Source organism: Anarrhichthys ocellatus, unplaced genomic scaffold (genome assembly GCF_004355925.1).
Source record: "Anarrhichthys ocellatus isolate YVR2014 unplaced genomic scaffold, GSC_Weel_1.0 scaffold7, whole genome shotgun sequence".
NCBI lineage: Eukaryota > Metazoa > Chordata > Actinopteri > Perciformes > Anarhichadidae > Anarrhichthys > Anarrhichthys ocellatus.
Window position 1 is genome coordinate 6972131 of NW_022280037.1, and position 67555 is coordinate 7039685.

A 67555-nucleotide genomic window follows, 5' to 3' on the forward strand; every position below is an offset into this window, starting at 1 on the left:
GCCAAGCAACAGAGTTCATAATGAATGAGTACAAAGAACGCAAAATCACCAGAACCAGTTTCCTGGATGATGCCTTCAGGAAGAACCTGGAGAGTGCCTTGCGTTTCGGAAACCCGCTGTTGGTCCAGGTATGAACTGCTACTTCACAGTGCCAACATTTAGTTGTCACTGTTCAAGGCCTATGTATTCATCAAGGATTTGTGTATTTATAGTAATTTATTATTATTTTTGCCCTTTAAGGATGTAGAAAGTTACGACCCTATCCTAAACCCGGTGCTGAACAGAGAGGTGCGCAGGACTGGAGGACGTGTCCTCATCACGCTGGGAGACCAGGACATCGATCTGTCGCCTTCCTTTGTCATCTTCCTTTCCACACGAGACCCAACGGTGTGTAGATCACTTAGGTTTTAACTATGGATAATGTAAGATTATCACATGGTATTTAACCAATGTTAATGCATAGAAATCCATAAACTACGTCTATCATAAAGAAAAACTGATTTTGTGAAATGGAGCATTTGCCTTGTTAATATGATTCTACCAGGAAGTTAATCTTTGTTGTATGGTGTTTCTTGCAGGTCGAGTTCCCACCAGACTTGTGTTCTCGTGTTACCTTTGTCAACTTCACGGTGACACGCAGCAGCCTTCAGAGCCAGTGTCTCAACGAGGTCCTAAAGGCTGAGAGGCCTGACGTGGACGAGAAACGCTCCGACCTCCTCAAACTGCAGGGTGAGACAGAAAACGTGCTAACACGATGACGGGGCACAGCTGGGGAGGATGATGAGCACTGCATGATGAAGAGTTCAGTGAAATTATAACGCCAATCAACAACTGTCCTTCTGTCTCTTGTAGGTGAGTTCCAACTGCGTCTGCGTCAGCTGGAAAAATCCCTGCTGCAGGCCCTCAATGAGGTTAAAGGCCGCATCCTTGACGACGACACCATCATCACCACGCTGGAGAACTTGAAGAAGGAGGCAGCGGAGGTGACCAGGAAGGTGGAGGAAACGGATATCGTCATGGCAGAAGTGGAGACGGTGTCACAGCAATACCTGTCTCTGTCCTCTGCCTGCAGCAGCATCTACTTCACCATGGAGTCTCTCAACCAGGTCTGGACACATCTTAATTGCTCTTTCCACTCCTTTTTGTTTAGTCTTCTTAATCTCTGAATCTAAATCCAAACACGCATGCACACTAAGCTATGCTTCCTAATACTTGTGTACTAGCCAAACAACCATTTAATATACCAATCTTTTTTTCTTTTTTTTTTGTATCTTGCTCCAGATGCACTTCCTGTACCAGTACTCCCTTCACTTTTTCCTGGATACCTACCACACGGTGCTGTATGAGAATCCCAACCTCAAGGGCATCACTGATCATACACAGAGACTCGATGTCATCACTAAGGACCTCTTCCAGGTTGGAAAACAAGAGACTCCTTTTCTTTCGTAATATGATTTGTTATAGACATAATTTGCTCATTTGTTGTTGTTTTTTTTATTCAGGTGGTGTTCAACAGAGCAGCCAGAGGTATGCTGCACCACGACCACATCACTTTTGCCATGCTGCTGGCTAAGATCAGCATTAAAAGCATCACCAGGTGAGATGCCTCTTTTACACTAATGTACGACCAGTGGTCGTATCGCACAAAACAAGGTTTCTCATTAATATCTGACGACGTAAATCTTCATGATTTTTTTGTTCTCCATCTCTTTCCAGTGAGCCCTCATATGATGCAGAGTTCCAGCACTTCCTTCGTGGTAAGGAGATTGTTCTGACGGGCATGTCGCTGCCCAAAGTGAAGGGTCTCACCACTGAACAGAGTGAGGACATGGTTCGCCTCAGCCGCCTGCCGGAATTCAGCGACTTGGTGGACAAGGTTCAGGCTGATGAGGTGAATAATTAAACAGAAGCTGCACGTGAACAAACGTGTATTTATGAGCATACCTCCTAAATAACTTTCTCTTCAATACATACTGCCTCAGTGATCGTCATTGCTTTCTTTTGTTCCTTCAGCAATTCTTCATGTGGCTTGAGAGCAACACTCCAGATCTGGCTGTTCCTTATCTGTGGTCAGAGGAGAAGCAGTCCAGTGAGTATACAGCTTTGTCTTTTTTTTTTTTTTTTTTTTTTTTTTTTTTTTTTTTTTTTTTTTTTTGCATTGATGTCAAGCAGATATTTAATTATTGATTTTAAATGTATATATTCTGCTCTGCTCTTCCCTCTACACCACTGTGCCTGTTCAGCTCCCATTGGCCAGGCAGTGCACCAGCTGTTGCTGATTCAGGCCTTCCGCCCCGACCGTCTGCTGGCTATGTCGCACATTTTTGTCTCAAAGGTGCTGGGAGAGACCTTCATGAACATCATCGAGCAGCCGCTTGACCTGGCTAATATCGTGGATAGCGAGGTAGTAACCAATACTTCTTCAATCATTTTCTCTCCAGAGGCGTTGTTGTTGAATCTGTGGCTGACTCTCCATCTCTTCTGTCTGCAGGTGAAGCCCAGCACTCCTGTGCTGATGTGCTCTGTACCAGGTTATGATGCCAGCGGCCTGGTCAGAGATCTGGCTGCTGAGGAGAACAAACAAATCACCTCCATCTCTATTGGTAAGGAAGGAATAAGCATTGACGAGTCAAAAGTTCAGTTGGGATATTGTTGGTAATTGTTTGTGTTCTTACACTGTCCACAGGTTCGGCTGAGGGCTTCAATAAGGCAGACAGAGACATCAACACTGCTGTCAAGTCTGGCAGGTGGGTGATGTTGGAGAATGTCCACTTGGCCCCCGGGTGGCTGATGCAGCTGGAAAAGAAGCTCCACTCCATGCAGCCTCATGCCAGCTTCAGGCTTTTCCTGACAATGGAAATCAACCCCAAGGTAAACCACATCACTCATAAAAAACATTTCATAATCTTTATAATGAAGCTGTGCGTAAATGATCACTTCTAGCCCCAGAGTTCCCATTTTGTCTTTCACTCATAAAATCTCATTACTGTGATTTCCCGCCAGGTTCCAGTGAATCTGCTTCGTGCCGGTCGTATCTTTGTGTTTGAGCCTCCTCCTGGTGTGAAGGCCAACATGCTCAGGACCTTCAGCAGCATCCCTGTGGCTCGCATGTGCAAGGTCACTTAATCCGGATCTACCAATGCATAAACTCACACTTTTCCACCAGAAGCTTAATCACTACCATCCATGCTGTTTGCACACATCCTCATACTGCCATCTTAATTCCCCCCCCCCCCCATGTTTCTCCAGGCTCCCAATGAGCGTGCTCGTCTCTACTTCCTGCTGGCTTGGTTCCATGCCGTCATCCAGGAACGTCTGCGCTATGCACCACTGGGCTGGTCCAAGAAATATGAGTTTGGAGAGTCTGACCTCCGCTCTGCCTGTGACACCATCGACACCTGGCTGGACGACACTGCTAAGGTTGGAGATCCTTTCAGAAATCATATAGAGTGCTTTAAATGTGTCTGCATAAGAATCATTTGATGCCAATATAAACTTATATCAACAAACCATAAATTCATACACACACACACAGGGTCGTCAAAACATTGCACCAGACAAGATCCCCTGGGCGGCTCTGAAAACCCTGATGGCTCAATCCATCTATGGCGGCCGCATTGACAATGAGTTTGACCAGCGTCTGCTCAACACCTTCATGGATCGCATCTTCACCAAGAGGAGCTTCGACAGCGATTTCAAGCTGGCTCTCAAGGTCGACGGGCACAAGGACATCAAAATGCCAGACGGCATCCGGTCAGTAGTGGCCTTTCTTCAAATTCCTTTGGTTTAGTGATATCAAAAGGATGTTTTTCTTGATGAACTTAACCTGTTGAAATATTATTTTGTTATGTCACAGGCGTGAGGAGTTCATGCACTGGGTAGAGATGCTTCCCGACACTCAGACTCCATCTTGGCTCGGTTTGCCCAGCAATGCGGAGAAGGTGTTGCTCACCACTCAGGGTACGCCACAGCCGGTCATCTTCGTCATCTGTTCTGTCACAGTAACTGGACCACAACATATCCTGATTCTTCTTCCACGATCCATGTTTTCACAGGGCAGATTATTAACCATCTCTCTCTCTCTATTCTAGTGTCTTTACTTTTATTTTGACAGGGTGATCTTATATTTTTCCGTCTGCTTTGGGCAGAATACTGTGTGTGGTGGCAGAGAATGTTCTATATATCTTCTCATGGGTTCACGTCCCCAGTTAGTTTTCTATGGTATCACAAGTAGCCCCTAGTCTTCTATATGGTAGTCATACAGTTCAGCTGTAGAGTTGTAGCCCAGCTGTGGTCATAGCCATCATACTTTAAAAGGTGCTCTGCCCAAAGGAAGGGTGTGTGTGTGTCCTCACCCTCCAGCAGCTGTATTTCACAGCCATCATGTCGCTTTGCTGAAGTATTATCCTCACCCCACCCTCAGATTAAGATTCAAAGCAACCACACTCCTCCCCGTCCCCTCAATCACACCCTGCCTCCCCGCTTCATCCCATTGATTTCCTCTCCAAGCTTCTACGATCCCACCTGCCACAGAATCCCCCCCTTAGACCACCTGTCCCACTTCCTCATCTTTCCTCAACCTCATTCCTACCCCTTAGATTCTCTTGATTGTTTTAATTTCTTTTACAGATCCAGTCGGTCAAGAATGTGGTTAATTTCATCTTTTGGGAACTATGTTGAATGTTACATTTGATGGGAATATTGCCTGAAGCCTTTTGTGTTTTTTGTCCTACTCAGTATAGTCCTTGTTTGTCCGTCACAACTCTTTCTATGATAAAACAAACCTTTCATTAACACACCCTCAAGGTAAGCGGTTGGTGTCTTTGTTCCACTATTAATTTCTTCTCCCCCTACCTTCCCACCACGGCCTTGTCTTCAACCTCCCTCCCCGCTCACTCCCTCCCTCCCTCCGCCCGGCTGCGCAGGCGTTGACATGATGGGTAAGATGCTGAAAATGCAGACGTTGGAGGATGAGGATGACCTTGCCTACGAGACGGAGATAAAGGAGCGCACTTCGTCCACATCTGATGCCCAGCCGGCCTGGATGAGGATCCTCCACACCACCGCCTGCAACTGGCTGCAGCTCATGCCCCAAACTGTCAATCCACTCAAACGCACAGTGGAGAACATCAAGGTAATGGCAGAAAAGTGAGGAAAGGTGGAGGCATACAACCGCCAGGTGGTAATTCAAGTTTGTTTTATGACTTAATGTAGACTGATGAGGTGAAATGAAATAAGACACAGGTTTGAATTTCAGCAGATGAATATATATATATACTTTCTTTTCGTTGCGCCCTTCTGTATTTGATTTCATATCTTTTGTTAAAACACACAAACACCAGGACCCACTGTTCCGGTTCTTCGAGCGTGAGGTGAAGATGGGCGGCAAGATGCTGCAGGAGGTTCGTCAGGATCTGGCCGATGTGGTGCAAGTGTGCGAGGGCAAGAAGAAGCAGACTAACGACCTGCGCACACTCATCAGCGACCTTGTTAAAGGTAAAACCGTCATCTTTAACTCTTTGTTAATGTATTTTTAACTTGTTTTGAAGTCCGATAAATTAATATAGGAAAATCACTGCACACTTAAACACTCCTCTTCGTCGGTCTTGACCAACAAGATGTCTTTGAACAGATTATATTATGCCGGAATAAACCTGTTTTTCTTGCTTCCCAGGCATCCTCCCTCGCGGCTGGTGTCGGTACACAGTTCCAGCCGCCATGACTGTGATCCAGTGGGTGGCGGACTTCAGTGAGCGAATCAAACAGCTGCAGCAGATCAGCCAGGGTTCTGCCAGTGGGGGCGCAAAGGAACTGAAGGTACTTTTTAGTTAACAGTTTGTGTACAGCATCAAACAGCTTGTACATAAATAGTATGTTCGTTTCCTTGAACGTTGACAGAGCCACTCACGGTACTGGAAATGTTTGCTTTTCTCTTTCCATCTCTTCCTTCTCCAGAGCATCCACGTGTGCCTCGGCAGCCTGTTTGCGCCAGAGGCTTACATTACCGCTACACGGCAGTATGTGGCCCAGGCAAACAGCTGGTCTCTGGAAGAGCTGTGTCTGGAGGTCAATGTCACCACCGCCCAGGGTGCCGCGCTGGATGCCTGCAGCTTCGGCATCAAAGGTCAGACAATCAGGGTTCACACTGATTCTGTGGCAACCTAGTCAAATACTCACAACTGTGACAAATGTGAATCCAGTTTATTGGTACCAATAGAACTTTGTGATCTAATATATTTTCTTGCTCACGTTTTTCTCTCAGGTCTGACGCTGCAGGGAGCTATTTGTGCCAACAACAAGCTGTCTCTGTCCACCTCCATCTCCACTGAGCTGCCTCTCACTCAGCTCCGCTGGATCAAGCAAAGCAGTGCTGAGAAGAGACACATGGTATGAACACACACACAAAACTATTCATCTCTCTAACGAGTAATCTATACAGTCAGAAAATTACAAAAAATATATAGAATGCTGCTAACTTTTCTAATGATTTTGGCTATTAATCACATTTATTTTGTTCTTGTCCTTGCAGGTGACTCTCCCCGTGTACCTGAACTTCACCAGGTCTGACCTCATCTTCACGGTTGACTTTGACATCGCCACCAAGGAAGATCCACACAGCTTCTATGAGCGCGGCGTCGCTGTCCTCTGCACCGAGTAGACGAAACACTGGTCATTCCTGAAGACCCGAGTCTTGATTATTAAACTACACATAATCACTTAAATTCATTACTTATTAATAACAAGTTAAGTAGTTTGTAGCCTGTTGCATTCCAATATAAAACGTAGTTGTCAACATTCATGGAGCAGTGATTAAATAGTAATTCTTAGTGTTTCTGGAAAGTGTTGAAGAAGGTCGAGAGAATGTTGTCGGGTGGTAAATGAAAGGGACGAAATGTGGAAAAGGAAAAGTTGAAAGTAAAATGTTTTTATGAAGGAAACTATGTTTTTAGATTGAATAAAGCCTGTTGGAATGAAATGAACTGCAATAACGGTTTCAGAGTGGTCTTTGATGATGAGGTTTTGAGCTATGGAGCATGGGCAGTGTAACGAGCTGCGTTGGGGGCTCCCGACCTGACAGAACTTTTTGGTATGCTCGAATGGATGGCGGCCAATAAACAAAAGAACGTTTCAAATAAAAAGCATTTGTTAATGTTATTTTTATTTAAGATCTTTTCAATAATTACACAATTGTAATTGTCACCCATGAAGCAAGCTACTATGACACCCACCCTGCGGACGCCTCAATGAAACAAGTTAATCATGATCAGCTAGTGAGCCGTTTGGCAGCTGCAGACCAGATTGAGCATGTTGTACCTCAATGATATAAGTGACTTATTTTAATCCTCCTGGACACACAAGGAAACCGATTGTCCTAATTAAAATGTCTGACACTTCTTTGAGGAGAATCCCACTCTTCTGACCTCAAGACCTCACGCCACAAAAACAGCTTCTTTCCATCTGCAGTCGGGCTCATTAACAGAGCCCGGGACCCCCACTGACTCATCCCCAGGACAAATTCCCACCGGTCACTTCCCTGCATCCCTTCTATTACTCGACACTTACATCTCACTTGTTTATAGTCCTGTCATCTGTTCGTGATTTCACTTTATATCGCTTGTAAATTTTAATGTTTCTACTTGCACTGACTGTGAAATGTTTGCACCTCCCGTCACGCCAAATTCCTATGTTCATAGGATGGCAATAAACTGTTCTGATTCTGAATAATTATGTTCAGCAAACTGAAGTAGTGGACAGCATCACAGAATATACCCAATGATTTTCAAGAGTTTGCAGAGGAGATGGACGTTTCTTGTTAGCCCAGATCACAGCACATATCAGGAGGTGCTCAAACTCCACTATTCAGTATAGCAGATATGTGTTTAGCTTACATGGACAGAACTCCTTTTGAACGTAGGCTTTTCTTTAATCGGCAGATGGGGAAAATACAGTTTCTTAATTACCAGTGCATAGGTTGTCCATTATGGAGACTAAAGTCTTCCAACAAAAATCACAACTGCTTCAAGACAATCGATACATTATGTGACACATATGAGACAATAACGAGGTACAAATATAAACCCTCAGGTCTCTACACCGTTGTATCGATACATAAGGAAAAAAAAAGTGCATTGCCAAGTAACTATTTATAGTCCTTTCTACCTTAAATCATTTAAGGCATTGAAAATGACTGCAGTACTTCGGTCTGTCAGTCCACGATTAGATGGCTCTAACATGGTTCAGATGCAGAGTCCCTTTCTTTTTGTTCGTCATCCATGTTGACAACGCGGCGCCTCTTTCTTTGACCCAGCTCCACCACTTCTGTTTCAGGGAAACCCAGCTTTCTCTTGTACATCGATCTGAGGTTACAGGGGCAGGGGGATGTCTCAGAGGAGCTGTCCAGCATCTGGGACAAACTCCCTTCCACCGGGGTTACAGGTCCAGGGAAGTAGGATGCGGAGGGCCTTGTAGCATGCAAGCCTGAATCATCAAATTGGCAATGCATTTCTATGTCCGTGGTTTGGCTGTGCATTGTTGAATCATTGGCCATTTCTTCTGTAAGATCTCTACAGCCATCCCTGTCACTATGGGAGGGCATAATGTCACAGACACACAGCTCAGAGTCACTCCCACATTTCATCTGGACATCCAAAAGATGTTGCTGCTGCTCCGTTACGGGGTCTCTCATCCCATTTTTCGCCACTTCTCTGAGGGAAACAGAAGCAGGGTGATGAAGGATAAATCTCCTGCTCCTGCCCGAGAACCGACAGCCTCCTCCTTTTCCACAACCACCTTTTCCCTGCTGCCTCGTTTGCCTGCTGGAGACACCCACATCAATGTTTGACTCGTCAGAATCCTCAGAGCTCCCATCATATGGATCCAAAAACTATAATCACAAGCACACATGCATTCATTCATAAAAATATCGAACAACAGGATGCTTTTGTGGCAGAAATGGGCGGATTAGACAAAGGACGGTGCTCACCAAAGAGTAACTTCCTGCAGGCTTGTGTGTTAACGGCAATATCCGCCGAAAAGTCCCACTCTCTGGTGTACTGCTCACACATCCCTGCTCAACAAGGAATCAAGTGATTCTTCCATCAACAAGTGATTCATTTAAACTGCTGGAGCCCATTCAATGTCTTCCCCTCCTAAATGATGTTACTGACGCCACAAAAGACAAGACTGTGGACATAGGAAGGTGTGTATGTTTGGAGACAAGATAATGAGCATGTGGAGTCAGTTTCTGGGAGAGAAACTCAATTTGATCCTATTTAAAAAAATAATTCATAGAGATATCCAGTGGAAAATGTCCTATGTTTGGGATTGGGTGCAAACTCTTTTCAAGCCATTTAAAATACATGTATACAATATGTTCACATATGTGCTTATTGTGTGTAATGTTCACATTCAGAAATACCATAGCAATACCATAGTGCTGGTGTCCGACCACCTTGGACTGATCTCGGAGTCAGAATCAGTGCTGGACTCCACTTTGCACAACTCCTGACAGAAAACAGAGAGTCACTCCATCCACATCGTACATGTCAAAGCAGGAAAACAGTTAAATGCATGTGATTTAGAGTTGTCAGGGGGACAAAGCACTCTCAATATGGTAATGAAATGCGGCTAAATGATTTCTCTCACCATATATTTGAAAGCCAGCTGCTCCATGTTGTTGGGCACATGTCTATCCCTGTGATCTAATTAGAGAACAAATAATAATTCGTTGTGCAACAATGCTTTTAACGACACCAAACATACTACATACTACAAATTCAAGTTAGTATTGTAATGTTTTTAATTTTGCAAAAAATATTTATACACATATTGATACCTGGAGTTGTCGTCTTCAGAGTTGTCATCTTCCACCATATGCCATGACATTTGCCGCAAACTTATTTGCACCGTGATGAAGTAAAAGTAAGTAAAAGATGTGTTGTGTTGTCAGGTTAATGGCCAATTAATCCACCAGCAGAGTGCCAGGTGCCTTTGATATCATGCAGCAAAATGTGGCCACGGGTGAACTGTCTGTCTACACGAGTTCAAAGCGTCACTTAGTTGGCTAATTAAAAGATTTTAACAAAATAATACGTCCGGTGATTTTTTTTTCAAAATAAAACCCATATTGACCTCGCTGCTTTTGCACTGAGGTCAGGTCAGCAGACACTCGGATCTCCGTGGTCAACCCAGGAGACACTTACATTTTAGTGCGCCTATATGCTGAAATTCACGGTAAACGCCTTCAAATCAGATCGGGAGCGAGCGAAGGACTTTGCAAAGTTAGCGGAAAGATTAACGTGAGAAAACATCCGGTTTTCAAAATAACATGTCTGAGTGGCACCTTGAGGTGGTCTGCTATTAACCTGTGGTGAAATTATTTTGTGACTATGCACCATTTCCTCTTAAATCTCATCTGAAACTAGTCAAATTGTCTCATGAATGTGATTTGAAGTTAGCTCACGAATGAGATTTTGAAGGGCTTTCATTTTGAAACGCTACATCAGAATGTGCTGGTTCTGTCTGAGTGGCACCTTTAGGTGGTCTGCTATTAACCTGTAGTGAAATGATTTTGTAACCATGCACCATCTCCTCTAAAATCTAATCTGAAATTAGACAAATTGTTTCATGAATGAGATTTTGAAGACATTTTGAAGAAATCAAAGAATAAAGACACTTCATGCACAATTTAGGTGTATTTTCCCTTTGACTCACGAGATGCAGGTAACCTGTTTTGTACTTAATGTGAATATTATTAATTCAATCTTATTTTCATATATGCAATATGTATATCCACTTTGTTGGCATCATATTCTGAAAACAGGATGTTCGTCTGAAAAACGGATGTTGACTCACGTTAATCTTTCCGCTAACTTTGCAAAGTCCTTCGCTCGCTCCCGAGCTATGCCGTTTGAATGCGTTTACCGTGCATTTCAGCATATAGGTGCACTAAAATTCAAGTGTCTGCTGAGTTGACCACGGATATCTGAGTGTCTGCTGATTTGACCGCAGTGGTTTTGCCGCTAATGCACGACAACCTAAATATCAGTTTAAATCATCCTGACCACATTGTCAGTCTGTTTTTTTTAATGTGTATTTTGTAAAATGTATTTTAAGAGTTTCTAAATCCACATTAAACTACAGCTATCAGCTTACCACGAACGCACAGATGTATCTTACTGTTGTATAACTTTTCTTTTCCGACATGTAATATAAGTAATATATGGTTTGAAATTCAGTTAATACTGTGATGTTTTAGAAAAGTTCAATGCTGTGGTAAACTTGTTATTCTAAAAGTCGTGCGCTCCTCCACCAGTTCCCCGGTGAACCAGTTGGGGGACCGGGAGAGTCCGCTACATGGCCCGTTCCCCCCACCCTGCGTAAGATCCGGCCTAGGAGAGAGGGATGAATGTTAATTTCAAAGATGGCGGCGGAGGGAGGAGGGAAGGAGATGAACGAAATTAAAACTCAGTTCACCACTCGGGAAGGCGTCTATAAACTCCTCACTCACTCCGAATACAGCCGTCCTAACAGGGTGCCTTTCAACTCACAAGGCTCTAACCCCGTTAAGGTCTCCTTCGTGAACGTCAACGACCAGTCGGGCAACGGCGACCGGATCTGTTTCAATGTGGGCCGTGAGCTCTACTTCTACATCTACAAAGGCGTTAGAAAGGTAGCGTGCTAACGCGGCTAATGTCAACGGAAACCCGTGATACTGAATGTCAAAAAACCCACCACTGCTGTCCTAGCTGTTAGCTGAACTTCGGGCTTGTGTTGGATGTGTTAAATAACTCTTGACAGGCGCTTGACTTTGAAATTAGCTCGCAGCTAGTTAGCTTAATGCTACGATGAAGCTAACGTTAGCCAACGCAACTAAGCTAACGTTAGCGGCTAACTTAGTCCCGAGGCCAGGGGGCTAATTTCCGTCCCCAGTCTATAGTTGACCGTTTGATTTGATTTAAGTTGTCAGGGTTTTCATTGCTGCTGTATCGGTTAACGTTATAGCGTTAGTTTGTGACGACAGTGACAGTTCGTACGGTGCCACCCGTAACACCTGTCGACGCCTTTTGACTGACAGGTGTCGACAAATCTCAATGCTGCTGATTCAGTGTCTGGACAGTCGTTTTGGCTCGTCACCCTTTGACTAATGGCGCTTAGCTTGCTCTGCCTGTAGGGAAATGCTGACGACAAATATGCCAAAATAGATAACAAGGTGGATATCAGCTGTTGCTGCCCCAAGTTACATTCAACAAGAACAATAAATCATAAAGCAGTCATATATGTTTTGCCACTAACTCGACATCAAGTGGGTTCAGCTAACAGCTGATCATCTGATTTCTAACTTGAATCAATGTGTCATGGCGTTATAGTTATTCGCACTGAAACATGTGCATGTCATGTGTTTCACTGGCTAAAGGCTGAACTAACACAAGTTAGAAAAATCACAGAATTTGTCGTAAAATACACAATTGTGTGGTGCAGATACATGGCTACATGTTTTTTTTTTTTCTTCTCATGTAAAAACTATCAGATCACATCGACCTGTTTATTTTCTTTATGTGCACAAACTTTACCTTCTTACTTCGAAGTATCCTTCACCACTCTTGACGTAGGCTTATTATCTAACCTTTTTGCTGATATTGTTAACCATCAAAGCACTGTCTTGATATCATGCATACTGTACTTTATCATAAGAGCTTTGCTTATGACTAGTCTTGGTTTTGGATTGTAGACATGGTTTGACATTTGGTCACTCTTGAGGTGAGACAGAACCACTCAATGTCTCATCTAACCACTGACTCATTATCTTCAACGCATTTTTCAATTCTTCCAGTAGTTTAACTGTCAATCATTAACTAATAGAACCGTTATTATGCTGGTTATCTGCTATATATACCCATGGTGTGTTGTTCACTGCAGTAAAATAACGTTTACCTGACATTAAAAAACAAACTGTTCATCATACAGAATGATTACTAACATCGACCATCTACAGAGAAAAGCATACCTCTATACTTGAGTCCTTCCTCTTTTTGCTCAGTGATTGTCGGCTATTTGATGTGTTGCTAAAGGACGTACAGAGCTATTTTGAGTTCAGATGTTACTTCTTGTAAACTTTGGTTGCAAGATACTCGACTTAAGAAAACTTTGACTGACTTGAATTAACATTGTCCCTTCAGCCTTTGTCATGCAACAAAGTTAAGTCATTTTAGACATTTTAAGAATGTGCATTCACGCTTTCTCTCCTCAGGCTGCTGACTTGAGCAAGCCCATAGACAAGCGCATCTACAAGGGAACGCAGCCCACCTGTCATGACTTCAACCACCTCACGGCCACAGCCGAAAGTGTGTCCTTGCTGGTGGGTTTTTCTGCCGGACAGGTACAGCTCATTGACCCTATCAAGAAGGAGACAAGCAAGCTCTTCAATGAGGAGGTAGGTGACTTGAGGGACGGAGGTTAGATGAACAAGAGTTGTGTGTGAGTAGAGGGAATATTGTCAGATAGAGATCTGCATATTTTTGTCTGCCATTGCAGGTGAAAGCGTATTTGTTGTTGTTGCATCCTGTCAAATCCCACATAGACAAAATTAACTTTCAACATAGTTTTCTTGATGATACTATGCTGATATTTCTTTTTTTCCCTCCTGCCAGAGACTAATTGATAAGTCCAGAGTAACCTGCGTGAAATGGGTGCCAGGTTCTGAGAGCCTGTTCCTGGTCTCTCACGCCAGCGGGAATATGTACCTGTACAACGTGGAGCATACTTGCGGCACCACGGCGCCACACTACCAGCTGCTGAAACAGGGAGAGAACTACTCTGTACACACCTGTAAGAGTAAATCCACGCGGAACCCTCTCCTTAAATGGACAGTGGGCGAGGGGGCTCTGAACGAGTTCGCCTTCTCTCCAGATGGGAAGTTCCTCGCCTGTGTCAGCCAAGATGGCTTCCTACGAGTCTTCAACTTCGACGCGGTCGAGCTTCACGGCACCATGAAGAGCTACTTTGGCGGCTTGTTGTGCGTGTGCTGGAGCCCCGACGGAAAGTACATAGTTGCGGGCGGAGAGGACGATTTAGTGACCGTGTGGTCGTTTTTGGACTGCAGAGTCATCGCCCGAGGTCACGGGCACAAGTCATGGGTTAGCGTGGTGGCGTTTGACCACTACACCACCAGCGTGGAGGAGAGTGACCCAATGGAGTTCAGTGGCAGCGACGAGGACTTCCAAGATCAGATGATACACTTTGGACGAGACCGGGCCAACAGTACGCAGTCTCGACTCTCCAAGCGCAACTCCACGGACAGCCGGCCTGTTAGTGTCACGTACAGGTTTGGCTCAGTGGGCCAGGACACTCAGCTGTGCCTATGGGACCTCACCGAGGACATCCTTTTCCCCCATCTTCCTCTCTCACGGACACGGACACACACTAACGTGATGAATGCTACCAGCCCCCCTGCGGGTGCTACAATAATCACTAACACCTCTAGTAACACTACTAATGGAAGCAACAGTGGTGCCACTACTCCCGGCATTAACTCCCTCTCTACTGCATTACCACGCTCCAACAGCCTACCCCATTCAGCCAGCACCACAACAACTACGGCAAACAATACCAACAAGGCCGGCAGTGGTGGTGGTGGCGGCATCGGCAGTGGTATTATGGACAGTGCCATTGCTACTGGTGTGAGTAAGTTTGCCACGCTGTCACTCCACGACCGGAAGGAACGCCACCACGAGAAGGACCACAAACGCAACCACAGCATGGGTCACATCAGCAGCAAGAGCAGCGACAAGCTCAACCTGCTGACCAAAACCAAAACGGACCCCGCTAAGACTCTGGGCACGCTGCTGTGCCCGCGCATGGAGGACGTGCCCCTCCTTGAGCCCCTCATCTGTAAAAAGATAGCACACGAGAGACTGACTGTACTCATATTTTTAGAGGACTGTTTAGTGACTGCTTGTCAGGAGGGATTTATTTGCACATGGGCGAGGCCAGGCAAAGTGGTAAGTTCTTTTTAATGTAGGAAATGTGTGGGGGAAAAAGTGTCTTTCAAGCTTAAGCTGTCCTTAAGTCAGTTGATGGGCTGTAACTAACTAATAGCAAGACATATTCTGAAAGCATAAAATATATTTGGAATAGCATTTTTAGCTTTTATAAGTCGCATTGTCAATCTCTGCGGGCAGGCGAGTAACATATCAGACTTGTTTAATGTACATCTGCTTTGCTTTCCGATGAAAGACCCATTATGCCTCAGTCTAACCACTGCTATGGAAATATTAGTCTGGTTATATAATACACACTGATAAGGAGGATTTCCTGTGTAGACCTGTGAGGGGGGAAAAAAGACGTTAATCCATATGAAGTGTGTTCATTGGTTCATCATAATCATCCCACAATGCATAGCAGCATAGCCAAGAAGTCATCTGCATACACTTTCACATTTCAGCTTTTAATGCAAAATGCTGTGTATTTGCCCAAAGAATCTCTGCAGTTCCTCACATGCTTTCAGCTTTAACGTGTATACTCCCCTTTATACTTCCCTTTTTGTCTGTTTTGAGAGACTTTGTCGGAACGAGGCACATGATAGTCTGGATCTGGAACATACAGGCAGTCTGAAGGCGAGTTAGTCAAGAGAGATTGTTACGTTAACAGGTAGTCTGTCCTCAAACAGAACACAGACAATGTCATGATATTGAGGAGTACACCAGCAGCTGTAAATGATGGCACCACACAGTAGTGGGAATACATTTGGATAACTACTTAGTACAATAAAAGTAGAGTTAAGAGTTCAGTAATAGGAAAGAAGTTCAAACAAACCTAATTGTTTGTGGTTAATAGCTGAAGTGCAATACAATGTAATGCTTAACAGTTTGCCCTGAAAAAAGAAAAGGACAAAACTTCCCTTGAAGGTCTGGACAAATGGTGCTGTACAGTAGAAGTGCCTTCATCAAGCAGACCTTTCAAAGAGTCTTTACACCGTGTACTCGGCCTCCACTTTGATCGCTCTGCACAGCCTTTTGAAATGCAGGGGACCGGGATGTGGAAAGAAGAGGCTGAGTTTTGATGAGCTAATGTTGCTTGATTTTTTTTATTTTTTTTTGCTACAGTGTGTCAACTTTCCCAATGCAAATCTCCTTGTTTTCCTTTTTCCAGGGTTTATTGTCATCCCAAAACCAAGCCAGCTCTCCCAGTGGAACAGTAGTATAGCCACAATATTTCCGCTGCTAAAGAACCCTGCAACCCAGAGTCTGATGCTGCTCTTCATCCTGCAAGCATTGCAAGTTTTCCTTTTCTTTTATAACCCTCCCCTCCCCCCCCGATTTTGTTGATGGCTTTTCTGTTTTTCTTTTTGTTTGTTTTGTTTATCACTCACTTGACCTAGAGGAGGAATGAAGCAAGAAAAGGTGTGGCGCAATTGTGGACTATTGCGCTAATGTACTATTGTTCTCTGGAGCTTTAACACATTTTAGATTCTTTCATTTCAAATCACATCAGACTTTTTGTCCCCTCTGGAAATGCAGCTTTGCTTTGTTAGATGTGAACCAGACAATTGTGGCTTGAGGTTAAAGGGATAGTTCATGTCATTTTCATAATCTGTGTGTACTCTTAAACCTCTGTTAACCTTGTGGTGTAGCCCAGTCCTGGCTCAGGGTTACGTTACCGACTGATTTTTGGATGAACTATCCTTTTACGACCAAGTGCGTAAGCATCTGAAAATGTTTGCATCCATCCACATTCACCCACCCCTTCTGTCTTTCCTTGAGGAGAATCTCACCATCAACAACTTTGCACTGATTTTGTTATTGTGTTTGTTTTTATAACTTCTCTAATGGAACAAAAAAACGAGGGTTGAGGACTGCCTTGTTGCACTGGGCTTCGTCATCCTCCGTCTTTAAATCTCAATCTATAAAGTTGGATGCTGCAATCATAGTCTTTTTAAAGAAAAACAAATGTTTGCACTTAATTTAGTTTATTAGAAGGAAATGGCTTTACATTTTGGGTGTGCTCAGAACTCGCAGATGGCTAATAACAGTAGCTGAAGACAAATGATTAAAACCTTTATCTATTGAGCATTTATTTTAATATTATTTCAGATTAAAATCTGCTTTGTATCATAATGTGCATATTGTAATTAATTGATTTGATGGGGCCCTAAGCAAACTACCATTACTCCGGTGGAAGTTTTGTCATTGATAGTTATATTTCTAAAGCCTAAAGTATACATATTAATAATATTAAAATAATCTTGAATACACCTCTTTCTGTTCCTTTTTTTTGTTCACCCACATGTACTGTATTCACATAACAAAGCTGTAATGCTTTCTGGTGTGGAAATCGCTGACATTGTCAAGGAAGCAGCTGTGAAGTATGGAGTCTTTGAAGCAACGATTGAATCTCAAAACTGATACAAGCTTGCATTATGCCTCAGATTCTCTTAAAAGAAAAGTAACAAAAGCCAGATGAAAGGTCAGTTAAGAAACATCAACCGACGGCTCTTTCCTGTTTGACACTATTGTCGTATTAATGTACTTTATTTTTTTGTCATAAACAATAATTTTTTTATGCCATGAAGACTTCAGTGACCCGTAACATGTTTGTTGCAGGAGGTTGTACCACCTTAATGATGACATCATACAAATGGCGCTTCGCTTTTTTTAATCTGGTAATCCTTCACAATAACCAACATAATAAAGTGCAGGCAGAGTCAGTCCACTTCACTGAGCTCTCAACTCTGGATTATCTGGATTAGAAGGTGCTTCAATGGGAATAACTGGCTGAGCTACATTCTAAACAACTTTCTTTTTTTTTTTTTAGGACTTTCTTAAGGCCATATAAAATACAGATCACATACATACTTCATCTAAAAGTAAAGTTATTTTTCCTTGACTGTTCCAAATCTGTTTTGCTGTTTATTTACATTACAGTTCAATATGCCTTTAAATTACTTCTCCAAAGGCAATGTTGTGGCTCAGAACGCTTTGTCCCGAGGAGTTCATTCGCAGCATTTGGAAAGAGACTATCACCAGTAAACAGTGCCTAGGAAAAGTATTCAACCCCACCCTTGGTTTATCATGTTTATTGCTCTACAACTTCGAATCCACTTAATATTTATTTAAAAAACCTGGTGTCGTTCAGTTTGTTGACATTTGTTCTGTTGTGATTTAGTTAATTTATTTGTGATTCAAAGTTGTCAAATAAGACCAGACAACCAGAACAAGTCCAAGGGTTGTGACAACTTTTTAAAGGCACCCTGTTGTCCAGGAAGTTGACCATGTTACTCATCAAATATGTTCCATTTCATTCAGAAACCATAAAAAAAAGACACGCACAATGGTAAATGTCTTTCCACGTGTCATATGTTATTGCTTAGCTTGTGTAATGGGCTCAGATTGAAGTACATTTCTTAACCGTTGTAAACATGTAACACCTGACTACACACTCTCAATCCAGCGTTATATTACAGACTGTTTGTTTATGTAGATATTACATTGAATCGTACCATTGCAGTGAGGGTTGAACAGTGTGATATCTGGTAATATGACAGGCATGGCGGTCTTTGTTGCATTTTTCATCATGTTTGTGTTGCTTCATAGATTTCAACGTCCGGCCCGTCCAAACATTTTCCTCTCGACAATTTGTTTAACAATAAAGGTCTATCCAGTTTTTAGAGGACATTTTTAATAATAAAATGGAAGTGTTTTTGATTCTCAGTAGCCTCCATGTTTCCTATCCAGAGGTGGAATGTAGAAAGTCTTCAAAGCTGCACGGTGGGACTCATCCCGGGGCTGTGAAGAGAAGAAAATGCCAAATCAAAGCCCTTAAAGAAAGCACTATGAAGGCACTTGTTTAGTTATATTAATGTGACGTACCTCTTGCATTTTTAAAACATCTGATATGCAAGACAAACTTGTCGGCTGATTCAAATGTTAAAAGTCTGACGTCTGTGTAGCACTCCTGTGTTTACCTTTGCCAAACGCGACTGGCACTTTTTCGACGTGATGGTTGGCAGAGTGCCTCGGTGGGTGACGGTAAATGCGGGCATACTGGAGACCGGGAAGGAGATCTGAGGTCCAGGCACAACCATGTTGATCTTGGGTAGCTCTGTAGGAATATGAGGCACGTTCCGTCGGATTAGGGGCTCCGCTACGTGTTTCATGTTGTGCTGGAGAGGGAGGAAGTATTGGATGGTACCAGTTGTATTCATATTCATTTGGACTCATGGGACTTTGGACATTTCACTCCAGCTGACATGAACGTTGACTTACGCTTATTAAAGGGGTTTGCCTTGTGTGTCTTCCCCTCAGCTGTTTGCCGAGTCTGGCTGGGCGCCAGATGTGGTCTAAGGAGTTGTGCTTCCCGCCACTCTCTAGTCCATCCATAGTCCCAGATACTCTTTGAAAAGTCTCGGCTTTCTTCTCTGCCAGCCTGAGAAGAAAGCAAGCAAGATTTCTATTACGAATGACAGGATATGAGTATTTAAAATGAAAGCTCTTTGTCTCCAGTGTGTCTAACCAGCAAACCTGGCAATTGTATCGTCTAAATGTTATTTAATAAGTTGCAAGGTGATTCATTGATTTTGGTTTACCTGATTTCCCTAAAGTACGTGTGCCGCAGAGCTGTTTCTGCAGTAATGCGTTCATCGGGGTCATAGGCGAGCATCTGATAGAGGAGTGACAGAGCTGGAGCCGGGCAGCGAGGGACTAACCGGGAGATACCGCTGCCTTTTTTAGGGGGGAAGTTGAATTGTATCGCTCTAGACCTGCCAGACAAACAAGAAACCAAGAGAAGGCTTTGTTTTCTAAGCACATAAAGAATTATATTCACAATTTCTGTCACAAAGACGCTTCAAACAACACATTTTTAGGAGGAACACCTACTGCTTTAACTTTTGGAGGATACTTTGATCTGGTGTCCCCAACACGTCATGGATCTTGGCAACCTGGTCCAACTCATTGGTTCCCGGGAAGAGGGGACTCAAACTGAAACATACAAGTATCTGACTGCCACAACAAAGCTATTTACATAGCATTTGTTTGACATTTGTTTATGCCTCTGGTGGCAGACAGGATCGATCAAATAGAGCGAAGGAAAACTATACGCAGACATTAGTAACATTGTAGGACCACTCTGTGAGATGAATGTGTATAACCTCATAAGAGTATTCCTATCCTGTCTCATTAACTCATGAACGGTTGTTCTATGGGTATTACAGATGAGATGTTGTGCCCTTCCCTTTCAGACGTACCTCATGATCTCAAAGAAGACACAGCCAGCACTCCACATGTCCATCTTTAAGCCATAGTAGCCATCAGTGAGGAGGCACTCTGGGGCTCTGTACCAGCGTGTGGAGATGTACTCTGTATGCGGAGGCTTGGAGTACACGCTCCGACATGAGCCGAAGTCGCCAAGCTTCAGACCGTTTTGCTGCAATTTGTACAAATTCATTTTTTTAAACATGTATGAAATATATATTTTTTACCACTGTTAAAGCACATTGTGATAATGATGCATCTCACTTTGATGAGAATGTTTTCTGGCTTCACATCTCTGTGAAAAATCCCACAGCTGTAAAAAGAAAAAAAAGAGTTAATGTTGTGTTTTTGTTTACTGTTGAAGGTGAACTGAAGTTTTTTTCATAACTACCTGTGCATATGTTCAAGTGACTTGCAAAGCTGGTACATGTAGTTCTTTATTGTATTATCAGGCAGTGGTGTTTGTCTTCCTGTAACGGATGAATAAGCGATATAAGCCAATAATTTACCCAACAGTTTACAGAACCTCTTCATCTTCATGTTCCCGTTCATCCTTATAATTATGTATTGCACTTGTTAATACTTGCAGACTTACCTTGTATGAACTCATAGATGTTCATCTCCATCAGCTCACAAATCAAAGACACAGTTCCAGTTTCTTTGTCACTGAAACATTGTGTTAGATTAATATGCCGCGCCACATGAAACTAGGTTGAGGCAATACAATAACTTTATGATAGACAACACTCTAGTACTCACAAAATCAGTTCATGTAGCTCGATGATATTTGCATGTGGGCTCAGCCTCTTCATTGCCTGGACTTCCCGCAGATTGTTGGCCTGCTCCAGACTTGATGACCGAGAACAGATGACATTTGCGCTTTTAAATTTGACAGGTGTAAACATGCAGCATTGTTAATTGTAAAGAAAAATAACTGCTGCACTGTAAATGGACAATGTGACAATTTACACAAGAAAAATGGCATATTTAAATTGCAAAGTTAATGCTGAAAACCAGTGCACTGACAACTCAAATTTCAACCAGAGACATCTATTGTTACCTCATCACTACAAGTTGAAAGTGAAATAGGACACTTAAGGCATAGGGGGTGTCAATCTTCTGACTCATGTTACAATAGAGTATGGTAAAATGCCCCAATGATCGCCTATGTACAGGACATGTTGTCCTGTTGTTGCAGTATACATACCTGTTAATTGTCTGCTTCATGGTTTTACATGCGTAGAACTTCCCATCTTTCAGGCTCTGAGTTTTCAACACCTCTGAAAATGTGCCTTCCCCAATTTTCTTGATTGTTTTGTAGCCTGCAAAAATAATTAAAAAAACAAAGCTAAAATGACTGATAAAAGGGAAAGTTAAGCATGAATACACAATTAAAATAATGTTCCACTGCCAGAACTCCACGCTGCCAATGCAATTGAGCTAGTGGCTGACATATTGTTGTTAATGTTCACCATTTTCGGGAACAACTAGCCAAAATATTAGTTTCACAAAAAAAAAAAAAACTAGGCGTAAAACAAATATAAAATATGATTACAAAGGCTATAACGTCATGTCAAAACCACGTATATATGTTCTCAGTTAGTTGCTTAAGAGACACAATAAAGTCCCAGCTAGCTCCTCCAAAGATTAAACAGCTAACAAACATAAGAGAGAAATCTTTGAAGAGAAACCTCCACGATGGACGACCGTCGTGTGTCAGACCTGTCATCATCACGCTACTACAGCCGTTAGGTCACAACTTACAATGCATTCCTTTGTGTCTTAGCCGCCGCATGCACCTCGATCACTCATAACATAGCGTATCCGGACAGGACATGTCAACGGTTTTTAAATGTACGGTTTTTTTTGCGCATCGGAGTGTCAAAGGGACACGGAAACTGGCTACACGGGTGTTAGCCTAGCCCCGCTAGCATAGCCCTGTTAGCTGACCGTCGCCTTGGTAACGGAGCACGCCTTCGCCCTCCTCTCTGACCTGAGGAGGAAACGGGAAACTCCCGTTTGAGTGTTTCACTCTCTCCCGTCCAACCGCGGAAAACAATGGAGTTTAAAAGCAACAACCATGTTTAAAAAAAAATGTCAGTCGAGCCTTTTATTCGCTGCAGGCCCAGATATTTGACGCGACGTTGTTTTTTCCCCCTTCCCCCTTACCTTTTTTCCAGAGGTGGGTCATGACCGTTAGGTCGGATGTCTTTCCATTGGGCTGCGGATTGTTGTTCTGCATGTCCACATTCAACGTCCCCCTTTTGTTCCGATCCATGTTAGGTGGTGTTTTGCATGCATTTCGAAGGCTTGCCCTGTTTTTTACGCCAATAAGCCAGCTTGAGTAGTGCATCATTAATGCACTTTAAATGCTAAAGAGCCTACCATGAGCATACAAATATCTAGAAACAGTCCCTGCAAGAGCACCACCGGTCCACTGCATTCAGGTCATAGCATAGAAGTTACCAAGCACCAGTGTATCCCACACACAATCAATTCATCCTATTCGCTCATGTCTGGTGTGTGGCAAAGGCGTAGACTTGCTGGTTTTTTGCTCCACGCCGGCTTCCGTAAAAACTCGTCATATGTGCGCATGTGCAGTAGTTCCCTGCATGTTTTCCTAGCTGGTGTAGCTGCTAGAAATGTGAATTTTCTCAGTGTTTCTAATTGTGGTCAGCCTTTCGGTCACCATGAAAACAAGATTCACCACCCTGGATATCAGGGCAGTTATTGCCGAGATCAATGCTAAGTAGGTGATACGTGTTGTGAATCTCAGCCGAGTGGCTAAGCTAACAAGCGTTCATGTTAATGTGTCCACAGATGTTGATCATGCATTTGTTCTTTCACAGCTACATTGGCATGAGAGTGAACAACGTGTATGACATCGACAACAAGACGTATCTCATCCGTCTGCAAAAGTAAGCACAGTTTTAAAAAAACCTTCTCCACAAGTTTAAGTGTAATGGTGTGTCCCATGTCATAAAGCTCTTCAGTAAAGCAGCAATACCACGATATAAAGATTTATTTATTAAACATAAGAAAGCTGCATTCAAGTTTTTAATTCATTTTAAGTATTGAAGTGTTTTCACAATAGGATTCAAGTAACGTTCTCAAAATACAAGTTGGAATTATGCAATCACTGTTATTCATTAGCTCACCATATACTTTGTAAACTGATGTGTCACAAATGTGATGTAAAAAGTACAGTACCTTTCTGAGAAATGTGGTGGAGGTGAAGTATCATGTGTTCAAAATTGTACTCAAGAACAGAACTCAATAAATATACTTATGCTTTACTTGTATAGGTATATTCCACCACTTTCAGGCATTATGTATAACTCGGTGTCGTATCTTTGTCCCAGGCCTGACTGCAAAGCTATTATCCTGATTGAGTCTGGGACTCGGATTCACTCCACAGACTTTGAATGGCCCAAGAACATGATGCCTTCGGGCTTTGCAATGAAAGTAAGAACATCTTGTTCATTGAAAAAGACTGACCAACCAAAAATCATTACTGTTTAATGTTTCACCATATTGTAGGCTTTTATGATATTTAGATGTATGATTCAAGTGAGATTTCACTGAGAATTCCATTCAAACCATTGTTTCCTTGACATCAACCAGACAAATGTTTTTTTTCCTATCCCTAAACAGATTTGATATGTCAATATCAGTACACGGTTCCTGTTATTGTGATTTTCCTGTATTTGCTTATTTATGTATTCGTTGTAATAAAACTGAACTTTCTCCGTAGTGTCGAAAGCACCTGAGGTCACGGCGGTTGACCCAGGTTAAGCAGCTTGGGATTGACAGGATTGTTGACCTCCAGTTTGGCTCAGATGAGGCTGCCTACCACTTGATTATTGAACTGTATGACAGGGTGAGAGAACATTGAGATGCAGATATCAAACTTCTGATCTTCTCAGCCTGGATCCAGAACCATGACATTAATGTATGTGTGTGTGTGTGTGTGTGTGTGTGTGTGTGTGTGTGTGTGTGTGTGTATTTGCATCTTCAGGGTAACATCATTCTCACAGACCATGAGTACACCATCCTGAACCTGCTGAGGTTTCGTACAGCAGAGGCAGAGGCAGAGGCAGAAGATGTTAAGATTGCTGTAAGAGAGCGGTACCCTGTGGAGAGCGCCCGACCCCCTGAACCTCTCTTCAGTTTAGACCGGTAACTACATCTTTATATGTACTTGTCGAGTTTGTGGACTAGATGAACTTCCATCAGAATTCAATAAACATTTATTACTATTTATTTACCAGTGAAACATAATGTTATTCTATCACTTTTCATGCAGACTTACTGAAATCCTCAGCAAAGCAACAAGTGGAGAGCAAGTTAAAAAGGTCCTGAACCCTCACCTTCGTAAGTAGCAAGGCAACAGTTCTGAAATGTTGCCCTGAAACAGACAAACTTGAGGTTAAATGTCCTAAAATGAACAAACTGAACTTTGTTTTGTGTCTTTTCCAAACACCCCTCCAGCCTATGGAGCCACTCTGATAGAACACAGTTTGATAGAGGCGGGACTGCCGGGCTCTGTCAAAGTTGACACTCAAGTTGATGCAGGTATCGTAGAGAAATAAGGGCTACTGGTTTATGTAGTGGTTCTATTTTACTATTAGATTTTTTTATTTGTAATGGTTTTCTGTAAATACAGTATTTGTTCTGACTGCTTTTTCAGTTGCACCTAAAATCCTGGAAGCCCTGCAGATTGCAGAAACGTATATGGAAAAAACAGAAAACTTCAGTGGCAAAGTACGGGATCTTTCATTAGCGGTCTTTACTTTGAGGATCCTGTAATAGATTGTTATACTCACAAAGTCTCTGCTCTGTTTAATTCAAGGGCTACATCATTCAAAAGAGTGACAAGAAACCAAGCTTAACTCCTGGCAAACCCAGTGAAGAACTGCTCACGTATGTCCTGTTTTGTTTAACACTCTATTTGTGACTATACCCAAGTTTTTCCAGCATTCTTTTATTTTCACAATATTGTTAATTAATATACGTCAATGATATCTACTTTCAGATATGATGAATTCCACCCATTCCTCTTTGCCCAGCATGCAAAGAGCCCGTATTTGGAGTTTGATACTTTTGATAAGGTAAACATTAGCAAGACTGCTTATTTATTATTTATTTGATCCTTTCTTCTTTACAATGTGAATTCATACTTCTGCCATGAATGTTATATGAATCCAATGTGATCCTCTCACTCAGGCAGTGGATGAGTTCTATTCTAAGATGGAGAGTCAGAGGATTGACATGAAGGCCTTGCAGCAGGAGAAACAGGCTCTGAAGAAGTTGGACAATGTTAAGAAGGACCACGAGCAGAGATTGGAGGCCTTGCACCAAACCCAGGTCAGTATTACTGCCAAGTTTTAGGTGTGTCTGCTGTAAATGCTGCACAGAATGGCTCCTACTTTCCTATTTGTATTTGTGAAACATTAATGTCGTTTAAGTCGTTTAATTAATTAATGTCGTTTCATCTCAAAATCACTGAAATGTATGAAATCTGGTCTTGTGTATTGCAGGAGGTGGACAGAATAAAGGGTGAACTGGTGGAGATGAACCTGCCTGTGGTAGAGCGGGCGCTGCAGGTGGTGCGCAGTGCACTGGCGAATCAGGTGGACTGGACTGAGATCGGCATTATCGTCAAAGAGGCGCAAGATGCCGGTGACCCGGTGGCCTGTGCCATCAAGGACCTGAAGCTGCAGACCAACCATATCACCATGCTTTTAAAGTGAGAACTTCTGATACAGAAACTCGAGTCCCACAGACCGCTCTGATTATTGTAACACCATTTGGCTCATGCATATCTTTTTCCTTCTAGAAATCCATATATTTCTGAGGAAGACCAGGAAGAGGAAGAGAAAAAATATGTGGTGGAGGAGAAAGGGAAAAAAAACAAAAATAAAGACAAAGGGCAGAACAAGAAGTTGCAAAGGAACAAGCCCACGTTAGTAGATGTGGATATTGGCCTCTCAGCTTATGCCAATGCCAAAAAGTAGGTTTACATGTATTCCTTTAGACATAGAATTAAGCATTATGTGGTGGTGTTTTTACAGCTGATGGACCCTGTCACTGTGATTTTTAGGTACTATGACTTCAAACGCAGTGCTGAAAAGAAAGAACATAAAACTATTGAAGCAGTAGGCAAGGTAAGAAAGCTGTTTTATTGCAGTTTAAAAGTTATGGTGACAAATAATTGTATGATCAGCAAGGAACATCGTTCAGATCAAAGCAAGTATTTGTGTTTCTAAGGATCATTGTTTATGACCACTGTACTGTATACTGTTAAATGTTCAATGTTCTTCTACTTTCATGTCATTCAAGGCTATGAAATCTGCAGAGAAAAAAACACAGCAAACACTGAAAGAGGTGCAGACTGTGACCACCATTCAGAAGGCCAGGAAAGTCTACTGGTAAGTAACACATAACCATTATGTGCCGAATACATAGTCGGACTCGGATACAGTATTTTTTTATATTTACATGACTTGCAGTGGAGCCTTTCATCCTCTCAACCTCGTTCTTTTTTCCTCTTTTGGCAGGTTTGAGAAGTTTTTGTGGTTCATCAGCTCAGAGAATTATCTCATCATCGCAGGAAGGGATCAGCAGCAGAACGAGATAATTGTCAAACGCTACCTCCGTGCAGGTATTGAATGAACTTATATACTCCGACCTTTTAAAAAGTAAGTTGCTTCAAAATGGATCTGGTTTATTCCCTCATTTGTGCCTGTCCTCTGTCAGGTGATATTTATGTTCATGCTGACCTCCATGGAGCGACTAGCTGTGTCATCAAAAACCCCTCAGGTAAACCTGCGCATTTCCAGCCACTATTTCACCTGATGTTTTGTGAACATACTTGATTTTTTACTTGTTCCACTTTGTCTCTGCCCCTCTATCTTCCTGTTGCAGGTGTCCCCATCGCTCCTCGTACCCTGACAGAAGCTGGCACCATGTCTGTGTGCTACAGTGCTGCTTGGGATGCCAAGATCATCACCAGCGCTTGGTGGGTTCATCATCATCAGGTAAGTCATCAATATCAGGCAACTGAATTTGCCAGCTCTTCATGTTTTTATATTATATATATATATATATATATATATATATATATATTTCAGATATCAGGGAAATGAAAAACTACAGGCAGTAAAATGCTTAAATCATGACATTGATATAGTAGAAATATCGGCATTATTTATCATTAATTAGCGTGATATCTCTCATGTGTTCAGGTCTCTAAGACGGCTCCCACTGGAGAGTACCTGACCACTGGAAGTTTCATGATCAGAGGTATGACACACTAACATTTAAGGTGTATACATTTTCTAAGGCACCAGAGCAACATCTGAGAAGTGTAACTGCAAATGATGGCATCTAACAGAGGACCTAACATTTGACGTATTTCTCTCCAGGAAAGAAGAATTTTCTGCCCCCCTCTTACTTGATTATGGGCTTCGGATTTCTCTTCAAGGTAAATACCATCGTGAGCTGTGAGTGCATGTTTAATTCTTTGTCTTCAAACAATTAGGTTTCACGCTCGTCTCTGTGCAGGTCGATGAGCAAAGTGTGTTTCGGCACCGCGGGGAGAGAAAAGTGAAGACTGTAGAGGAGGACATGCAGGACGCCACATCTAGAGCTGCCGAGCTGTTCGTGGAGGAAGAAGAGCTGATGGGTAGCAAGACACAAAATGAATGACTGGATTTACTGTGTATGCAACGACTACAATCGGGTGTTGTAGCTAACTCTGTTGCTTTGCAGGTGATGACAGCAGTAATGAAGATCAGGGTGAGGAAAGAGCGATAGGAGATGGAGGGGTGGAAAAGATGATCAAGAAGGTGGTTGGGGGGAATGATGGTGTGAATGGAGAACTGGCCGCTGTTCCTGAGGAGGACAACCTGGAGGCAGAGAAGAGTGGAGAGGAAGACAGCGAGGAGGAAACGGAGATAAAGAATGAGGAGAGTGAAGAATTCAGCTTTCCGGATACAACCATCTCCCTGTCTCATTTACAGCCCAGCAGGTAATATTACCATTACGATGCTGACACTGTAATAAGAAGGTCTTGCCCACCTTTCTACAAACCTAATGGTTCAATCATTGCACAGAACAATGAATGGTACTTAATCAAAGTGTCTCTCCTGATTTCTAGGAATACTCACAACCCTGGTTTCAAAAAGGAACGGAGCACTCAGGTAAAACCCTGGACTAACCTTGTATTTCTGTAAACAGCTTTACTTTAAGCAACACGTCTGTTAATTCCAGCTTGTTATAGGCATAGTTGTGCACTTGACACTGAAACAGGAACCTGTTAAATCTGCACACATTTTAATGTTGAGCTTCCCGTTTCCTTTTCAAATCTCTGGTGATTTCTTCTCTTCTTAGTCATCTGTTGCTCAGAGGGATCTTCGTCTCTTTCTGCCCTTTCAATTGTCAGTCGGGTTGAAAATTGTTCAGCGTTTTGTTCCCCATGAACGAAACATGATTTTATTTTTGCAAACCCTTCATACAAAATAACATCCATTTGTTAAGAAGACCGTCTACAACCTAAAAGCATGACATACAATTACAAAATAAAGAGTAGTCCTCTCAGACCCCAAACATTTTAGCGGTAGTGTACATTACAACAGTTTCATCTCGGTGATATCATAAAGGCACAACACGTCGTACTCATGTTGATTCATTCATTTCTCTTCAGGTTGAGGTAGACGCACAGGGGAGGAAACACATGACTGCCAAGCAAAGAAGGTAATTAAATACATTAACTTATATTCAACATGTACATCTTCCTGTTAAGCTCCTACCATAAACCTGAGAGGCTTTCAGCAACAGGTAGTGTTGAGACATTTGGTTGGTTTAAGAAAAAAAACCGTAACGGGCGTTATGTCGACTTTATTTCATCAATAACTTTCTAATCGTCCAGTCATTGATACAGTCAGGTTTTTTTTCTTCTTTCCCACTAGAGAAGAGAAGAAGAAGAAGCAGAAACCGGAAGGTTGCGACACTGAGGAGAAGACTGAGGGGAAGACTGAGGGGAAGACTGAGGGGAAGACTGAGGGGAAGACTGAGGAGAAGACTGAGGGGAAGACTGAGGGGAAGACTGAGGGGAAGACTGAGGGGAAGACTGAGGGGAAGACTGAGGGGAAGACTGAGGGGAAGACTGAGGGGAAGACTGAGACTGCGTCCGCTGGATCAGCAGTCGATCAGGGATCCAAAGGTGGAGGATGTCCCTCCCAGCCGCAACCGAAGAGAGGTCAAAAGGTAAGAGAGGAGTTTGATAAGATAAGATGTTCTGTTCTTAGGTTGAAATGGAAAACAAAGTCATACAACTTCAGCAGTACAAGTATGAATTTGCAAATCTTTCCCGGGGAGATACAACTTAGAAGAGAACAATAAATTCCCAAACTGAAACATACACTAAAAAACTAATAAAACCAGAGTAAATGTACATGAGATTAGGAGACAAACAACACCAGTATAATTATTAAAAGCACGAGTAGGAACATATCTTTCTTTTCATAATCTGCAGCGAATTGAAGGCTGTAATTTGTTTTATCACCACTCACGAAATGGATGGATACAGTGTCAGTTATTTTAACAATACCTCACCTATTGTGTTACATGTCATAGTGAGTCTATTTGAAGGATCAATCTTGAACCTTAAATGATCCTATACTTCAATCTGTGTTGTTTTTGTGCTTATATCTTCCCTTGTTGTCACCGCAGAACAAGTTAAAGAAGATCAAAGAGAAGTACAAAGACCAGGATGAAGAGGACAGGGAGCTGATGATGCAGCTGCTCGGGGTGAGGATGAATAAAAAAAACGACTCTCTAAGCAGTCATTACTATGTTCTGTCCAGTGACACTGCCATCACGAGCAGCTGTAACATTTTTAGTAGTAACTGCTACTCGGGTCGACACAGTTGTCATGTGCACAGTCGTTGAGGCTGACACCATGAATAACGGTGTAAACGCTTTTCTTCCGTAGTCAGCTGGTTCCACTAAGGAAGAGAAGGATAAGGGGAAGAAAGGAAAGAAGGGGAAGGGGAAAGTCGAACCCGTCAGGAAACCAGCCCCTCAGAAACCACCCCAGAAACCTCGTAATGAGGAGATTGCAGCAAAACAAACAGAGCAGACCGTAGCAGGCGAGGGTGATGAGGAGAGACAGCCTGGAGAGGAGGGAGCTCCTGCTGAACAGGACGACAAGGTACGTGACACAATGAAGCTCCAATACCAGTGTTGTCTGAAATGTACTGTATGTGTGGTGATGTTAACAAAGTTACCGTTGTATCGTATATGTTTTGTAATCCCTTTTGAATGGTGTTCTGTCCTTCAGGAAGATGATGTGGACCCGGACAACCCCGGTGCAGAGGTGGGTTCTTAATGTAAACTTGAATAAATAAATACTTCTTATAGTTAATAGAAAATAACCAATATTCCCTCTACGATATATGTGGAATATTTTAATAATTCAAAGAACATTTGGGGGATAAATGAGTGTTTGTTAAGGGACAGTGTGCAGGATTTGGTGGTGTGGTTACCCCTCCGCTCACTCCTCCCTTCCCAAGCCTGCGGTAGCGTGAGCCACAGAATGCAAAGTCAGATGGCTGCTGGCAGAACCACGGTTTCAATACTCCGGCTCACGTTACCGCAGTCTCACATTTGAGAACTTGAAAGGCTCTTTCCAGAGTGGTGCAACACGGGAGAATCTGTGAAGCCACGCCCCCTATGTAGATATGAAGTGCTCATTCTAAGCTAACAAAAACACAACAGTTCTTAGTTTCAGGTGATTATGATGAAAACCTATTTATGAATATTATATTTGATTCCTGCGAATAGATCCCGCACAATGCTACACGCTGCCCCTTTAACGCAACACTGTACTGCATTAGTTTAACTTTAGTTTTCCTGTGTGCCGCCCCAGGAAGCAGAGGATCTGCTCACCTCTCTGTCGGGCCAGCCTCATCCTGAAGACGTGCTGTTGTTTGCTGTGCCAGTCTGTGCTCCATACACTGCCCTTTCCAACTACAAGTATGTGCAATTAATCTGGTGGTGTTTAAGAGACAAAGGGAAGCTGGCGGTGGCTGAATAAGTTTTTTTTTTGTTTTTTTTGTAACCAGGCACAAGGTGAAATTGACACCAGGTTCTCAGAAGAAAGGAAAAGGTAAGAATAGTGATCCATTCTAATATTCAGAAAGCCTTTGCTGAATGCTTTAAAAAATGATTGTTATTCTTTGTTTGTACCAGCTGCACGCACTGCAGTTTTCAGCTTCATGAAAGCCAGAGATGCCTCAACCAGAGAGAAAGATCTGTTCCGCAGTGTCAAGGTGAAGAAGCGAACTGGAACTTTTTTTGCCAATTTCTGACATACAGTACTATACTATAATTGTTTAATGACATGCTATAGTACAATCTTTATTTTATAGCAGACTATACTTTTTGTGACATCTTATAATATAGCTTCTTTGATGGCATATTATACTGTTTTTATGACTTTTTTCGACATGCTATACTATGACATATATAACAATTAAACTGTATCCCCTCCGATATCATCCTGTGTTGCAGGATACTGATCTATCCAGAAATATCCCAGGCAAAGTTAAAGTGTCTGCTCCAAACCTGCTGGCTGTCAAGAAGAAATAAGACGAGTGAACACAGAACTGTGGGACTCTGCCGACTTCATCTAGATTTCAAGAGCTGATCATTTCAGCTTAGATATTGATTGTATTTGTTGACCAACAAAACACAACTAATGGCATGTGTTTATTCTTCGAGTACGAATGAAAATTATGCATTGTATTCTACAATAAAAAACACCAAAGGGAACATTGTGCAAACCAGGCAAATACAAACAAAGCCCTACTGACATTAGGCATTTCAGTGCAAAATGGCTCAACATCCAATACACAACATATTTAAGTTATTGATTAAACAAAATTGAAATGCTACCGGAACCACTCACGACAATCTAAAAAGGCTTTAAAGGCCTCTTTCAGAATAAAGAACTCACACATTTCCTCACAAATATATAAATACATTTTTATATAAATAAAAATTAACATTTCTGTGGCTTCAGAGGAGATAGTCTTGAGTAACAAAGCACTAGTTTTAGGTCTGCGAGAGCTTATACTATTCAAGATTTAGTGAACATCTGCATCAAAGATCATGCCAAACGTAAGTTATATCAATCATTGAAGCAACAGGCTCCCTAAAAAAAAAATCTGCATTGTTAAAGCAAACCTGTTTCAGCCTTGCACCACTGTGTTTAGTGTTAAGACAGACTCATATTTTAAGTTGTATACATTTTTGAGGAAAACCAATTAAAAACCACAATTCCAACAAGTGACTGGCATGTTTGTTTTAAAGGACTAGAACTGTTTCCCTGACTCTTGGTCATACCTACAGGATGTGCTGTAATATACATATATATATTTTCCCAAAAGATCCCCCCCCCCCCAACTGCGACATACTGTACCTTTTTAAAACAACTCCCCAGAATCGTAAACAGAGAAGCACTGTCACAGCTTCCCTGAACTTGCAGTTATCAAGTTGTTGTATCCAGTACAGAAGTAGCAATCCATTTGTCTTAGAACACAGAAATAACTACAATATCATATTTAAGCTTTTCAGATGGAGAAATGAAAGAAGACCTGCTTAAAATCAGAACATAAACTAACTCAAAAGTAGTGCAGGACCTCTGCTCTCTTTCTGTCAGGTCCCATTTCCAACAGCTCCACAGCTGTTCACTATTGCTCAGAGAATTATTATACGTGTCCACACACATTAAACTAATGCTTCAATAGGACTACCAGCTTTGAGAGCAAAACTCTTATCATCCATACATACACATTCTCCTGTAATCCTCTGAACAAGGTTGACGGCTTCCTCTAAGCCTAGGAGCCCAGTGTGTTGACGCGCGCCATTCTCTGTTTGAGGCTGTGCAGGAGGTGTTTCGGCAAGCAGTCCCAGTAACTCGACAAACGCTCCCTGTGCTGCAGAACGGCCTCCATACAGAAACTGGCGAGTGGGGAAAAGGAAAATACGAGAACTAAATAATAAAGAAAGGAGACAATCTCAGCTTTAGGTGTAAAATAAATTCACACTCACCGAACTAGTGATTTGGGCTGAACGTTGAAAACCAGTAACTCGTTGCTGTGAGCCTGTCGAGTAAAAAAAAAAGGTTTAGTTCAATTCAGTAGAAAACATTTAATGCATGTTTTATTAACATATGACTTACAGCTCTGTGATGAGACAACAGGTTGTTGGCACATCCTCCAAACACAAACACCTCTCCATCAGGACCAGAGCTTGCTGTGTGCCACAGTCTGAAATACACACAGCACAATGTCAAGAATTGTCCAAATACAATACGTTCCCTCAACAAACCCAAAACTTAATGTGAGCACTAGTGTTCGTTTGCTTGTAGATTAAGATGCGAGGATTACCTCGGGCTCTCCGTGTGACTGTGTTTAAAAGGCTTCCATTCATTTTTGCTCACATAGTACAGCCAAGCATCACCTGAAAAACAGATAACTGTTAGACAAGCGATCATTTTGAGGCAGCGAGGAATTATTTGTTACTACAGAATAAATGTCAGGCTCACTCAGTGTCTCTCTGTCTGTGGTGAATCCTCCGAATAAGAAGATGTGGTCTGGTGACACAGGAGTGAAGGAGTGCCAAGACCGGCCCACAGGACCCTGCTGGGGAACGCTCCTACAACAGGGTCAGAGAAGGCACATTAGAGAGAATGGAAAGGGTGGAAGAAAGATGTATAACTTCTGAGGCACATTAGATTTGCAAAGGTTGACCTGATATTAAGCGATTTATAACTATTGTCTTCGCAGATTATTCTGTGGTTGGATGGTTGGACCTACATGAAAGAAACGACCACCACTTACATTTCATGCCACTCCCATGTGTCCAGGTCAATGTAGTACAGGTCATTTAGTCTGTAGTTCTGTGGACCAAAGGAGAAAGAGATGGATTAATCATTATTCATATGAAAATAATTCACAACAAGGTTTAAGACACCCACATCTTGAATTTGTTTTAATTTCCTTACCTTGTATCGTCCCCCAAACACATAGCCTCTGTTACCAACTGTAGCACAAGCATGAGCAGCTCTGGGTGATGGGGCGTTTCCCTACACCAGAGAGAGAATAGATCATGTCAAATATCTTTTTCACTTGAGAGTGTGTGCGAGGTGAAATTGTGTCGTGCATGTGTTTACCCTGGTGTTGGGCTGGCTCCATGTAGATGTCTCCAGGTCCAGTACGTGGATGTGGTTGTTCCAACCTCGTCCTGGGCTGTCCCACTGCAGCAGCAAACAAAAATACATCATCAAATGTCTCAACAGGAAATAGACACTCCAGCTTTTTTTGTCTAACTTGCGATGAAATACCTTTATTTAAACTAACACAGTTTACAAATAAACACAGACGAAAATATGTAAGTCAGTCAGTGTTTGTCACGTGAAGTTTTTTTTGTTTGTTTACAGACCACAAGTGAAGACGATTCATCATATTCAAAAGTCCCTTGATGAAGCCCTTGTACAGCATAGCCGTAGCCCCCAAAGAATATAAGTCTGTGGAAACAATATCAGACAAAACTCCCTTTAAATATCTCTCCCAAGATTAACAGTCGGTGACTTCTCTTGTGCATTTATTATTTCGTATTAAACAATTATATTATGGTTAATGTGATCCCATGGCTTACACTTAATAGCCACATTAACATGTTCTGCACATACAGTCTATGGTTCTGAAGTGTGCATGATGTTTAACATTAATGTTTACGTCAAAATCCAGAAGAAAAAGCATAGTCATCCCTCACCTATTTTTCTGAACCCAGCACCCAAGCTTGTCCTTGCAGGATGGAGGAAGTCCTTTAAGATCCCTCATTTCCTCCCAAACAAGGCTGGGCGCTCTAAGGGGCAGGCGATAGATCTGCAAAACACAGCACAAAATACAGGTGTTCTGAAATATAATCGCAAACAGTAAACCTGCTTCAAGGTCCTAAAGAATAAATATGAGACAAGTGAGGGTGTTAAGAAATGTGCTTAATGTAACTGTACCCTGTTAGTGTTTCCCCTGGCGTGATGACCTCCAAATAAGTAGAGAACTCCATCAACACACACCCCACAGCTGCCTGACATGGATGTGTGCAGGTTGCCTCCAGCTACATGCTTCGTCCTGTGAACATTCGGGTGTTTTTATTTGTCTACTTTGCTGAGGACAATGGTATCAAGGTGCAACTTAAACACAACAGGTATTACCATACTCCAGACTCCATGTTGTAAATCCAGATCTCATTTCTCGGCAGGTACAAGTCAAAGAATCCGTGGTTTTGGGCATTCTTGTAACAGGGAGAATGTATTTTAAGTAAATGTGCAGAAACAAATCACAAATATACTGAAAGTCGATTTTAGGACATCTAATAAATGTCTTACCTTATATCCACCCCAAACATACATGATGTTTCTGTCAACCACTGCTATGTGACCACTGCGCTCAGCTGGGGTATCTAACTCAAACGATTCAGGTCCTTCGGTGTCCAACAAGGGCTGTTCATCCTCCACCTCTTCCTCCTCCTCCTGTTCTTCCTCATCCATATCGTCATTTACCATCCAAGCAAACAGTCTCTCATCTTCATCTCTGTCTGAGTCATTGCCATCCTCCCCGGCTGGCAGATCTCCAATATCTTCCTCCATCTCCGCCAGTCTCTCTGCCATGTCTCTACTGTCTCCTGTCAGGGCAAGAAGCGAGAAAGACAATCACCTTGGTTGGTGCTGATAGGGTTAATTGATTTAACCTAGCTAACTAATCTTTCCAAAAAACTAAGAAAAACAAACAGAAAACGACCCACATTCTTCAAAACACTTACGTTAAATATGAGGAAATAATACAAGTATCATCACAGAGACTTGTCAGCTGTTAGTTTATGAGAAGGAACACATAACTGTGTAAGTTATAAAGTTTCTACAAACATATCCTCACCTTTAACGTTGTAGTCCACCTTTAGTCACTTTGTTAGCGACAGCTATCGTTAGCTAGCACAATTACTGTTGACCTACTTTGCTAGCTTAACTATTTAGGTTACTAAATCAATGTTTGTTGTTAGCTTAGCTTTTGTCTTAGACTTAGTCTAACTGAAATATTTGATTGAAGTTCCCTAAACTACTTAGCTGGTCAATAAAGCGCGCACATTATCAGCTGTTCGTCGGTTGACGCCGTTAGCTCCAGAACGTTGGTAAACTCTAATATACAAAGAACTCCAACGATACAGTGTGAGAAATGCTCTACAATTATATTCGTCACGCTGGTGTGGAGGCTAAACCTACATGTAGTTACAGTTGTGAGTGGAGTTGAATCGCACCCGTCGTTACCTTGTTTTCAAATGTTTGTTTTTCCTGCAAATTTCAAAAAGCGGTATCCTACGCCATTTGTTTGAGGTCATCACAAGCATTCAGGGGGCACGACCGGAAGTTGTCGACGTCCTCAATCCGCCATCTTGATAAGGTCGGAGTACAACATAAAAGTAGACCTCCGTACATCCGTAACAGAGGGGGAAATACACCTGTTTTTATTTGATACCAAATGGTTTTTAACGCCTCTCAGGTTGTCGGAGCTCGTATAAAACAAGTTTACAGTCAAGTCATCCATAAAGACTCCCCCAAAAATGAACTACGAACGACATTGACAACGGATTTTCAAAGTAAAGGTCTTTCCTTTGTTAACCACCTTTGATAAACAACCGTGTATACATCAATAGTCTATTGCTTGCAAATATGGAAAAAGAATATATATATTTGAATAAGTGCAATTTCATTCAAAACCTAAAACTCTAGGCTGCCTTTGAAGAGATGTAAAGTAGACTACACAGTTTTAGAGATTGCTCAAAGTAGGGCTGATCATTGTGCATGCACAAATATGTCAGACAGTTCTGTATAATGAATAAAACCTTTATTATCCATGACAGTCATACATACAGATATATGATACAGATGCATACAAAATAAAAAAACACAGCAATTTAATCATCAATCAATTTTAAGCATACAGTATCATACATAAACCATGTACAACATCTTCATCCATGATTTTCTTTAGAGTCCTTGAAGTTTGCTGCAAACACAAAAACACAATTGATTAGTACGATAGTTGAAACTACAGATGTCTGTACTGAATGACGTGGAGAGAAAAGTGAAACCTCAAGAACACATCCCACCTGTCCTCAACAGTTCGGTTGGATGGGTAGTACACCTTAAATGTGAAGCCACTTTTTGGGAATGAGCCCTGTAGAAATAAATTATTGACAAATACAACATGAGTGCATATTGAGACAAGACAATGATATACATTTAAACAATTGCTTATCATATTCTTTCAAAGAAACATTTTTAGAGCCCTCACATAGGCTTCTGTTTCTTACCGGGTTGACACAGAGGCAGTCTGTGTTTTTAATGCTGAATGGGTCGTATTTGTCTGCAAAGACGATGACATCAGGGACTGGGTAGACACGCAGGGAGTAGTCGTACGCCCAGAATACGGGACTGACATACAGAGGCAGTGGAGTCAAGTGACCCTGGGATAAGATGGTCTTAACAAACTGGGAAGAAGAAGAGGAGGGTTAGGACCAAGGCCGAGTAGTTTACCAACATCTTTTCAGCAAAAGTCATTTTTTAAGGAGTAGGGATGGGACAATATAGGATTGTATTGCGGATCGCAATAAAAATCACTCACAATAAAATGATCGTGGTGAACTTCTATTATCAGGAATATCGTCACAAGTGACTTGAAAAAGCTGTCTAGCTCGCTACCATGTTAGAGGAGTGAAGAAAAGAGCCTGATTTTAAAGTATTTATACAGCATTGTCAGTTCCATTCAAAGGCGAGCGAGAGCTTTTGTTTTTTTTTGCGACCAGTGAGTGGAAGTGACCATATTTGGACTGCAGAAAAATGACGTTGAGTTGGGGGAGGGGGGTCTCTTTGGATACAGACACTACAATCTTCATATCGTCCCACGCCTATTAAGGAGTACTTTGAATTTATGCCAAAAACTGAAAAGACTACGTAAAACTAAAACTAAAACCTCTGACAACAACTAATAATACTGAGAGGAATTTCCCTCAGTACGAAGGTTTGTTCAGAGAAGCTGAAACTCACATGGTTTGGAATGTCAAGATTGTTACTGGGCAACCGGACGCAGTTCCTGCACATCTTGTTGACCAGGTCTTCCCTGATAATGACAATCTCTTGGCTGCAGTACTGGATCCTGACAGAAAAAACAAATCCGGTCACTTTTAGGTTCTAAGAACAGAAATACTGCCAAAATGTCCTGATTCCAATGACACATTTGTCAAAGGCTTACAAACTAACCTTGTGTACACCACAACCCCGATCACTCTACATAAGAAATACTTTGTGATACTTTTTTAAATGCTTCTTATGTTTTACCTGCATGGGTTAGTAGTGAACACGGAAAATGGCACCCTCTGTCTGAACTCGTCTGTGATGTGATCTGCCACAGGAGGCCTAAGGAAAACATGTTAATCCAAATTTGTCCAAAATCTATTAAACGAAACTCACACAATGATGTTAAAGAGCAGTTCTCTCTGAATGTTTACCGTGGCAGTATGGTGCCTGGACCAGGGTCTTCAGGGCCAGGAACAAACACAAAGCGACAACTGCAGGATCAGGGTGAACAAATTTAAGTCAAACACATGGACATTGAATAGTTAAAGGTGCCCTGTGGAGTTTTCACATTAACAAATAAGACGTATGTTTACATTCAGTGTTGCTCACAAACATGTTCAATGTATTTGCTTCCTCATAAGTCTATTTTAAATCCAGAATTGTTGACAATTGTTGAATTCTTTGCCTTTGTTGGAGCATTGCAACATTTCTTGGTACGTTACTGCCACCCGCAGATCAGTGGAATAGTGTGAACCCATTGACAGGAGTGTATTGTGTCACCTGCATGTGCGCCCTCATGTGCACTAGATAAACACAACAGGAACTTACTCATCTTACTCACAGCTCCACAGCACTACCAGAGAGAAAGAAATCTGCAGAGAACCCTTAAGACTAGAACAGAGAAGACTACAGTAACTATCACATCCTACCTGCTGTGAATGCTGGGGTATGCACATATAGCATCGGCAAGAACCTTCAATGAGTCTGAAAGGAGAAAAAATAATTAGATTCTGAAATGCGGTCTGTTTATCCCGTTATTACACGAACAGATCTCAAAATCTACAGTAGGTTATGAGTGATGAGGACCCCAAAGTGTCACCTCTGAGTGATTTGATCTGTGTTTTTCCATACGGGGCAGAAGAGAAGTTTCCACACAAAATGAAACAGGTAGGAGGCATCGCAGCATAGCCTGTAAGAAAAAACAAAGCAAAGGTTAAAGGGATTGGTGTCTCACATATTGCATTCAGTTTAGACTTTACAGGTTGAGATTATGCACTACCAGACCTGAGAACATCATGTTGAGCTTTTCCATCACTTCAACACTGTCCAGCCAAACATCAGAGACAATTACAAACATGGCATCTTCATTCTCCTCCTCGAGCTGCTTCAGCTTGGCTGAAGCCTTCACCGAAGTGGTGGATGGACCACCAAAGAAGTTGAGATCGCCGTAGTATGCCCTGGCAATAAAGCAAAGAGTGTCAGTGACTCACTCTTCTTTCACATGAAGCTGTGTCCTTTAGAAACTAAATAATTCTTAGCCTTCATGCTACGTCAATGACATTTTCTTTGCATATCAACAACAAGGTAAAACAACTTCAAAGATATGAAAATAGATTCTCCTTCAATCTTTGTCATTTCAACCATGAAAAGCTAAAGACTTTCTCCAATACCTTATGTTAGATTGCACATATCGCTACACTGACAGCTCACTACTTCAGCTTGCAATAAAACTTGTCTAAACTCTTTTCTTCCAGTCCACTGACCTTGTGGCTGATGACGACTCCGTTGGTGGAAACCCGAAGCCATTAACGTGGAAAACAGAGTCCTCGTACCAACCTGCAGGACAAAACCGTCACTGTAATATCTGTATGTAGTAATACTTTATTGTTATGATCTTATGATGTAGTATTAGTAGTTATCTTACCCTCTGCCAGTACAAAGCAGGATTCCGTGTACAGGCCATTATGAAACTGGTGAGAACCTAGTTAAGGAATACATCCACTTTGAAAGCAACAACATATTGTATGATATAAAGTAGCTTTTGTTGACCCGCTCAAACAAACATATGAAAGGATATTGCTTTGGACATCTCGAGCTGTACTGTTCCACTTGTGTCCTCTAGGTAAAATTTACCCTGAAACAAAAATTAAAAAATGTCTCAGAAACTAGATATCACATTGAGTGAAAAACGGGAAAGCTTCCAACTCACCTCTTTTAGTTGTGTGATCATCCCTAGTACAATCACTTCTCCCAGTTTAGCTGTGCTACCAAGCAGTGCTTCAATTGTCTTGAGCTAAGAACAAAAAAACATATCTGTTAATCTAATGCAAAACAGTAAGATGCGTTTTGCTTTCAATTGTGCGTTTTAAGTTTTGTTACCTGAAATTTGTTTTGACCCTCTTCAACAGCAGCTCCTATTGCAGGTGGGGTGAATAGCTGGTGCCGATGGATACGCTGCAAAAAATATGTCAGAATAAATACGATAAGCTACACGTACTGTAAATAGCAGCGAAGGGAGTGGGTCAGCACCACCCGCTTTGAAATTCAACAATGACCAGAAAGTCACTGACCTGTTGTAAGATGGTGTAGCGCTCCCTGAAGAGTTCAGCTTTGTCTTTGGCCAAACCACACAGACTGGGTGCCGAATGGCTCGTCATGCTAATGCTGATTTAAAAAAAAACCAAATGAAAACTTTATCTGCCGTACATGCAAGTGCATTACCTGGGTCTAACACCAACAACAATAAAACAATTCTAATTGACATAATTTGGGGTTGATTTTGACACAAACAAGAAACAGTCCCTTTACTTACGGTACAAATTTCTTCCGCTCCATGCTGTAAATGTATCGGGGCACATCAAAGGCTCCAATAATGTTAAAAACATTATCTCTGGAAGAGAGTTAAGACAACTTTTAGCATAAAATAATTCAACCTCGCAAAATCGAGTGTCTAATTGTTGCACTTACATGGTTTCATCACAAGAATGAGTGCAATCCTGAACTGCACTCTCCACCACAGAAAGCTCTATCATAGTAGAGGACACTGTTGGAAAACACACAATGTGGTCACAACCTGTAAGCATGCTTCACAGAAACGCATTAAGTGCTGCATACAGCAGATTGTGCACAATAGTGCTCTACTCACATGGCTGCTTTTCCACTGCATCCAAGACCTTTTCAATAACATCATCCAGTTCAGAGGCATTGACAGACTCCAGGACCTCCACAAGGTATCTGCTGGCCTCACTGGAGGACAAAACAAGAACACATGCACATGCTGTTATTATTTTGAAGCATGTGTGTGCTTACTTCAAAAAACACTGGAAACATTTAACACTTAATCTTAATTTTTCCGCTTTAGAAAATAACCTTATTGTTTGTTTTGTATTACATATAAATATATTTAGCTGGCGCATATATAGATTTGAAGTGCCACCTTAAGTGTAAGCATTTATAGCTAGTTGAAGTGGAATTACTGCAGGTATTTATTGACATTTCATGTGTACCGTTAAGCGAATAAAGGTACCACAGGGAACCTCCTGACTTTAGTGGAGGACAAAACAATTAAGAAAACATTCAAATCTACACAAAACCACAGCATGCTTTTTGTAACAAAACTTAATATTGTTTATTTCTTGCCGCTATCAAGACTCGCTGCCTCAGAGGTGTTAGCTTTCTTGCTTCATGAAGGGCAGTAATGTTACACCATTAGCAAAACACATTACATCAACGGTCAGCTATTATTAAAATACATACGGTCGTAGTATAAGTCCCCGCATCTTGAAGCCAACGGACACTTTTGTCTTTATTTTGCCAGCAACATCCATGGTTGTTGCTGTCGGACTCAAGATTTGGCGCTAAACGTCCACTTCCGCATGTATTTCGTCACTTCCGCTGAAGAATCACGCGCTACTCGCTTTGCTCTCTAGTTTTGTCAGGAACCACGACAGAAAGCTTTTATTTTGACAAGCAAAAAAAGGACCGGAAGCTGAAAATTATTCTGTATCTGTTTTGACGCAGTTTATGGGAGCGAGAATTTTTTTGCTGTTTTTCACACGATGAGGAAAAAAACGTCACGATAACTAAAAGCGAACGTGAGTATGTTTAGAAGTGTTTTTGTGGAAAAATAGGCTCATTTCTGTAATGTGGACACCGTTTGTTTACCTACCATTCTGTAAGGTTAGCCCTCCATAATCGCTAGAATACTCGTATGTACATAATCGCATGTACAAATACCATAACATGTACTAATGTTTATCTTAAACCGAAGACAACATGAGGAGCCTGGTTTGTGTCTGCCTCAGCTCGCTCTTGTTACTTCTCTCACTATTACAACTGCTTAACCTGATGACATTTTTAGACAGATTTTATTTTTTTAAAAGGCTCAAAAGCTCGGTTCTTTCTATTAATAGCAGCCAGTCATGGACTCCGCGTTTGAGAGGCACTGCTCGGAGCTGGTGGCCCGGGAGAGGAGCGGACACACGGCTGTGGTCCAGGAAGACCTGCTCTATGTGTGGGGGGGGGGGGTTACTTGGTGAGCCAAACTAAGTAACACAAAAAAGAAAAATGTGCCAAATCAGCTGTTTTACGTGTGTCAGCTTGTACTGATACAATGTCATGTTAGCATAAAACACCACACACAGAAATCAGTCTTAGGCCTCCTATGTTTTACTTTTTAGAGCAAAACATAGCACACGATCAGCCTGTGACATATGATCCATGGTTACAGATAAAACTACAGCTAAGATGCTGTTTACATGTTGGTGCACAATTAATAATACATTAATAACAATCCAGTAATGGAATATATAGAATAGTATAACACTGTGAAATGACTGAGACTGCGCATAACACTTATTTTTACTTTTGATACTTTAAGCACATTCTGCGGATAATACTTAAGTACGTTTACTTTTACTCAAACATTTTAAATGTAGAACTTTTCTTTGTATGGACTATTTTTACAGTGTGTTATTACTACTTTTACTCAAGTAAAGGATCTGACTACTTCCTTCACCACCGTTTATGCAGCACCCACACATACCCACACTACGAAAAATACATACTGAGCAAACCAGCATGCTAATATGGTTTACAGCACATTAACAGACTCAAGACATATTGCCACCGAACCTATTTATGTCATGATAATATACATGTATCCTCTACAGTCAATTGCTGATGGGGAGGTTTTCCTTCCCAACGATGAAATCTGGGTGTACGACTTAGAACAAGGTGCATGGTAAGAATACAAAACAAATTCCAAATGTGGCTGTTTGATGTCAAAATTTCCCCCACAGTAATATGAAATCCTCTTCCTCTTTGTGGGGAGTTTCATCATTTTTTGCCACTGCACAGGCACGTCACAATTATCTTAAGTTTGAAATGATAAGGACTTGCCTGGAATGATCTGCTGTCTAGCGTTGTTGTAAAAATGTGTCATAACATAAGTGAATTTAAGTAGTTTTATCAACATTCTTTTTTACTTCTTTTGAAGGGAAATGTTTCACATGTCAGGGGAAGTCCCTCCCTCTATGTCGGGGACATGCGGCTGCTCTCTGAATGGACACTTGTACATATTTGGAGGTTGTGATGACAATGAACAGACCAACCAGGTGAGGCGGATGACTGATACTCCACACAGTTCATGACACCTTAATTATGGATTACTTCACATATACGACACGTTTCATTATATGTGTTATTGTGTGGTTAAATAACCATGAACACCAAAGTAGGGCTGGCAATACTTCAATATGACAATTTATTTCCTTTCGTGTTGAAATCAGGTATTAAGATATTGTAATACACAATTATCAATTCATTGAACTACCAGAAAACATGCTTTATCGTGATGTATATATCGTCATGAAGATATGAAATGACCTTTAGTCTGATAGAAGATTTTGGCCATATCGCCCAGCCCTACATCAAGCTATGTCTAAAATGTCCTGCAGGGTGTGAGTACACTGACATAATGAATCACCCGAATGTCACATCTTAGACTGAGCAAAGTTGACAAGAAGAAGTGATCACTGTTTGCCTTCAAACTGATTTATTGTGTCAACCTGACAGATGGTAAATACATGTGGCGGAAGATCGTGCATGAGAGCGGCTCTGCTCCTTCACCTCGAGACAAACTGTCTTGCTGGGTTTACAATGAAAGGTAAGCACCATGAAAATGTGAATTTTAACTGTTTGAAGTTGTACCTGTGACTTTATGAACTACTGCTTCATTATTACCCGTCAAAACACACATTTGCAGCTATGAATTTGGTTTCCGTATCCTCTCATTTTTAGTTGAATACTGATTGTTTTCATGCCTTGCACGTCAAAACATCGCACTAATAAAAACATATAGGAGCTCGAAAATGTCAGTGTGCAGAGAGCCTCTCCTTTCCCTCTGTTGCTGTTTTTTGATCACTGTGTTACCAACTGAACCCATAATCTGCGCTTGCATGATAGTAATTGTGATCATCTTTGATTAATGTTCTCCAGGATCATCTACTTTGGAGGATATGGCCGCAAACTGCTGACCAATATTGAAAGCAGGAACAGAAGCTTCATTGTTGATGAAGCATCATGGGTAATATTTTGATTGACTATAAATCTGTCACATTTGCTATCCCACCAGTGCAGTGAACATATTTTTAACAGGATATCAGTGACACGAGTTATTTGGAGTTCTGTTTTCTTTTGTTTCTTTTTTCGTTAATTTTTACGAGATTTTGTTCTAATATGTGTCAGGCCAGAGAGTGATATATTTCAGCATCTTGTGACAAAACTGACCAATACTACTCGTAAACAGCCTCATATAGATACGAATAATTTCATGTTAAACATGTCTGTTCAGATGGAAGATGTCCTCTGGGGATGGAACAACGAGGTTCATGTATTTGACACCATGAAAGCCAGTTGGGGTGAACCACAGACCCATGTGAGTCAGGTAGTCACAGTGTGATTTGTGCTTTTATACACTCAATGCAATGAATAGATTACGAGTAGTGATGTGAGATTTAAGCGATAAGGGAAGTTTAGCAGTATTGAGAACAATTTCAAAATTCTCACATGATATTACAGAGACAGTTTTTGTGTGCAGGGCCGTGCTCCAGCCCCAAGGGCCGCCCATGCCGTGCAGCAATCAGCTGTAGAGGATACGTTTGTGGAGGCAGAGTCATGGTGGGAGCTCTACATGCTTTTCAGTTCTTCTCATATGTTCACATCAACAAGAAGTCATCGGTAGCAGCAAGCAGAGAAACACAAATCAAAGTCTGCATTAGTAACTTCATCTCTTTTAAATGCAGGAAACCAGGACGAGTGACATTCACTGCCTAGACTTTAAAACATGGACGTGGTCAGAAATGTACGTATGTGTTGTGATCAATGACAAACTACAGGTGCCTAGAAGACGTCTATCTCAACATTGTCATTGATATTTTAAGGCAGGCTCATCTGTTGATAGGTTTGTCTTTGACAGCGTTGTGCAAAACCTGTTTTCCAGAATCCCATTGTCCACCTCTCCAGTGGGTAGATCGTGGCATACGCTCACCGCTCTATCAGACGGCGGATTGTTCCTGTTCGGAGGTCTCAGTGTAGACTGCAAACCAATGAGTAAGAAAATGTACCCCTTTCTTCACTTTTATTCTCCTTGTTCCTTTGGTCAATTTATGTTCTTGTCTTTTTCATCAATCAGGTGATGGGTGGTTGCTTGATGTTGAAACAAAGAAATGGAGAGAAGTTCAGCATCCTTTTAAAGATAAGCCAAGGTAGCAATTTATGAATGTTTACAAGATGTGCAACCACAAAATTACGAGTTTTTCATTTATTATTCTGTGCTAGATTTAAAGAGTGTGGCTGTAAATTGTTTCCCCTGTCCAAGGTTGTGGCACACTGCGAGTCCAGGCAAAGACTCTGATGTCATTGTGTTTGGTGGAAGCTGTGACTCTATCCTCCTTGTTGACACCGTAAGTATCACAGAGACGTTTTAGAAGCTGAAAAAGAGATGTGAGATTCTAATTTTAGAGAGCTGAAATCATCACATGACAAACTAAATCTCTAAAAGCATAGCAAATTCACATTACCACAGTTGCAACTCTGAAACTATGTGGAGAGACATGTAAAGTAACTCTCAACAGCTCTGTAATGAAGATGTGTTCAGGTGCTGTTTAGTGTCCGTGTACTGAATAACACTTCACAGAAAACCTGCATGAGATTCAAAATAGACCCTTACAAATCCTGCACATTTCTCTTCAGGGTCACTGCAATGATGCACTTGTTTTCCAGATGCAGCCATATCCTCTTTTCAGGTAAGAAAGGTCTTTATTTAGAAAACATCAAAGATATCATTTTATAAGCCACAGAAAGACGAATCTAATAATTGTATAGCAGAAATAGACATTCTGACTTGTCAAACAGTTGGAATTGATAACATCAATTAATGATGGATTACATTTAGGTGTTAGCTCCATAATGTGCATGCTGGCTTACTGGTTAGAGCCATCATTAATTATATTAGATTCCCTTGTGCTTCTCCTGTTCTGGCAATTAAAATATCTGCATTTAAAAGGTCATGTTTTAAATATAATGTATTGTATCAAGATAAACCTCTTTAGATGTATCATTTAATTTACAAGGGTTATATTTACTTTGCTTACATAATCTTTTTCCCAAAATAGAAATGAGAAAATGACGGTCTTTTTCTTCTGACAGGATTTGTGAGGATTATATTGCAATGAATTTGAGGAACTATGAGACGCTCAGATATCAGCTTCCTCTCCTTCCTCCCAAACTCCTGACGGCAGTACAGACGAGGATGTCTTTCTACAGGCCGACCAAGAAGCAAAGATAGTAGTTCAAAGAATGTTATCATTGCCAAAAACAATGCAATATCATACAATTTCTTATTTAAGTACTGTACTTCCTTCAGTGTGAACATTCCAATCACACTGTGTGGCAGCGTTTTTATTTTTTAAATATATTGTGCAAACATATTTATGGTGTTTTATTTTATGATTTTAGAGATGCAGATTTTATTTTGTACAGTCTGCCTGCTGAATACTATTACAACCTGTGAGGACTGTGATAATTAAATGGCACATTGAAGTGTTTTTTGCCTGATGTGGATTATTAGACTAGAGAGGTATATAAAGTATCAGTAAACTAAGGCAACACACACCAATTCACACATGATCAAAAATACAATAATCATTTTTTATTTGCAATATAAAACAAAATTACAAAACTCTTCTTTTACGTTTCTAATTGGGATTTACCTTTCGTTAAACTGACAAAATTCAGATTGTTGACACATAGTAATCACATCAATGGTCAAGTGTGTGTTCATGCACACAACTTCTGTGTTCCACCACTAAGTGGCAGCAGGCCTTTACGTTTCACTGTGGCTGAAACGCAGCTGGGTCAAACTGAGCCTGACTGAGAGTCTCTGTTGTCACACATTCCTTCTTCATAAGGGTGGAAAAGTGCAGGAACTGCAGCCAGGAAGGAAACCTGAAATAAACAGTACCAGCTCATACCTTTGCAGGGTGTCCACTTCTGAAAAACGATACCCTGGCCTATACATTGCGCTGAATGCACAAAACTGCTGGTGGAAAATGTTATTTTTGCATATAGCCACAAGAATGTGCGTTGACTGCTATTTCAGTTTTAGAAACCAGGGAGATATCCGTGCTCTCTCCTTAACTTATTAACAGACAAGTAATAGGTAACAAATAAGTAGGTGTGTTCTCTGTGGGAGGCCTGCAGTGGGGGGTGACAGTGACACCAGACCACTGCAGATAACAAACCGGGGAGGCTTCTGTCAGACCTGGTCTGTGAAGAGAACCTCCTGGCACCGGTTGAGGATGGTGTTATAACTCTGCAATTACACTGCTTCATGTTGTTAAATAAGACTTCGGTAAATGCAGAGGCATTGAGTGCAGAAACACAAGCAACGTTAAATTGGAAATCCTGCTTAAATACAATGAATGTAGCCTTCCTTAGTAGCAGGAAATTGTCAAAAGAAACCCTGCTTCCCTTTCTATTTTATTTTTATTTCTTCTGCAAACTGCTGTATGCCATGAGGGCAGCTGGAAAGGACAACGGCTTTCCTGCAGCTTTCTCAGCTGGGGGTCAACTAAACTCTTTCTCAATAGTTTCCATCAGCTCTTCCTCTGATCCATCATACAGGATGACTGGCATGGTGAGAGAGGAGCTATGGCAGCTGCCAAAAGTCCTGAGGAGAGTTGAGAGACATGATGTCAAGAACATGGTAATAAAAACAGGAATTGTAAGTGATACTTGATATTTTCACACCAGATGTATAGATCAACCCACAACAACATCAAACAATCAACTGATGAATTTCTAATGTATATGATTCACTAAAAGGCCACCAAGGGCCAGTATGAAATATATTTAGTGAAGTTGTTTTTGAGGCATGTTATGGAAATATGTTGTTTTTTGAGCGACCGGTTTTCACACAAACCTCAAACAAAGCAGAAACAGACAGACACTTGTTTGTTTCTGCCCTGCTTGCAGACGTCTGACTAATCTGATCTGCCCTGAGAATAGTGGGTTGGTATTTCTATCCCTTTAAGGTGAATTTGATCTGGCCCTGCTCGGTTTTTACTACTCCACTGAGCTCGGAAATCCAATATTTATTACAGCTGTCTTACTTACGATTGTTTTTCTGATGTGGGAACAGCTTCCAACAAAGCCCCTCTTGTCAAACAGCCCTGAGAGGAAGACTGACATAAACAAGAGAGGACAGAAAGGGTAACATGGGTTTTCATCTTCGACTCATTGTTATTCAAATATCATCACGCTGTTAATGATATATAATAAACTGTTATGATTAGATACATCCTGTGCTATTCAACAATAATGATAAAATAATAGAATTTAAAAGTCCTTACACTGCACTGACTGGGGCAAGCAGGTGTGAAAGCATCCCCGCTCCTCTTGTTTACATCTCTTGATCCACCGCGTGAGCCACGTGGCTCCTCGGTTCGGGACCGAGGAGCTGAGCTGAGATCCTCGTCATCCTCCTGGCTGAAATGACACAGTCCGTATGTTTTGGATCTGATGACCGTCTTCTTCGGATGATTTGTCTTCACGGTAGCTCTCCCTCGCTCCTTGCAATCTGTGAGAAAGGTGTCCATCTCTCCATCAATGTCATCGTCCTCCCTGGAAAAGTCAGAGTCGTGTCCCTCGCTGTGGCAGTCCGGTTGCGCACGGTTGCGCGCGTTGCGCAAAATCGCATGGATTTTGAGAGGCTTGAATGGACGGCTGTCCTGTTTGGGGTAAGTGACACCGGCAGTTGTTTGGGTCACGTTCACCTCGCTGACACACGCAGGTGCAACTTTCTTCCCTCGGCTTGTACCGCTGCCCATGGCCGTCTGTCTGGCTGCTTTCAAAATCTAAATGCAAAGTCCCATTTCCAAATTCCTCATGCGCACCAGCAGCTTCCAGAGTTGAACATTAACCAACAAAGATCCTGGCAGTGTTTAAGGTCAGTTTTCAATTAGGTTTATGGCTGTAAGACAGCTCTTTGGCTAAACATCAGCTCTAAAGGCCAATTTTCTTAAAAATGTCCCGCCACCGATTTGCAGACGCATGTTCTCCATGTTCACAGACCCGCTGCCTGCAAACTTTCTGGTAACTCCACATCAGGATGAGGAGCAGAGTGTAAGTTACATAACACCAGTTTGGCTCAGGACCCCAGGGAGAAATCTCCGCCTTCTTATAGAGGGAAACGCACACCCTTTATGTTTCCATTATTTGTACTGGACAAAAGTAACTTCCACTTTTACTTCAGAACCTCTGTTACTGCTCATATTTTCTTATTCATCTAAGAATTTAAACATTTTCAGACAAAAAAAAAATGCCTGCATTGAAATATTCAGCCATTCCCAGGATTGAGAAAGATGTTACATAAAGACAGTATTACCATGAAAAGGCTAACTGTATCTGTATCACGTCAGCAGCAATGACCAGCCTTTGGCCCCTCTGTGTTCAGCTAATAGATTTTATTGAGGCAAGTGAGGTCAGGAGTGAGTGAGTTCCTGTCCGCCCGCCATGTACAGGAGGCCCCCAAGTTCAACAGCCCCTCCGGTGACTGATTAAGACTCGAGCACTGAGCCTCAAGAGAAGAGGGCATTCCTTTCCAACAACTTGGGCTTCCCAGAGATTCCTCAATACGCTTTTGTTTGATCCACTTGCACATACAAAAGACACAGCAGGAGCATCTCCCTGCCAGAGCTGTCCAACAAGAACCCAGAGTCACCGGAGTAAAGAAGTTGTTTGCTATCTTTCATTAAGTGTCTCTTTCTCTCTCTTTCCTTGCTTGTGTGCACAGTGTACACATGTGTGTGTGTGTCAGACAGCTGTGCAACCTGTTCTCTCTGGAGGATGACCAAGTCAAAGACACCTGCTTTTAAACAACTAGTATATTCCAAACTGTGAGTGTGTGTGTGTGTGTGTGTGTGTGTGTGTTTTGCTTTTGTTGAGAGAACAAGAGTAAGATGTCGGGGAAAGATCTACACTGTTGTTCCTTCACTTAAATGTTACTGAAACAGAATGCTTACGCTGAAAACATGTAGCTCGTTTGAAGACTACTCTCAGTAGCAGTTACTTATTGTTTTCATGAAAGGCCCATTGTGGTATCCTGATTTAAATATGAATATCTTTATAAAACCATTCCTCCACCGCTGTCCAAACAAAAATGTTCATTTTTAGTTTTTTTTACATTTTCTCAGAGATTGCCTTATAGGGGAAAGAGCTTCCGAGCAAAACTGGAACATCCTCCTGATTGGGCAAGGATTGTATTAATGTAAACTGCAGTTCTTGCCTCTCCAAAAGTCAAATAAAATCTACTTAAGTCCTAATTTTAGTTTGTACCCAGTACTTCCACCCTTGCATCTCTTGGAGTCTTGTTTCTGTTGTTTTTCAAACCTTTATTTCTGTTATTCTCTGCCTGTACCAGTCCATCGTTAAAAAGATCAGGCGGCCACATCTGGAAGAGAACTCAACAGCTTCCAGACGAGGGGGAGGATCTGCCACGAGAAGGAAGCCGCAGCCCAGCTCCCTGCATAACTGTGGCTTCTCTGACTTCTCCAACATTCACGAATATTCCTCCTCCCATAGACCGCGACTTGGAACTCTTGTTCTGTAAATTGTATGGCTTTTCGTATCAAATCCTCCAAAACTATGTGAATTGAAATGATTCTGGGACGGCAATTAGACAAAGTGTGAGCTGTTTTTGCAACGTATACAAATGCCCTTTGCTCTCTTCCAACAGCAACAAAGCATGTGTAAGAAATTTCAATTATTATGACTCAACTGCTCGATTTGAAGGGCAACAAAATAAACTTCAAACTTATTATTGACTTGTTTTAGTCAAAGACACATTTCTGCCATAATGTCTGATGAAACCAAATCTCTGGAGAGCATTTGACAAGCCAGCTGCCTGCTGATAGGCATTCCAGTAAAACTGTCTGGGCCTCTTATCCCGCCAGCATGAACATGACAGGGTCAACAACACCACCAACATAAACACTCATCACATCCTGTAGCAACATTTTTCAGAGGGTCTCCTGTTTACCAGTACATGATGAGGCTCCACTCAGACCAACACCCTAAGATTTAAAAGAGGATCTGTATTCCTCAATAATTCCATCCACTGTCCTCTCTCTTTACAGACTTTATGCCACCATTTCGAAATGATATGATATACTGTACATTTGAAATTTCCCACAGAGGACACCACAGCTTCTTCCATCCATTAAGACACTACACAAACTGAGACAGAGGGACATTGTAACTCTGACACGGTGACATAAGGTTGTCAGGGCAGCAGTCAATGCAGTTCAACTGTAATAAAAGAACCGGGGCAGCCCTGTTTAACTTTGAGCTAACTTTGTAAATTAAGGGTTTCGCAGTTGTGTTGACATTGAAAGTACGTCACAGAGGTGAACTTATGATCTCTGTGGGAGGTTTGCGGGAAACTTTTTCATTGCTCCCTGCAAACCTTATACTCTCAGTCAACACAATTATAAAGACACACCCATCATTATCATTGACAGCTTGCTGTAAGAGTGAGGCATCAACCTTTGTTGTGATCTCATGATTTAGTTTACGTTACCCAAGCAGCAAATTGTGAAAAGAGTGTTAAGCTTATAACCAGCAGATGGAGCCAGCATTCAAGAAACACAAACCGCACAGTCTCTCCTCTGTTGATTCCCACCAGTAAAGACACTGAAAGGTCTGTGAACTGGACAATGGTAGCTCGCACTGCATCTGCAAATACAACTTTGCTTTCCAGGTTTAATAAATTAGGGTGTGGGGTTTGCAGTTGTAATAAAGCAAAGGAACCAAAACTATCAAGACATTTTGAGTCAAAATATGCTCTATTGATATTGTTTTGAATAGTAATGCAAGAGAAACATTATACAGTAGGTTCATTTCTTTTTACCATGAATTGGTAAAAACAAAGGACTAATTCACGACAACAATAATCTAAAAGGAAGCACACTGTAACCATTAAAAGCCACTGAGAAGTAAAGCGAGATGGCTGCGTCTGCAATTCCATACTAACATGCGATTTAGTGAGCTAAAACAGTACATGGGATTTTCTGGTACATCTGAAAACTTTCTTTGAAACCAATAGTATGTGAATTGCATACTATTTCGGGTGAAATATTACAGTATGCAAACACTGGAGACTATGCCGGCATAAATATCCCACAATGCAATGCGGTGGTGATGACAGTGTTCATAACAGATAATGGCAGACAGCTCTTTAACTTCAACAATGCTTCAATGTAAGTGTAAGGATCAGATTCTACTTTGCATATTGGCTTTCCACTCACTCTCCCATGCTTCTGTGCACCGTGTGCTGGTAGGTCTTCTCAGACCAGTAGTCTGTGGTCACTACTGCAGTGACCCTTTTTCTGTCAAAAGGCCATGTAATCAACAGAAAACAATTACTGCTTCTCTCAGGCGCTGAAAGCACTCAATACCAGCATCTGCTCACTTCCTAATTACCTTCTAGGTAAAAGCGTTATTTAGAGAGGACCTCACAGCAATCAATCCTTGCATTATACTTGGCTTGTTTGTCAGCATCCATATGTGTCGGATTGGAAGTGTCAGGTCTGTTCAGTTCAATTACATTTGATTAACTTTACCTATACCTTTTATTTATATATAATTTTCTTGCATTTCTTAGTAACTTTTTCCTCTTCTTACCTAATCCACTGTAAACGTTTGACCTGAAAGTATATCCTGGTGTACTCCTTAGGCTCATTTTACCCGTTAGCTCCCAGGCTAGTGCTAACCTGCAGTTTGCCTCCACAACCGAGCGTTTTAAATACCTCCCCTTTGTTTAGGGAGTTTTATTTGTATTTACCTCTAGCTATTCAAGATATCTCCTCTGGCAGAAATGTCACGTCAATGAGGGCAAGTTGCTGTGAAGCGTTGGCTCAGTCAAGTTCTTAGCTCCGATGTTGATGTGGAAAGAATACACCAAGGTAAAACTGTAGCTGTTTCTCAGAAATCCTTTGTGTTCTCATTGGTTGCATTGTGGGTCTTTGTCCATTTGAAATGGTGTGTTACAAAAATAACTAAGCCTTTAAGGCTGGATAGGAAGAGTTTCATGAAGTCTAATAAAGTCTAAGAAGAAAAATATGTGTTTGAAGTTTTTACTTGCTTGTAGTGAAGCTAGCAGTGTGGCAAAACTAATGACATTGCAATCAGCCTCAGCATTACTTTGCTAATTAGCGCTAATTAGTAAAGTATGCTAAAATGTTAAAGTACAATGATAAACATTATACCTGCTAAACATCAACATGTTAGTGTTGTCATTATGTGTATGTTTCCATGCTGAGGCAGACTCTTAAGTCTGATTGGTCTCTATCTACTCGTGCTCTAAGCAATTCAGCTTTCAGTCAGTTACCCCTTGGTTACACTGGAAAAAATAGAGTTGGAATAAAGCAACTTCCTGAACAAATTGCAATCGACAAGCTTTCAATTGCTTTTAGTAACTGAACTAAAATAAATCCCAAATATTGACTGGCTATAGACTATAAATCTAATTGTTAAAAGATTTAAAATAGCAAGCAAGCAAATCAACAAAAATATGGCCAAATAAGAAGCTATGCTGCTAAATTGCCGTTTCCGGTTTGATGATGTCCATGGTGCTGAAAGGCCACTGATGACACTACATATACAATTGTGCTAAATACCTCACTATTTAATTGATAAAGTCCTGAGGTATGTGAAGGATTTTGTGCAGACCTTCTCAAATCTACAAGTCCTTTAAAATGATTTTGGATTACAATAATCTTATATAATTGAATTTGGAAACCTTCTGCAGTAGCTCTGTGCAACTAAATCTTTCTTTTTAACTGATTTGTAATAATGAAACAGTTGCCAGGTAGCAGAGCATGTTATAGGCTGTAGAAAGTGTGCTTTCCCTTACAAAAACAAGTGTGGATGCACTTCATGACATACAGGAACACAGCTCAGTGTTTACTGTGTATGGGAATGCTTGTACCTGCCTGCCAGATATGGGAATAAGTATAGTGGGCAGTTGAAAAAAGTGCCATATATGTGCACACCCCTCTCTGTGTCACATAATGGGACTGTTGATTGCTGGCATCATTACCGCCCCGTCTATGCCAGTCTAAAAATATGGTTCAGGACTCCAACAGTATGTGGCATTTATGTAACTGAAAAGAACAGGAGAGGGGTTTGAATCACAAGCTGTTTCTATGACAGTCCAGAGCCAATGTGACAGAGAGGGCGGACGAGGAGGAAAGATCCAGACTGTTGTAAAAAGAGGAAAGGAGGAAGTTGTCTGTGTGTGTGGGGGGTGTTGAGGGAGTAGTGGCAGAGGTGTGGAGCGGAGGAGGTGGAGGTACCTCAACTGCAAACCTGCAAGGGCCACCTGCAAAGAAACCTTCACTCGTCTGCAGCATATTTCTTCAAACTGTGGTTCATCTTCTGCTAATGCAACATTATGTTACATAAACAGCTTAATGCAGGTTCATTTTACTAGTGCAGTGCCTGTTCGGAACCCCTACCCTGAACAGTGATTGCCAAGTCGTAGCACAATAAGCGACAGGCTTAGTAAACAGTCAGTTGATAATGCCTAATACCACTTATTTTTCTCTAAATTTAAACATGATTGTCATACATATTTAATGTTATATAAACAAACGTCAACGTCTCAGTGTGTAGGCAATAAATCTACGCATGTACCATTTCATTTCCTTGTTGATAAAGGTTTTTTTTTTTTTTTTACAAGAGTCTCAGCAAGGGAACACCATTTTGCCTCTTGATCACCTCTGGAACAAAAAACATCAAAGCCATATCAACACTGTTTTGTGACGTTGTAAACATCCCACATAGACCTTTACTATCAGGTAGCAGCATCTGGATGTGTTGAGGTAATACCTGGTTTAAAGTGTTCTGTTCCCTCAGAAGTGTCCTTTTACTCACAGATCAGACTCCAGGGAGGGAATCTTCCCAAGTGTGATTAGAGCAGCATTATTGGCTAAATGTTTTCCCCTAATTAACATCCAGTTAAAGTCAATAGTAAGACCTCATTTTCATTTGCAGCATCCATAAGCCCTGATGATTTTTCCTGATACATTTCCAACATCCTGGCATATACAGTCAAAAGAAATATATTTTTATAAAGATATCTAGCATGTGGCTAGCTCAGTGTTTAGATTATAAAGGACATTTTAGGTAACGAGCCTCTGATTTGTCTCCTAATTGACTTATAGTGTGTGGAAGACATGGAAGTGCTGTTTATAGTCATGGAATCTTTGCATAAGTACACATTTGCATCTTTGTTGTATTTCTTAAACTTTCCAATATTATCATTAAACACTGCCACATACAATTAGACTTATTGTACATCTGTATTCACTTGGCAGGCAGTGGTGGAAGAAGTAAAAGTAGCAATACACGACATGAAAATACAGAGGAGCAAAAACTTAAGTATTATAAGCAACAAGGACCTTTCATTTTGTGTTTCACTAATGGAAGTATTGAATGTATAAATTATATACATAAAAAGTACAGCCACAATATGTATTCTTGCAGTGCTCATCAAGGTAAAGCAATTCTAATGTATTTTACTTCTATCTATATATATTGTACATCAGGTGTTTTGTATTTAGATATCTATTTGCAAAGTACAGTTGTCAAACAAATGTGGGGGAGTAAAAAGTACAGTAGTACTGTATGAATATAAAGAAGATTAAAATGTGAACACTCAAGTGAAAATTGTACTTTAGTAATTGAACAAATATATTTAGATCCACCACTAGAAGTACACAGCGATCTAGAGCATATACATCTTGGAATTGACAGTTGAAGATTAGGATTTGTGTGTAAAATTGTACAGATCTCAAGGATCATAATATTATAACACAAAATACTGGCGTGCTATTGTTAGTGTGGCATTGGTTCTGAGTAAATATACCTTGTATTGTCCTGTCTCGGTCTTGATAACAACTCTGCCAACTCTGATGTAGTGATGCCACACTGAACACCAAACCCTAACGGCTGCAGGGAGCTACTGAAGCAGCAGCTTGTGCTCTTTTTTGAATAGAGTTACCCAGTCCTTGCACGTCTGCATGCACACCTAATTCACTTGAATCTGGCAGACACGGCAAAAAGACCATGATGGGGAAAAAAAAGGAGATTTCCTCAACAGTTTTTTGTGAAGACGTATGCACTTCCCCCATCATTCAAAAGGAGCTTGTAAGAGTTAACAACCTCTGCATATAATAGAAATGCAGTAAACATACTCTGACATATGGCAGGTTATGCTGATCAAAGCCTTACGATGGGGTTTAGATGAGGGGGTTGACATTTTAGCATTTCTTCACTTTACGACATTTTCTTATCTGTAAATCTGAAGAAAAGCTTGTAACAGAGTGCATTTGTTAAAAAATATGTGTAACACATAAAGATGTTTATATGATTGTATAATAAATTGGCCTACAAAGCACAGGAGTCCTTCTTGAGCCCATGTAACAAAAATGCCCAACCATTCGTGACATTTCTTCTTTTCATATTTCTCAGATTTAAAAAAGTGAATGAGGCTAACTCGGGGTGCGAGATATTACCCATAAGCTCTGATTTGGCTTTCTGGCTGTCTTGCACGGAGCTCTACGCTGCTGTTGTTCTGCTTGTGTTATCGGAGCTCAGCGGACTAGGCTGAATAATTCAATGCTCACCAGAAGAACCTCTCTCACTCAGTCACTGCGCCGACCTAGTTTACATCAGCAGTTTACAGGTTGGGCAGGGGGCTATCAACTCTGGTCTGGAAAAAAAATAACTCCACTATATACAGTACAAGATCAGCCTTTGACAATATTGGATATTGAAGTTAAAATGTATTGAATGTGTCTGTATGACACCGTAGAGCTCTAAATACATGTTTGGTATTTGCCCTCTGCTATCAGTGTCGATCTAAAGATGACAGTCACAGCGGCACAAGTCAAACAGGACTTAACTTTGAGCTCCTTCCAGAGGCACAGTGTTAGTTCAACCACCTGCCGGGCTGACAAGGAGAACTGTCACGCCTGTTAAACAGACCACCAACATCTGAAAGCTCAGCTCAGTGACAAGCCCGATGGTGCTCATAGCACTCCTTTGACCTGCCAAGACTGTTGAGGCCAAATGAGCTTAAAATGCAGCATGAAACACAAGCTGTCGACGCTCATCTGTGAGTGGGAGTCTGCTCACCACAAGCTCCAGATTCAAGAGCTGTTGAGAGGTGACAGTACAGATCCGTCAGGCAAAATCATGTTTTGGAACACAAAGAATTGCTGAACGCATTGCACTTCAGCTGGAAAAAAATAGATTGGCTTTTCCCATGTTTTCCTTTTAGTTTTTTCAAGTAAACTAAGGGTGGAGCAACAGATGCCAAGCACGGGAGAAAAGAGTAAATTAAATTGAGTGAGAGTGAGTGAGAGAGAGAAAAAATCCAACCAAGAAAAATATAATTGGGCAGCCTCAGGTTCAGGGAAGCCAAGGTTAAGGAAATGCAACAAAACAGCGCAGTGTTTTCATTGAAAATCAATATGGTGCTTCTTATTAATGTCGTCATACTGCTGTGTAGAAGACAGGTCAGCTTTTTCAACATGCAGGGAACACTGAAGGAATGAGAGTGCAGTCTGTGTCAGTATTAGAGGTCTGTGTAGACACTTGACGGTCAGGAGAAAAACAATGTTTCTGGAAATACACTACCACGTATTTGCCACGAAAGATTCTATATTATTTCCCCCTTTAAAAGACCTCTTCTAACCTAAAGGTTTCAACAAACTGAGTTCAGTTTTCAGAGATACTCAGGCAATCGCAGAACATTTCCTGCTTTCCTCTGGCTGACCTCCCATTAGCAACAGCTATCACAGTCTGACATGGATATCACTGCTTCAAGTCAATATTCAAACCACACCTCGGATGCAGAGTGGCACCCCCCCTGCCAAGTTTCTGTTAATCCATTTGGGGCAAAAATTATCTCCCCATTTGCCAAAAGAACTCTTTCCTAAAACACTTGCAAGATGTTTTTATGGAATACTAATTAGAAGTGAGAAATTAGTAATCAACTGAAAACCTCTTTCTGACGGACTTTCAAGATGTTTGATTTCTGGAATACTGAATTCAAAGTGCTTCACATAAAACCATTCAAAGCATCAAAACATGAGGCAAAAGAAAAGGAAATTTAAAAACAATTAAGCACATAGATTGAAACATTAAAAACAGTCATCAAAACACTAAAAAGCAGTGTAAGAAATAAAATGTAGTGTAGTAAAATGCAGAAATTGATTTAATTGGTTTACTGGTCATTTTCACTGTTTGGCCATAATGGACAACATCCCTGTTGCTAATAAAGACAGCTGACGGCCACGCTACTCCTTTTACCAGCATCCCAAAACAAATGACTACATATTACCTCTATAAGTGCTCCCAACAATATGTCGCAGTAAATTAAATTTCTCCAGCACAAAGACTGGAGCTGCTGCTTGATCCCCTCAGAAACTGACCTCTCTCTGCTGGTCAGTGCAGTCAGGTAGGAGAATGAAGTGAACGAGCCCCGGCCACAAAAGGCCATCCCTTCTTAGCTCGTGATCTGCACAGCCAGAGCTGACATCAGAGGTGTTATTACCATATAAATGAGATAAGGTCTTTGGTAATTGCTGGCTGAAATTAAAGCCACATAGTCATGCGCTGGAGACAGCTCGTCTGCAGGGTGAAGGAAATAATGTTCTGCAGTAGATTGACTTGGATTTCCTGAATGAATGTATTTTTAAAAGACAATTATACTTCTTTAAGCCACATCTATTGTCTGTATTGAAACAAAATGTGATAAACAGGCAGAAATCTATGATGGCATCATGCAAGGTTATTTAGTTATTTTCCTAAACAATAGCCCTAATGAAACATGCCTATAAGAGCACATGAAAACATCAACATTACCAAACAGACGTATTTAGAATCCTGTTAATCCCCTTTAAACTATCTGATTACAAAGAGCACTAAAACACCAGTCCCATAACAAATAAGTCCTAACGTTAGCAGCGGGCAAATTAGATTTGATAACTGCTGCTAATTACATCTGCTGTGAGGTGTGTGTGTCATTCGCTGATTTTTACGAGTGTTGCTCCGTATCATGTTATGGTTCTTTGGTGCTGAGTTAGGGGCAATGGCATTTATTAGTTGATGGAATAGCCCACCTGGGATAAGAGCAGCCGTGACATTTCAGCAATGGAGCAGGGCAATTACCCCGGGCGTCAGCCGCAAAAAGAGCAAGCTGGCCTTCTGTTGTAGTTCAACTCATCTAATGCTTTGATTTGTATAGATTTCTCTGGTCAGACATTTAAAAATGACAAAAAAACGTCTGTCTTTATTCTTTGGGCCAAAATGTAATGTAGTGTTTTCAAACCAGAGGTCGCAACCTAAACATTGATTTTAAGATTATTTTGGCAATGCTGATATTAGTCATGTCAGAAAAAGATACCAGGATATAAGCCATTATTATAAGATATTACGCGTTCCTTTTTAACCATCAATCTAATTGTATGTCTGGCATTACTGGGACATTTTAAGTTTACTTGAATTTGAATTTACCAAATGTCTTTGAAGTGATTTATTCTACAGTTTGCTCTCTGCTTATTCTGACCAAGCAACAGCCGATCACTTAATAGACTTTTGAAATAATGCCTGCTCACATCAGAAAATGAAATTTTGCTAAATGAATCTGCAAGTAGCTGTTTTGCTGTGTTTGGTGCACGATGTAAAATATGTCAGTAAATACCCCTCCTTTGAATTTTAAAGCTTTTATGTGTCTTAAATAAATGGCTGAGTGAGACATCATCTAGTCATCAAGCCGGCTAATCAGCTTTTTGTTTGTAGCCTACAGCCTATATAAACGTTTTACTTCAGGCGATTGTATTCACGTTTTAACAAATCATAAAAGTGGTGCTCATTTGTTAAGATTACCTTCCTGAGCAAAACCTGTCAGTTATCATAGACTTGTGCCACAGAGCTTTCTGCAATAATCCAAAATCCTATTGGCTATAAAATGTGCTATCCCCACAGCATGCATGGGACAACAGGTTTACACAGTGTTTGACTCTGAATCTGGCTGCATGACAAATTCACAACGCTAAAATGACCACGTTGTCTCACATTATGGATCTGGTTCTGTATTTCTGAATGCAAGTACACAAATGGTCGCAATTGGAATATTTTGGTCTCAGAATCTTAATTTTCCTCCTTGAAAAATGAAAACGGTTCTGCCTGCATTTTACTCAATCTTATTTTATAGTGTTTGCCTCTGGACAATGGAATACATAAAAAAAAAAACATGAGGGAAGAAGCCAGTGTAGTCAGACTGCATTTGATTATGTCTTGATAAGGAGCAAGCTGGGAACTATTGATTCCTTCAAACTGTGATAACATGAACGGTTAAAAAAACACCAGCTGCGATAATTCAAGGGATGATTTCCTTCATCTACATTGGTTGTATTTTATAAGATTTTTTTTATTTTTAAATCAGGTTCATTGACTGCTACATTTATCTTAACTCATTCTTTTGCAGTTTTTGTCACATGTGCCACCAGTACATGCTACAGCAGTGCAAGACACAAGATCAAAATGAAATACCCTGGCTTTGTTATGACCTTTCACTATGAAAGTCATGAAGTCACGAATAAGAACCTCCACTAATTACAGCACTGTGTTTCAATTACCCCCACATCATAACGCGAAGTCCTCTCCTCTTCCCAGAATGCCACTGCCTGAAGGTGATGGCAGCCTTTTACTATTGCATGCTGTCTAGGACTTTCGTGGTTGACCTTTCGCTGTCTGTCGCTTCACAGGATAACACCAATCACCGTGCAAGGATTTGATTGCGTGCAAGGTTACATCATGAGGTCCTGGCCCATGTTTTGTACAGTATATTGGTCATGTAGTTTACGTTCAATGTTGGGACTGTCATCTTGTCTGTTGTGTTGAATAAAGACACACATAGAATGACAGACAGAGAGAGAGAAAGAAACGGTATGAAAAATAAAAAGGAAGAAAGGAAAAAGACAAGAGACAGTGATGACTGAGCTTTAACTTGACTGATTCGTTCCCGACAGGGTCCCCTCATTAATCTTTTACATCTCGCCTGTAGTTATCCTTACTAAGAAAACCGTCAGGCTCTCTCCCCTTATTTTGACAGAGACACTTACTTTCATCTTCACGACAAGAATAGGGGGGGGGGGGGGGGGTTGTTGTTTTCCAACTTCCCACCCACCTCAAAAAATTCTGCAGTGTTCAGCAAGTCATCCTCTGAGAGACATATCAAGGCTGACGAGCATCTCCTCCATTTTTTTTTTGTTGAGTAAATGTGAACTACAGCTTTTAGTGCTTGATTGCATAAGAATGTAATACTGCAACAGTCTGTCCTTTGCAAAAATCTCAAACTGCATTAACATAAGTGGCAATTTTCTATCTTGTTGCATGATGTTCAGACATGTGCAGCCAGTGATGAGGGGTCACAATCTTTGTACACAGAGTTCAACCAGGCAACATGTGATCCAGGGATGTTAATGCTTTACCTTGTAGAGTTCAAGTAAAGTAAAGTACAAATGTTGCACGCATACAAACCAAAACACAACAAGTGGACACAAAATAAAATCACAGAAATAGAAGTCTCAGCATACTAATATTTAAAACTAAATTAAGTCAGTTACTATTAGTGGATAAATGTCCGCAAGCTCAAGTATGTGGGCCGAAAACCACTAACAAAAATGAGATTTTCTTTGGTAATGCTGCATGTTGCACTGAGGCATAGGAAAAATTAAATGATCTCGTTTGAAGGGCTGGCACGCTTTAGAAACACGGTCCACTGGGTGAGTTTATTGTAAATATAATTTATACCTGACACTCTTTGCCACTCTGTCACAGGGAATCTCGAAAAGCCGAACTGGCGTCAGCCTAATTACTGGGAATAGTGCCTGTCAGGAATTTAGGGCAGGACCTGCACTATGGCACAGACATTAACATAAAGGATGTTGAAAGAGATTTAATGAGATTTTCAGCTTTTTTGGTGAGCAAAATGACAGCAAAACAGTCGTCCATACAAGAAAATGCAGATGTACCGCAGTTATTCTGGCAACAAATCAGCTCTATTTTATAGGCGACTGTAAAGCCTAAGACATGCTAATTTACTCTTATGAATATATACAGAGTCAAAGACTCAACCAATATACATATGCATTCACGTATAGATAGACACACTTTCCTACATCTTCTGCTATTGAATAGCCATTTAACTGCTGAATAAATTCTCACGTTCACAAATGCCACTTTTCTGTAAGCAGACATCTGCTGATGCTACTAGCCTCCGCAGGGAGTCCTGCTTTGATGCCAACAATCGTTTTGAAAGAGTAAACGATGCTTTGTATGATGGTGGATATCTAGTTTTGGAAAGTAACTCTTTACGTAACTAATTAGTGTATTTGGCGCTCCTGTGATTGCATGCTGTGTGGTAAAACAGACCCAGCTGAGGTCCTTCATGTGTCAACATTGGAGACCAGATGAGATCCACAGTGATTCCTTGCTTTCTGCTCAGCTCGACGGCCCTGATCTGGGTCATCTGGATCATCTGGATCTTTCACAGGACGGCTGAGGGCCAGGAAAGAAAAACTCCAAACACAAAAACAAGCAGACCCACAATCTGTAATTTGAATGTGAAACAGCTGTTAACCTCGCCAGAACTACTTCATATCGACTTCTTATGTGTGACACAGTTTTTAAAAGAAGTCCAGCTTCAACCAGCGTTGCATTTAAAAATACGATTGTATGTTCTTCACATTGAAGAAGTGGTTTGCCAAGGTTTGCTCCTGGAGTCAGAGAAGATCATTAAATATTAAACCACCACAGACTGCTACGGGGCGAAGCTGTGCTCTTGCAATAACAAGAAGGCTGCTTACTTCTCCTCATCTTGCAGTTGAGAGCTTGATTTTTCTTTTATTATTTTTGCTCATAGATGTTTGGAAAAAGTGGGACACTCTAATTGAAATACTCTTCATCTGGAGAGAGGATGTGCCAGCTGACATAGCATGTCCATCACTGTGCACTTTGTTGTATTTTTTCTTTTATGCATCAGTGGTGTAAAGTAACTGATTGCATTTACTCATGTACTACACTTAAGCACAATTTTGAGGTACTTCAACTCCGTTGTTGTACTTGTTAATCCACTGCATGTATATTAGCGTTAGTAACAAGTTACTTTACGTAGGCTTATACAATTCAAGGCTCTGTTAAAAAGAAACCTGTTCTTAACATTTTTGGTTTGTGACCCATTCAGATGTTTATGAGTTGTTATGAGTTCCACCAAAGTGGCATTTGCAGATATATAACACTATTAGTTTTATTTAATTTGGCTTTACTATTTGTGACAGTGGATCCTTTATTTTTCCAACATGCAAGACATATATCAACTCGTACAATAGTTGGTAAATGCATGATAGAGCAGATGCAAACACATTCAATGAAACCCAAGAAAAATATAATGAAATTGAAATTATAAAGTGTGAATAGCTACAGGGGCTGCAGCTAAATGAATTCCTTTCGGGATATAAAACAGAGGGTCAGCTGTTGTGTTGCGCATCAACAGTTCTGGGTAAAAATGAAAAAAGATTTCTACTTCAAAGAGGATCTTACATTGCACCTAAATGGATTCCCCTACAGGGACAGGCAGAAGATGCTAAATTGCATTTTCCCTATTTTGAGTTTAGCATTAATTAGACATAGTGAATAATGAGCCGAATGTATAAAATATTTCCTTGGTGCCATTGTGATACTGACCAAAGCGGAAAAAATGTTGGCAGGAAGACGGTAAAAATAAATGGACTGGATAAGGAAAGGTGGTGATGCATGTAATATAGAGCCCTTGCCATGTTGGAGGTGTTGACATGGAAGCAGTGTAGGAGTCAAAAGCTCACTTGTATGTGCTGTAATAACTTTTTATTATCTCCCATTTGGTCCCATTGATGGGCTACTGTATTTGAGCTTTTTGCCTCCCCTCTATGTGGCATTTCTCAATAAAGTCAGCTTTGTTCTATAACCAGGAACACCATCTGCCAGTGTGTCAAAAATGAATGCAAGAGGGCATTTAACTGCACCCTGCTTTGGATTTAATGGCGTTTTAGTAAAACTGGAGAAAGAGACAGAAAGATAGAAACATGATGCTTCGGGGCTGCAGAGCTGGTGAAGCCACTAGAGACAGAAATTCAACAACTTCAACACCACTTCGTTCCAGACTGAAATACCTCAAAAACCACGTTCATGTCCCTCTCAGGATGAATTGTAATAACCCTGGTGATCGCTTTACTTTTTATCGAGCACCATTCATCAGACTATCCAATACTTTACGGTTGACGACCAAATACCTGCAAGATTGTGTCATTCCCATGTCAGTCTCAGCTGTACTTTGCACATAGTGCGAATTACTAAATGTTATCATGCTCATAAGCTAAACTAAGATAGTGAAGTTGATAAATGTTATACCTGCTGACCATCAGCATCTTTGTCATTGTCTGCATGCTGATATTAACATTTAGTTCAAAGCACCAAGGAGCAGCCTCACAGAGCTGCTAGCGTGGATGTAGACTTGTGTACTCGTGTGTGTGTGTGTGTATATATATATATATATATATATATATACACACACACAATTCGATACTACATACAGATTCTAGGCAGGCTATGTTGTGCGTACACACTAGAAAAGTGACAATAAAGTGTATAGCAGTGATGGGCCGTCAGGGCCAGCTAAGCCTTCTCTGCTGGCCTCAACAGAATCACAAAGTTATAGCTATTTTATAATTTTTCACAAATACACTACATGTACTACATATATTATAATTTTTGTTCCTATTGCACAGCTCCTGTCTTCCTCTGTTGCTCTGCTTCCAGCACAGCTTGTTTTAAGGAGAGCTTTTATCCAATCAGATTCGGCCGGTGTTTCGTTCGCTGCGTTTTTTTTTTTTTACATCTGCAGTAACTGTTCATTTGTCTATCGTGTCGTTTTTATGAATAATATGAATGGCTCGCGCTCTAGCGCTGCAGTGTTGCTGGATTGATTTGTCATGCTTGACATTTTATGTGACTGGTTCTTGTCATTGTGCTAATTACATTGATTCTGACTTGTCCGTTAATGACGAAGCATCCCGTCATTTTTTTGTTATTGTTCCGGGTTCAAAAGGTCACACATCCCGTTGTCTATTATGTGAGCGCAGTCCACCGAAAACATTATATTTCCCACAATTTAAGCTTCTGCATTTTCCAAATGCAGTAATATTATTCAAACGTATTGTTCGGTTCCTAAGCCTCGTACCAAACGGTTTAATACGAATACGTGTATTATTACACCAACAAATAACCGTAGCTCAGTAGGACAGCACAGAAGGCCCGGGTATAAAATGCACGGCCCGCCACTGGTGTATAGTAATAGTAAAAGCAGACAGATTGTATACAGTTGATTTGTGGTGTTGTTGATTGACACTATTCTTACAATGTAATGCACCAAGCAGATGAAAAAGCGGCTCATAGCTGGAAAAAATGTAGTTGAAAGTTGTGGAAATAGCTTCAGAAAATTGATATTCTGTTTTAGGAAATTTGCATTTGAGCTGCAGTATCTTTCCAAAGTTGCAGTTTGATTGACACCCAATGTAACACATACTAACTGGTGTATTATGACGATTGGTGTGTAGTACTGTACATATAGCATTAGTATGTAGAATGGACACAGTGATTGTCTTGAGGAAAACTTAGGAATCTATATCATGCTTTCCACGTATTTCACTATAATGGCACTGAAATTGAGGATGGAAAAGATGTAAGATGCAAATAAGAATTGCTCCTTTTGAAAACCTCATATCTATTGTTCCTTAAAAGCACTGCTGCTGTTGTCCGTTGTTGTAAAGAGCTACAACTTTGCCCTATGAGATCCTTGAAGCCCTCTTAACTAAATGTTTCTATTTTTTATGTCTCTGTGCCAACCTCTATTAGTATCATCTCACTAAGTGCCCTTGACTCCAGTCAAGCAGCGCTGTGCCTGCTGCTGAGGTCCGGGTTGCATTTACAGCTCTGCACAGCGCAGGGCAGATGAATGATACCAACTCCTCCATGACTGAATGATATTTAGTTATTCAAACTGTGTTGACCTGCGGGAGAAAGTGAAGTACTCACCATTTACATATTATAATATATATATATATATATATATATATATATATATAATTCTTTTTATGTAGCTTTTACATTAAGACAGTGAATGTGGTCACCTGCCTATACTTTAATAGTACAATGTGTATAATACACTATGGTACATTGCACTAATATTAGTAATACCGTTTAGATGTTATTATATCTTGATGACAGACAGCTTTACTTTACATCGAGCGCAGCCTATGATTCTTTATAACATCACATTAGCTTCTGGGTGAAGGTTTTGTGGGGGCAGCTGAATCACAGAGATTATATGTGCAGGTTCATAAAACTATTCGACCATACATTCATGTCATTA

General features: G+C 41.1%; 9 protein-coding genes across 12 annotated transcripts in view; 4 read left to right on the forward strand and 5 right to left on the reverse strand.

The window, feature by feature from the left end:
* Positions 1 to 6986, forward strand: part of dync1h1 (dynein, cytoplasmic 1, heavy chain 1) — a 27594-nt gene extending 20608 nt beyond the window's left edge. For both annotated transcript variants that reach the window (XM_031847485.1, XM_031847486.1), the window contains exons 57-77: positions 1 to 128; positions 241 to 387; positions 579 to 729; positions 853 to 1106; positions 1282 to 1416; positions 1503 to 1597; positions 1717 to 1891; positions 2014 to 2089; positions 2244 to 2404; positions 2492 to 2603; positions 2687 to 2871; positions 3004 to 3117; positions 3250 to 3420; positions 3536 to 3753; positions 3857 to 3960; positions 4926 to 5134; positions 5343 to 5496; positions 5675 to 5817; positions 5956 to 6124; positions 6263 to 6387; positions 6530 to 6986. The exon at positions 1 to 128 is cut by the window's left edge and continues 26 nt beyond it. In XM_031847485.1, the coding sequence (XP_031703345.1) occupies positions 1 to 128; positions 241 to 387; positions 579 to 729; positions 853 to 1106; positions 1282 to 1416; positions 1503 to 1597; positions 1717 to 1891; positions 2014 to 2089; positions 2244 to 2404; positions 2492 to 2603; positions 2687 to 2871; positions 3004 to 3117; positions 3250 to 3420; positions 3536 to 3753; positions 3857 to 3960; positions 4926 to 5134; positions 5343 to 5496; positions 5675 to 5817; positions 5956 to 6124; positions 6263 to 6387; positions 6530 to 6658 (3155 nt within the window). In that variant the 3' untranslated portion in view covers positions 6659 to 6986. The remainder of the gene's footprint in view (positions 129 to 240; positions 388 to 578; positions 730 to 852; positions 1107 to 1281; positions 1417 to 1502; positions 1598 to 1716; positions 1892 to 2013; positions 2090 to 2243; positions 2405 to 2491; positions 2604 to 2686; positions 2872 to 3003; positions 3118 to 3249; positions 3421 to 3535; positions 3754 to 3856; positions 3961 to 4925; positions 5135 to 5342; positions 5497 to 5674; positions 5818 to 5955; positions 6125 to 6262; positions 6388 to 6529) is intronic.
* A 917-nt stretch (positions 6987 to 7903) lies between these two features.
* Positions 7904 to 10026, reverse strand: LOC116383927 (uncharacterized). Its single transcript, XM_031848130.1, has 5 exons — positions 9836 to 10026; positions 9646 to 9701; positions 9430 to 9504; positions 8984 to 9067; positions 7904 to 8884 (listed from the first exon to the last, which is right to left on the reverse strand). Exons 1-5 carry the CDS (start codon positions 9861 to 9863, stop codon positions 8228 to 8230), a joined length of 900 nt encoding a protein of 299 aa, XP_031703990.1. The 5' UTR covers positions 9864 to 10026; the 3' UTR covers positions 7904 to 8227.
* A 1381-nt stretch (positions 10027 to 11407) lies between these two features.
* On the forward strand, positions 11408 to 17247 carry wdr20a (WD repeat domain 20a). The gene is made up of 4 exons (XM_031847256.1): positions 11408 to 11671; positions 13250 to 13432; positions 13650 to 14999; positions 16150 to 17247. Exons 1-4 carry the CDS (start codon positions 11408 to 11410, stop codon positions 16201 to 16203), a joined length of 1851 nt encoding a protein of 616 aa, XP_031703116.1. The 3' UTR covers positions 16204 to 17247.
* Positions 17248 to 17636: 389 nt separating this feature from the next.
* mok (MOK protein kinase) lies at positions 17637 to 22796 on the reverse strand. 3 transcript variants are annotated; one of them, XM_031847259.1, is made up of 12 exons: positions 22419 to 22796; positions 21457 to 21571; positions 21009 to 21098; positions 20845 to 20915; positions 20641 to 20719; positions 20514 to 20562; positions 20243 to 20421; positions 19875 to 19976; positions 19583 to 19756; positions 19263 to 19422; positions 18962 to 19098; positions 17637 to 18782 (listed from the first exon to the last, which is right to left on the reverse strand). In XM_031847259.1, the coding sequence occupies exons 1-12, from the start codon at positions 22603 to 22605 to the stop codon at positions 18752 to 18754; spliced, it is 1374 nt and encodes a 457-aa protein (XP_031703119.1). In that variant the 5' UTR covers positions 22606 to 22796; the 3' UTR covers positions 17637 to 18751. The 3 variants fall into 3 exon arrangements, with proteins under 3 accessions (XP_031703119.1, XP_031703118.1, XP_031703120.1); XM_031847258.1 differs by having other exon boundaries at positions 18962 to 19159; XM_031847260.1 differs by lacking the exon at positions 22419 to 22796 and adding an exon at positions 22014 to 22384 and having other exon boundaries at positions 18962 to 19159.
* Positions 22797 to 22832: 36 nt separating this feature from the next.
* nemf (nuclear export mediator factor) lies at positions 22833 to 32087 on the forward strand. Its single transcript, XM_031847262.1, has 33 exons — positions 22833 to 22998; positions 23099 to 23167; positions 23612 to 23714; positions 24004 to 24129; positions 24268 to 24428; positions 24556 to 24623; positions 24741 to 24824; positions 24940 to 25013; positions 25102 to 25172; positions 25285 to 25360; positions 25476 to 25616; positions 25790 to 25998; positions 26089 to 26262; positions 26353 to 26416; positions 26592 to 26680; positions 26810 to 26913; positions 27009 to 27071; positions 27177 to 27289; positions 27497 to 27554; positions 27677 to 27735; positions 27816 to 27936; positions 28023 to 28281; positions 28411 to 28453; positions 28957 to 29006; positions 29222 to 29269; positions 29426 to 29519; positions 29985 to 30062; positions 30247 to 30465; positions 30595 to 30630; positions 31183 to 31289; positions 31379 to 31422; positions 31506 to 31585; positions 31827 to 32087. Exons 1-33 carry the CDS (start codon positions 22940 to 22942, stop codon positions 31902 to 31904), a joined length of 3222 nt encoding a protein of 1073 aa, XP_031703122.1. The 5' UTR covers positions 22833 to 22939; the 3' UTR covers positions 31905 to 32087.
* Positions 31690 to 36866, reverse strand: klhdc2 (kelch domain containing 2). Its single transcript, XM_031847261.1, has 14 exons — positions 36257 to 36866; positions 35710 to 36005; positions 35536 to 35615; positions 35335 to 35452; positions 35094 to 35206; positions 34761 to 34845; positions 34492 to 34575; positions 34324 to 34404; positions 34160 to 34218; positions 33865 to 33974; positions 33707 to 33779; positions 33499 to 33586; positions 33369 to 33421; positions 31690 to 33278 (listed from the first exon to the last, which is right to left on the reverse strand). The coding sequence occupies exons 2-14, from the start codon at positions 35989 to 35991 to the stop codon at positions 33155 to 33157; spliced, it is 1350 nt and encodes a 449-aa protein (XP_031703121.1). The 5' UTR covers positions 35992 to 36005; positions 36257 to 36866; the 3' UTR covers positions 31690 to 33154.
* Positions 36867 to 37029: 163 nt separating this feature from the next.
* pole2 (polymerase (DNA directed), epsilon 2) lies at positions 37030 to 42305 on the reverse strand. The gene is made up of 19 exons (XM_031847765.1): positions 42211 to 42305; positions 41600 to 41700; positions 41422 to 41497; positions 41267 to 41344; positions 41025 to 41118; positions 40834 to 40908; positions 40664 to 40747; positions 40532 to 40588; positions 40379 to 40427; positions 40218 to 40290; positions 39739 to 39911; positions 39554 to 39643; positions 39384 to 39438; positions 38886 to 38945; positions 38716 to 38793; positions 38425 to 38533; positions 37692 to 37868; positions 37488 to 37555; positions 37030 to 37384 (listed from the first exon to the last, which is right to left on the reverse strand). Exons 1-19 carry the CDS (start codon positions 42279 to 42281, stop codon positions 37366 to 37368), a joined length of 1587 nt encoding a protein of 528 aa, XP_031703625.1. The 5' UTR covers positions 42282 to 42305; the 3' UTR covers positions 37030 to 37365.
* A 170-nt stretch (positions 42306 to 42475) lies between these two features.
* LOC116383903 (kelch domain-containing protein 1) lies at positions 42476 to 47561 on the forward strand. The gene is given in 15 exon segments (XM_031848087.1): positions 42476 to 42980; positions 43053 to 43055; positions 43626 to 43696; positions 43952 to 44069; positions 44484 to 44620; positions 44953 to 45040; positions 45308 to 45391; positions 45554 to 45584; positions 45587 to 45633; positions 45759 to 45817; positions 45956 to 46065; positions 46148 to 46220; positions 46334 to 46418; positions 46708 to 46760; positions 47164 to 47561. Coding segments are annotated over 15 exon segments (1203 nt in total). The 5' UTR covers positions 42476 to 42875; the 3' UTR covers positions 47303 to 47561.
* A 1-nt stretch (position 47562) lies between these two features.
* LOC116383901 (uncharacterized) lies at positions 47563 to 50101 on the reverse strand. The gene is made up of 3 exons (XM_031848086.1): positions 49368 to 50101; positions 49132 to 49199; positions 47563 to 48685 (listed from the first exon to the last, which is right to left on the reverse strand). The coding sequence occupies exons 1-3, from the start codon at positions 49842 to 49844 to the stop codon at positions 48583 to 48585; spliced, it is 648 nt and encodes a 215-aa protein (XP_031703946.1). The 5' UTR covers positions 49845 to 50101; the 3' UTR covers positions 47563 to 48582.
* Positions 50102 to 67555: the final 17454 nt, after the last annotated feature.

Excerpts from the sequence above, each read along its gene's own strand:
- LOC116383927 (XM_031848130.1), bottom strand. The coding sequence starts at position 9,863 with ATGACAACTCTGAAGACGACAACTCCAG. Across the intron at positions 9,702-9,835 it reads TCTGAAGACGACAACTCCAG|ATCACAGGGATAGACATGTG; the intron begins GTATCAATATGT and ends TTCTCTAATTAG. Across the intron at positions 9,505-9,645 it reads AGCTGGCTTTCAAATATATG|GAGTTGTGCAAAGTGGAGTC; the intron begins GTGAGAGAAATC and ends GTTTTCTGTCAG.
- wdr20a (XM_031847256.1), top strand. The coding sequence starts at position 11,408 with ATGTTAATTTCAAAGATGGCGGCGGAGGGAGGAGGGAAGGAGATGAAC. Across the intron at positions 11,672-13,249 it reads TCTACAAAGGCGTTAGAAAG|GCTGCTGACTTGAGCAAGCC; the intron begins GTAGCGTGCTAA and ends TTCTCTCCTCAG. Across the intron at positions 13,433-13,649 it reads GCAAGCTCTTCAATGAGGAG|AGACTAATTGATAAGTCCAG; the intron begins GTAGGTGACTTG and ends CCCTCCTGCCAG.
- mok (XM_031847258.1), bottom strand. The coding sequence starts at position 22,605 with ATGATGCACTACTCAAGCTGGCTTATTGGCGTAAAAAACAGGGCAAGC. Across the intron at positions 20,563-20,640 it reads TCACTTGAACATATGCACAG|CTGTGGGATTTTTCACAGAG; the intron begins GTAGTTATGAAA and ends TTCTTTTTACAG. Across the intron at positions 19,160-19,262 it reads GGCAAACCCCTTTAATAAGC|CACAACATGAAACACGTAGC; the intron begins GTAAGTCAACGT and ends CTCCCTCTCCAG.
- nemf (XM_031847262.1), top strand. The coding sequence starts at position 22,940 with ATGAAAACAAGATTCACCACCCTGGATATCAGGGCAGTTATTGCCGAG. Across the intron at positions 24,130-24,267 it reads TTATTGAACTGTATGACAGG|GGTAACATCATTCTCACAGA; the intron begins GTGAGAGAACAT and ends TTGCATCTTCAG. Across the intron at positions 29,007-29,221 it reads ATGACTGCCAAGCAAAGAAG|AGAAGAGAAGAAGAAGAAGC; the intron begins GTAATTAAATAC and ends CTTTCCCACTAG.
- klhdc2 (XM_031847261.1), bottom strand. The coding sequence starts at position 35,991 with ATGGCAGAGAGACTGGCGGAGATGGAGGAAGATATTGGAGATCTGCCA. Across the intron at positions 35,453-35,535 it reads AACATGGAGTCTGGAGTATG|GACGAAGCATGTAGCTGGAG; the intron begins GTAATACCTGTT and ends GAATGTTCACAG. Across the intron at positions 33,587-33,706 it reads AGTCACACGGAGAGCCCGAG|ACTGTGGCACACAGCAAGCT; the intron begins GTAATCCTCGCA and ends TGTGTATTTCAG.
- pole2 (XM_031847765.1), bottom strand. The coding sequence starts at position 42,281 with ATGGATGTTGCTGGCAAAATAAAGACAAAAGTGTCCGTTGGCTTCAAG. Across the intron at positions 40,428-40,531 it reads AGCTCGAGATGTCCAAAGCA|CAGTTTCATAATGGCCTGTA; the intron begins ATATCCTTTCAT and ends CTAGGTTCTCAC. Across the intron at positions 37,869-38,424 it reads ATCTTGACATTCCAAACCAT|TTTGTTAAGACCATCTTATC; the intron begins GTGAGTTTCAGC and ends TCTTCTTCCCAG.
- LOC116383901 (XM_031848086.1), bottom strand. The coding sequence starts at position 49,844 with ATGGGCAGCGGTACAAGCCGAGGGAAGAAAGTTGCACCTGCGTGTGTC. Across the intron at positions 49,200-49,367 it reads CTTGCCCCAGTCAGTGCAGT|TCTTCCTCTCAGGGCTGTTT; the intron begins GTAAGGACTTTT and ends TGTTTATGTCAG. Across the intron at positions 48,686-49,131 it reads CCCACATCAGAAAAACAATC|GACTTTTGGCAGCTGCCATA; the intron begins GTAAGTAAGACA and ends AACTCTCCTCAG.